Below are 72,089 nucleotides of genomic sequence, written 5' to 3'. Positions count from 1 at the left end.
CTTCCTCAAAACCAGAACAAGAGTGAGCTAAACTTCCCTGGAAAACACCCAACAAAACAATGTACCCATGAGAAAAAAAGCATATACAAATTCAATGCAATAAAGAAACTCCTTGGTCCTTACCGTTTCAAATTCATTTTAGCTCAAAAAAGACTGCTTCTTTTTCTTTTTAAGCTAAAAAAGATATACTTTTTATTCCTTAAATAGAAAAAGTACATTTATATTTATATATATATGTGTGTGTGTGTGTGTTTGATTTCCTAATTGTATAGAAACTAAAATAGAGTAAGCACAGCAAGTAAGGTAGTAATAGCAAAACAAATAAAGAACGAAGAAAAGAAGCGAACCCTAAAAGGAAAAGCGTATGAAGATCCATTGATGGAGATTGTACAGAAAAGGGTCTTGTTGAGATCTATAAAAAAATGAAAGTATGGAGATTCCGAGTTGAGATGAGTTGAGTTTGTCTGATATAAGAGAGAGAGAGAGAGAGAGAAGACAAAGAAAGAGAGAGAGAGAGAGAGAGTGGGTTGCACGATCACATTCATAGACAGTACATGTATTTGCATCACAACCGTACACGTGGACATCTTATGGATATAACATAAGACATAACTACATCAACTCAAACTCAACTCAAGTGTGTATGTAATTGTGGGTCTCCACTAATCACACCATATCATATCATATCTATAAATATATAAATATTTTTATATATGCTATTTGACTCTTGTATAATTTCTTTTTTTTTTTCTTTTTGTTTTGTCTAAGTTTTTAGCCTAGACCAAGTGAGAGCACATTATACACTATGTGCCTCAAAATTGACTTTTGAGCTTTTTTTTTCTTTCTTTAATGTATATTTTAGGACAATTCTTCTAAACGGCTTCACTTTAAGTTTTATCGGTAGGGCTCTCAGTGTTTCTTGACCCATAAACAGTTTTCGGCGTGACTTTATTTTATGACCGTGTATATTGTAACTATTTAGAGCATCATGCAAATTTTTAGAAAATTTCGAATAGTTTACAGTACCGAAAACTAGGTTCAAACATGTTGTTTTCCACGTGCATAAACAAAATTAGTCACGCGTGCAACAATATGTTTGAACCTAGTTTTCGCTACTGTAAACTATTCGAAATTTTTTGAAAATTTGCAAAATGATCTAAATAGCTACAATATACACGGTCATAAAAAAAATCGCGCCGAAAACTGTTCACGGGTTGTAAACACTGAGAGTCCTACTGGTAAGGCTTAAAGTGAAGCCCCTATAGGAGAATTCCCCATATATTTTATATGGTTTATATATTTTTGGACTTTATATTTTCTTCCATTATTTGTTTGGACTCTGTGTTTTAACAAATTATTTTTTGGACCATATATTATGTAAAACGGTTCAAATAGAACCATAAATCCGATTTTGATCAAATTTTATCAACTGAAATCACAAATAATTCACCAAACTAACAGTTCAGAACAAAAATAAAATTATTCTGCTTAAAAAATGTATTGTTATATTCAATTTTTTTTTATCAAAATTGAGTTTAAGAGTCTATTTGAACCATTTTACAAAATATATGATACAAAAATATTTTTTTTAAAATACAAAATTCAAACAGATAATCAGAAAAAACACAGAGTCCAAAAATATATAAACCCTATTTTATATTATTTTTAATTTTTTGACCCAATTTATCTTATTACATATAATTATCTAAAAACTTTCACCTAATAATATATGATTAATAGTTTGTAGAAGATGAGAGGATGGGTGAGACTTAGTTGGTTTGGTTCAAAGAATGTTGAAATTAATAGTTATGATTATCATTACATCTTAGAAAAATGATAATGGTGATACCTTCTTAGTTATGAGGCCACTAAAATGTCATAAGCCTTTGAATTGGGTCAATTTATAAGTAATAAAATGCTTTAGGAGACTTTAAGCATACACATATTTTATATAACAACATTATCATATGTGTCAATTTGTGAGGTTTGTATATATTAGAACAAATATTAGTCTTTACTCACTTTGTTGGAGCCACTTTGCACCACAAATCCTCCTTCTAATTACCCTCAAATAAAATAAAAAAGGCATTTTTTTTAAATTAAAAAAAATAAGAAAAGAAGAAAAAGAAAAAAGTAAAACCGATCTCTACAAAATAGACTTTTCTCTTTCTCTTTATTTAATATTACCTCCTAATATTTTTATTATTCCCCAACCAAACTGCACTTCGAAGAAAAAATTAAGTGTATTTATTTTGTCACTAATTTCTCATGTATTTATTTTATCATGAATTTCTTATTTATTCACTTAATATCATGATGAACATCTCAATCACACAGCTAACCATGTGTGAGTGTTAATATATATATACCCCTTATACTTACTAACAATGTTTTAATAATAGAGTTCTTACAAGTGGGAGGTGACAATTAACAAATGAAGAAAAAAAACATTATTTGTGATTTTATGTTTGGGATCTTTACAACTATATACATATAACATAAAATAATTACAAAAATCAACTACAAAATTGTATCCGAGATTTTCCGTTTTTTTTTTTCAAAAGTAACATTTTAGTTACTGTTATCCCCAAAATTTTAGTTCGATGACGTGGCAATCAGAAGTGACAAGTGACAATGCATGATTAGTAAATGACATATTAATAGTCAATAAATGTGTTGACTCTTCGGAGTTGTGATAAAGTGATCTGACCGATCTGATAGAATTCCTGTCCGACCGGTGAAGATTTTTGACTGACCAAAGATGTGCCATGTTAGACCAGAGGTGTGTCATGTTAGACCAGTGGAGTGCATGGCCGACCAGTGAGGTGTTTGGCCGACCGGTGGAGTGCATGACCGACCAGTCAGCTGTGTCGACCATTCGAGTGTTTTGGCCGACCAGTCTTTCTTCAAGGAGTGAAGTTGGCCGACTAGACATATCATCGTTATGCAAGCGAAGTTCCAGTAACGACTTCGGCTATAATTAGTCGTACCTACACGGGAATCTCTCAGTTTATCCCAAAAAAGTTGCATATTGTTGTATTTTAAATGTTATTATTAATTAAATATTGTGAGAGTAATAGAAATGACCCAGTCAAAGGAAATATCTGATGTACGATCCATGAGTCTATAAATAAATAGCTCATGGCATCATTTTGGGGGATCTGTTCTTTTTAGACTGAGAAAAACTCTCTAGTTTAGAGACTTTGGGACTGTTACTTGGGGTATTATTGGGGCATTATCTGAGAGAGTTTAGAGAGAAAAACTATGTATTTTTCTACTTACACTTAAGAAACTCAGTTGGCTCAAGTTCATCTGATCTTAAGTGTTGGATATATATCATAACTCCAAGTGGATTAGGCTATTACCAATAAATTGGGGCTCAACAACTATAAAATTATGAGTGTCGTATTTTTCTCTTGAATGTTTACTGTAGTTTTGAAGTCTACTCGTCGTTGGCCAAAATCGTGGTCAACAGTTACTTAAAATGGTGATAAGTTACCAAGTGGTTATTTTTTCATAAAAATATTTTTTAGAGCATATTATTTCATATATATTTTGGTTATCTTCAAAACATATATGTTGAATTTTTTTTATCTTAAGATACTTTTACGTTTCCGATTAGTCATTTTTTAGAAATTAATAAGTTACAATAAAGTATAACAAATTACTATATAACTTATCATTAATAAAAGTTACTTTCAGTATTCTATATAGTAACTTTTTTAATGAAAAATTTTAATTCACCTTTTAGTCACTAATGTAATTTACATGAGAATAATAATATTTTTTTATTAATCAAATAAAACATAAGCTTAAAAGTTACTTTCAAATTATAATAATAAATTCACATTTCGGTTACTTTTTAAATACAACACATAAATTGCTTATTACAATTTTTCTTATAAACAAAGCTGAAAAGAAGCTCAAAAGTTACTTTTTAAACACAACACAAAAACAACCCATCCCCACCATCTTCTCCAGCGACGTCAAGAAACGCATGCTTGTCGTATATCAAAATGACCCCCCTTGAAGAGTAAGTCACGATGTTAACACTTTTGAGCCTAAACAACCACCGGTGTTGCAAATATACCAACAAATTCACCAGAAAATGTCGATGATATAGGCGAAGAGAGTGGCTAGGTTTTATTCCTCTCGAAAAGCTTGATCTAATGGTGCCACTCCCGACATTTAATGTGGCCAGAGATTGTCGGAAAAGTCGGTCAAAATGTCACCAGCACCGTCTTTGATCAATGCGTGCGATGGCTTTCGACAACGAAACTTCAGCCGAAGCTTCGTCGGTGGCTGCTCTTCCCAGTGGTCCGGTGTCTGTACGGAACCAGGCCCAACGCTGGGCACAGGCGGGCCAGGCCTGTGTCTAGTAGGGGTGAGCATCGGTCGGTTTGGGCGGTTTTTTCACAAAAAAAAATCCAGAATTCGGTTTTCGGTTCGGATTGGTGCAATCCAAAAACCGACCGAACCAAACCAGTTTAAAAAAAAATCGACCGTTTTGGACCGCGGTTTGGTCGGTTAAACCGACCAAACCGAATTGATTATTTATTTATTTATTTATTTTTTGAAAGTTTTAGTTAAAAAATTAAAAATTTTGGATTGTTAGAATCCATTTTTATATGTTTTTAAAACATAAATATATAGAACATAATTACATTTACAAGTGCCTTAAGTTTTTTTTTTTTATTAAAAATTTTAATAATTAATAATTATATAATATTATATTATTATTTTATTGTGTTCGGTCGGTTTCAGTTTTATTGGTCGGTTCATCCAAAATTTCCAAACCGACCGAACAGTGGCGGTTTGCACCGTCGGCGGTTTTTTCGGTTTTCAGTTTTTTCAGTTTCGGTTTTTTCGGTGTTCGGTAGGTCGGTGTACACGGTTTTTTCGGTTTTTTAGATTTTATGCTCAGCTCTAGTGTCTAGGGCCCCCACATAATGGGGCCCAATTATTTTGAAAAATACCATTTTTTACATGTACAAAGACCCAAAAAAATGAAAAATATCATTTATATATAAATTTTTAAAAATAACAAATTTTGTATAGGGCTCCTACCACTCAGGCCCCGCCCTATATGGAATGGATGCTCTGGTGGTCGGCGAGATCTCGTTGGCAGCGAGGATAAAATAGAAGAAGAGAGAGAATGAATTAAGTTATATTAAGTTTAAAAACAGTATAAAAAATGTTAAATATGTAATTAAATAAAGTAACGGTAAAATTGAAAATAAAATACAAAAACTAGATATAATTTTTCCTTTAAAGTTTTTGTTTAACAGACCATATACCTTATAATTGGGGAAAAGTTGAGAACTACCCACTTTTAAGAGTAGTTAACTAAAATTAGACACTAAATATATTTAGTTGAACTTTACCCATTATTATCATGAGGTTTCTCAAATTACCCTTATTTTAGTATATGATTCTAAGTGTTATTGTAATATATATTATATGTGTCATATTATAATTAAATTGGAAATGCATTCTAATTGTAGTGTGTTTAAGGAGGAAAAAAAAGTATGTAATTGAAGGGGTATAATGGGTACATTAATTGAAAATTTGGGTACTAAAATAAGAGTTAAAAATAATGGGTAAAAATTAAAGTAGATCATTTAAAATGGGTAGAGAATCTAATTTCCACTTATTTATCTTATAATTGTGATAAGAGTAAAGGTAAATGGGCCATCATGTATAGCAATTTGGGCTGAAATTGGGCTTATAGCTAACACAAACAAGACAAATCATGTTGAATTGGGAGCTGTTGTTGGTAGTAAAGAGGGCGATTTTTAATTTTTTTTTAAAAAGGGTGCTATATATATTGGCTACTTTTCTCCTCAACTTATTGCCTCTAAGAAAAAGAATTTCTTAAGAACATTCATTGATGTGTTTGGTTAAATTTGAGAGTGATTCTTTAAATAAATGTCGTTAATCCAAATTATGGTCTAAATTATAACAATAAGGGTGATTTTTGTGGCTATAATCTTCCTTGTGCAATGAAATAGCTCACTTTTTAAGAAAAAAAAAAATAGCTATTTTTTTTTAGAACATTACATGTTATTGTTGGATACATTATAATCCAATACAAATTATATTATGTTGAACTCCAATCTCATAATAATGTCGAACAACTCTAAAAAAAGGCATCAAATATAATACAATACAACACAATATTATATACATATAAATATATTTACAAATAAAAAGGTTCAAAAACCTTCAACCTTAGGTTACCAATCCCAAACTCCAAACCATTTCATGGTGATTGGCCAAATAGCTAACATATGATGAATGGTAGAAATTTTTAATAATCCAATTATAATATGTTTTGGATAAAAAAAAGTAATTTCCAATCCAATTAAACAGAATCCTCGTTTATGATTGGTATGGATTTTTTTTCATTTGAAGATAGTAATAATAATATTACTCTAACATAAAAGTTAAAGTAGAGGACTCAAAACTCTGCTTTGCTTTCTCCAAGAATAACCCTTTCACATTTGATTAGTCTCACTTTCTACCTTTCTTCTCAATCAGCCTGTATCATATCATTCCCCCAAAAACAAATAAATAAATAAAAAAAAAAAAATTGCTCTCTGCAAAAAGCTGGGCTACTTTAGTTACAAGTTAAACTATGTTCCCCTAACCCCAAACCCCAAAAAAACAAAAAATTATATTCTATATATATATTATATTATATTATGAACAATTTGGAATAGGCATGGCATGGCTCACATGACTTAGAAAAACGCCCAGAGATGCAGCCGCACCCCACTCCAGCCGATGCAGCAGCAGCAGCAGCACAACACTGCATTTTGCTTTTGCTTTTGCTTTTGCCTTTGCTTTTACTTTAACTGCTGTTTGTTTGTGTCAAAACCTGCTGCTGCTGCTGCTGTTTACTGCCGGTAAAAGCTCCTCAGCCTGCACTTTGGCTACTCCTGTGCCTGCCACCAGTGGCATTGGCCTTGGTCTTAGCCTGGTGGTGCTGTTGCTGGTGGTGCTGCTGTTGTGTCTTTTGGAGTCTATTTGTACAGAGAAAAGAGCATAGACAGGTCTATGGTCCGAGAACTTTGATTCTCCTCTTCCATACCACATTTGCTTCACTCCTTCTCCTTTCCACAATATCCTATCACACCTGTTATCATTAACACAATCACACAGTTAGTAACTTTTATAAAAATACAAAGAAAAAAACTATTTTGCTAAACACCCACATAGATGTATAGTCTAATCAATACAGCCCTTGATGCCTTGATGCACATGATTAGTACACTTATAGCAAAAATGTCGGTTTCTTCATGTTACTTACTTTTATTTATTTAGTCAATGATAGCTTCCACATGCACTTTTATCAATTGCATAATATTAATTTGGTCATGAAAAAAACAAAGAATATTATTGAAAATAACTACACTTAATAATAAGTGGTGAGTATAGGTTGCAAGCTCCAACTAGGCTAGGTAATATCCTTCAGCATTAAAAAAATACTAAACTGTCATGAACATTGAAAAACTGCACCACTACACATATTTAATATAATAACAAGGGTTTATACATTTTTAGACCCTATGTTTTGACTCATTACCTGTTTGGACCCTATGTTTTGACAAATTATTTTTTGAATACTGTGTTTTGTAAAATGGTTCAAATAGACCCCTAAATCTGATTTTGATGAACAAAAAATTAATTATAACAACACAGTTCTTAGGCAGAATGACTGTATTTTTGTTTTGAGTTGTTAGTTTGATGAATCATTTGTGATTTTAGTTCAAAAAACTTTGATCAAAATCGGGTTTAGAAGTCTATTTGAACTATTTTAGAAAATACAGGGTCCAAAAAATAATTTATCAAAATACATGATCCAAACAGTTAATGAGACAAAACACAGTATTTAAAAATACATAAACCCTAATAATAATTATAATAATAATAATAATGATTATAATACTATGATATTATAGACCAGAGAGATAATAATGATAAGTACCACAACTTGTTAACAATTTCAACAGTGTCATTGGAAAAATAATACTAATAAAATAAAAGGATGTGTTCAATTGGTGATGCAATTATTAGAGAACGTGATTAGACTTGGACTGACTTACCAGGCAGGTGTTCTTTGTTTGTGTTTGGATTTATTTGAGGTTTGAGCAACATAATGATCCGAATTAGCAATATATTTGTAAGTTGGAGCAAAATCTATTGGCCCTTCTTCCCACCCTTGGAACACTCGACCACCTCCTTGTTGTATTCTTAGCTATACACCAAAACCAAAACCATAATATCAGTTTCCAATCAAGTTCAAACCATTGTTTGAATATATATAAATATATATATATATAAATATAAATAGTCTTCTCACCTGATCTTTCTCCACAAGTGCTTCCCAATCATGCTTGTTTAGTAACTCATGTGTCTCACAATCTCCACTACTACCAGCCACAAGTCTATAGTTCAAATCACCTAGCCAAATCATCTTACTGAAACAACAAAGTCACCAAAAATGGTTAATAATCAATCAACTGATTAATTATAATCATAATATAAACAACAACTCAATCAAGGAAGAAAATCATCTTACTCATGCTCCAATATGGTCTGAGGAGGTGATGATGATTCTCCTGAAGAAGGTGATGATGTTGATGATGATGAATTAAACCTTGTCTTCTTAAGAATTTCCATAACATCTGAGTTCCTTTTGACCTCATCTCCTTCTTTCTCTCCAGAGGTCAAGTGAGTACACACAAAACAAAAGCTTGTCCCACTCAAGCTCATGCTGATTGAAACTGAACCCTACAAGATAATAATAACAAGACCAGGTTTAATAACACAACATATTTGACTAATAATTAAGCTGTGTGAACAGACTAAGGTGAACAACACTTTATATTTATATACCTTATTGCCAAGGTACCCCATAAGGCCTGTGCCAACACAAGAGACCTTCAAGTTGGATATGAGTGAACAAAGATCTGATCGAACCCACACGCATAGGAAGATTCCCACCATTTGCTTGCTGGCAGCCAGCCTATACCGGGGTCCAACTTCCACTTCATCTTTGACATCTTCTTCTAAAGAAAGTAAGTCTGAGAAGCTCATTCTTCCTTGCTTATTATAGTCACTGGGTTCAAACTCGTTGTCATTCAAAGCTTCTCGAATCAGACTAATCCATTGGCCTGCAGGGCCCTTGTCCTCAGCCCCCAATACGTTACCAGCGTTTAAAGGCACTATTTCTTGGAACCTAGTCAACATAATTACAAGCAACAAAATCATCAAACACATGATATTATTACCATGAATGAAGACCAGACTATTAACAAAGTATATGGTAGCTTTAGTTACCCGATAACATAGATATCAGCTGGAGTAGGGGACTTGAGCCAATCCCTTAAGTTCAACCCTCCATGAGGAGCCATCCCTCCAACGTTCCATGTCCCAACAAATGTTCTGATTCATAACAGAAACAAAGTTTTTTTTAGCCTCATAATTGATTGTCAAAAGTCTAAGAGGAAAAGTCAAATAAGGAGTACGCACCTGAGATTGAGGTGATCATGGATGACTGAGTTTGAGCTTGGTTCTTTCTTCATCAACCAACCCTCTTTTGAAAAAACTGCAAAGACCCCACATCAAAATACCATCAGAACAACCACCCCAAACAATCATATGAAGTCTTGTAATATGGTCACTTTCACTTATCCAGCTCATGAGTGAATGAAGAACAAACCTGAGAAATCTTCAGGCACGACGACATAGCAATTGTCGTCGGAGCAACTCCTTCTCCGGCGCTGGAGTTTATGTGATGCTTGTAGCACGTAGTCGGAGTGAAACTCGTCGGCTTTGTTGGGAATGTTGAGCCATTTTCTGGCCACTACTTTTGGCCAAGACGAAGTCTGCCATACAAGAATGAATAAGCATATTCACACATTTTAGTTTCATTAATTTTTCAGTTCAAAATGAAAAGAAAAAAGGGTCAAGATTGTACCTTGGAGATGAATTGTCGCCCAGTCCGCATTGCCAAAGGCTTGGATAAGACTAGTCAGCCAAAGAAGAAGTTGAGCCTAATCCAATAATAGAGGGATATTATTAGAATCTGAAACTAAAATTGTACAACCTTTCATCTAAAGATTTATAATGAATTCTAAGGTGAAAGTCTTCAAGAAAAAACAAAATGGGTGGTATTAAGATATGGCAAGAGGGGTTAAAATAAACAAAGATTAATTCAACGCCAATTTAAAAAATACCAAGTTGCAGTAGGAAATGGAGACAGCTCCTTTGGAACAATCTTAAGTTTTTTTAAAAAAAATGAAGAAGAAGATGAAGCGAAAACGTTGGAATATTATATTATATATGCTTACAAAGCAATAGTATCTTCCTCTCTCTACAGAGACAGAGTGGAACACCAGATATCTTGACTACCAAGACTGAAACTTTTTTATAGATCCATAACCAAAAATCATATAAAAAAAATACCCTTTTGATTATTTTGGCAAAAACAAAACAATTTCTAGCTAAAACAAGAAAACCCAACAAAGAAAATATGCACATATACCAAAACAGAGGAAATGAATCATAGCAGCATTGGCAACCAGAATGAATATAAAGAAAAATAGTTTGTTTTTCTTTGATTGTGTTGAACAAGAAGAGTAAACGAGAGGAGAAGAAGTACTTACAGAAATGAATGAGATGACAAGAAGAAAGAAAGGCAAAAAAAAAAAGAGCATATGAGATTTGATGTGAAGAGTGATTCAACCAATCAAATCAAATAATGCTAAAAGAGAGAGTGTTTGAAAAATCTTCTTTTTCTTCTGTTTTGGTTGCAGAGAAGATAGCCTTGAGAAGCAGAGAAGAGCAGACCTTGTAATTGTATGCAGAGCCTTTTTTCCTCGTAAAAGCAAAAAAGACCTGTCTCTTCTCTCATATTTAACTAATCCTCACATTTAGCTTTATATCATTAATTATTATCATTATTATAATATTCAAACACAGAAAGTAAGAACGAAGAAAAGATAAGGAAATGGCCAATTTTGAAAAGGTACAAAAACAAACAACTAAAACTAAACACAGAGAAAAAGATAGGTGGGACACGGCTAAGGCAATGCAGTCATTTTGATTGGAGTGCACAATGTGAATATGTTTATAGGACAATTCTCGGGGCTTAAGCCTTATTGGTAGGGCTTCGGTGGGCCCGTAAACAGATTTTGCACAATTTTTTTTATGGCTGTGTATGCTGTAGTTGTTTAAAATATATTGTTAATTTTCATAAAATTTTAAATAATTTACAGTACCGAAAACTACTGTAAACTATTCGGAGTTTTCTACAAATTTGCAAGATGCTCTAAATAGCTATAACATACACGGTCATAAAAAAAATTACGTCGAAAACTGTTCACAGGTCGAGAACACTGAGAGCTCCACTGGTAGGACTTAAAGTGAAGTTCCTATAAGAGAATTGTCCAATATTTATATAGTGTTTTTAATCCTAACTCACTCACACATAAGACTCTTACTAATCCTCATAATAATAATACTCTTATCACTAATCTTAACTAACTAATTAACCAAAAAAGAATGAATGTGTGAAACTTATTCATTGAAACTACTCATGGGGTGAGCTGTATTCCTTAGTTTATTCTTGGAAAAGTAGTGGTCATTACTTGACATTTCTTGTAATAATATCTCATATAGATATTTCTCAAGTTTGGTATCAAAGAAAAATATGCAGAAATGATAGGTAGGTTTCTTATGTGAGACTTTATCTACAATTAAGTAGTAATGATAAGAATTTTTGTTAGGTTTAATTACTACTATAACTACAATATCTAAAACAAGATGATCAGATTCAAAAGAAATAGAAAACACAACATTTATCATTATAATTATTTTATAAAAAAATTGTGGTCAAATCGGTTAGGAATAGGATGAGATCGTAGTAGTACTATGTGATGTACCTTCATTTACAACTTTTAAGAGGACCACATAACAGTATATAGATATATAGATAATCATTAAATTATCATATATTGACTCAGACAGTAAAAACCCTCTTGTAAATACTCATTATTAAGCCTATGTTACATAAAATTTTACTGTGATATATGTTAGGGTAATTCTATGTGCTATGTAACCATTCTGATTTCTACTTATTTATCAACATTACTTATTAGCGTAAATGAATAGTCATATTTGACTTTAAAAAAATTATATACATTTTTGAAGGGTTTGTTTTATCTCATTATCGGTTTAGATTTTGTGTTTTGTAAAATGACTCAAATAGACTATTAAACTTAATTTTGATGAAAAACAATTAAAAATAACAACACAAATGTTAAACAGAATAATTATACTTTTGTTCTGAATTATTAATTTGATAAATTATTTATGTTCTATTTAAATTATTTTACAAAATATAAGATCCAAAAAATAATTTATCAAAACATAAAATTCAAAAATATTATAAAATAAAACACAAAATTCAAAAAAATATAAACCTAATTTTTAATTGGAACATTCGATGAATAATGACATTTCAAGTCTCAAAATGACAGGTTGGGATGAGATGAGAAATTGAGTTGAGATGAAGGGGGGGACATAAAAAGAGGAGAAACTGACACTAAGAAGGATTTAGTTTAAAAACAAATGATTAAGTGAACCAAATTAATTAAGCTAATTAGGAGATTTTAGGTTTGAAGTTTCAACCAATCATTGAATGTTTGAGGCTGCTAGCTACAACTAAGCTGTCTAGTATATTGTACGTAATATATATACTAACTAGTGTAGTGTGTGTCTCAACTCTCTGATTTGCCATTTGATTTGAACCTTACTTTCTCTTCTATCTTTTTTTCTTTTAGTCAAATCAAAAAGTCAGATGGGCTGGTCTGATCATCCAACACTTTTAATCAATTATTTGTACGAGAATTACACTTAATATTAATATTTGCTTATTAATTAGACTAAAGCTGGTAGGGGTCGCATGACAAGAATCATCAAATTTCTATCTAAAAATTAATTGGTAATCAATGCAGTTACGCATTTTTTATTAATGATTTTTCACTCACTAATCTTGAATCACCTGATCACAAATGACTTATTTTTTTCAGCTTGTTTTTTAGATCTCAAGTGTCTTTTCGTATTGTGCGAATCTCATGCGGCTTGACTCACTCTTTTAGATTAGTGTGGATTGAATGTTCGCTAGGGAATTGACTCTTGATACCGTAACAAGAATCATGAAGCTTCATCTAAAAACCAATTGGTGATTAGTGGAGTTACACATGTTTTTATTAATGGTTCAATATTTTTACATTTATTCCATATTATACACAATAATCTAATACCCTAAAAAAAAAGTAAATATATTATAATTATTTTGATTTGTGGCCGCATTCCATATAGATATAATGCATGCATGCAAAGTTATATATAATTAGGTTTAATTTCATTTGAACACTTTTTAAACATACAATACAGTACTTGGATTAGCTATATATATACTTATAGTACTATATATATATCGACAATATAACCTATATAGCTATATGGGTCACTCTACATATTATAGTATAATTAATATATAGCCACATAGGTCTTTATATACAATAATACAGTATTTGGATTATTAGCTATATAGTACAATATTACTATACCAACAATAACCTAGCTATGGATCACTCTACATGTTAGTATTATTAATGGTATGAAGTGATAAGAAAGTACATAAAAATTAATATGCAAGTGACATTATCAAATGAAAAGTGATAGATGAACAGAAAATTCATTAATGAAAACCAATAATGAAATGTTATATTTATATATATATATATATTCAAAAAGAGTTCACTGGTAGGGTTTCTGTGTTCCCGATTAGTGAATAGTTTTCGGCACGATTTTTTTTATGACTATATACGCGTGCAACAATCTGTTTTTAAACTAGTTTTTAGTATTGTAGATTATTCTGAATTTTTCGAAAATTTGCTAGAACTTTAAATAATAACAATATACACGGTTATAAAAAAAATTACGCTGAAAACTGTTCACGAATAAGTAACACAAAAAAACTACACCGATCCGACTCTTTTTGAATACCCTACCATATGAAATCTCTATATTTATATAGCTGGAAACCTCAACCATACATATAGAGAGGCCTCTTGTACGTGTGTATAGTTTATTTGACGTGACACCATATTAAATTTTAGATTTTGAATTGAAATATCTCTCACATGAGTGTATTTATATATATATATATATAAAAAGTACTAATTAAATTAACTTATTAATACACATTAAATGAAAACTGAAAAGAACCATTAGTATAGTACGTGGCTATAATAGCTAGGCTGCCACAAATGGGGAAGCATTACACGTTGCTTCTTCCTCATATCTTACTCCCAATTCATAAAACCATCCAAAACAATTAATAAAAATTGTTTGTGGTAAGTAAACATCAAATAATCATCATAAATATTCGTTGTTAATTATTATAGCTGATCTTGACATTCAATAATAATTTTAATTTTAAATGGTCAAAACAACCAAATTGCATTGAATGTGTGAAAACAAATTGACAAAAAACCCTAAACTTATTATATATATATTTTTCGCATATATGTTAAAAAGAAAGAGATTTATAAATTATTTCTTAGGGTTATTTTTTATTTTTGGTATTTTGAAAAATTATAATTTAATTATTTTTTTTATGATAGTGTATATTATAGTTATAGCAGACATTTTACTAATTTTTAAGAAATTTCAAATAAAATACAATGCTCAAATCATAGTTCAAATAGTATGTTTTCCATGCGTATAAAAAAACTTAGTCATAAGTGCAGTTGGCTGTTTGAATTTTGATTTGGGAATTATAAATTATTCGAAATTTCTCAAAAAATATTAAGATGTTTGCTAAAACTATAATATACGCAGTTATGAAAAAAATTAAGTTATAATTTTCCAAATGCTAGAAATATAAAACGTCCATACAGTAGGAGCATTTTCAATGAATGTCCATACTAAAGAATTATCCTATATAAAGAGGAAATGAAAATAAACACTTAGGTCTCTAAACTTTATTTTGTATCACATAGGTTCCCAAATATACTAAATGTGTATCAAATAAGTCTTTTCTGTTATAATTTTTTTTTTCAGAATGCGCAACAAAAAACAATTTATAAATTAGCAGAATAATTAACTAGGTCATATATAAATTAATTTTCATTGCGCATTCTAAAAAATATTAAATAATACACATTAATAGGTTTGAGATCATAAGCATATCGATACCAAATAAAATTTAAAAACTTAATTAGTAATTATACTTTTACAAAAAGAATGGAGACCTCTCCTAATATAAATCCATGTAAAAAGATATAAATTTTAAATTGTTTTGGCAGCCAAGACCAACCGCACATTTGTCATACATATATATATTTATACTTAATATTATGACTAGCTAAGCTATAGCTCTATCTCATTCACTTTTGCTATTATTATAACATAATTTTGGTGATTAATTGGATGATTTGTACTTGGTTTGTGTGCTTTTTTGACTAAGAAAGAGTTAATAATGACCCTAATAATCCTCATATAACCCCACACGTGTTATGGCGCATTACTACTTTTTCCTTTATTTATTACACGTGTTATGGCGCAACACGTGCCATCTCATTTCATTGTGCTTTGGTCAAAAAAACTCAACATTATTACTATTATTATAATTACTTCTAATTAATTAGCTAGCCAACTATATCTATAGTAGTGATAGTGAACAACAAACAAAGAATTACCTAAGTATATATTAATATTAATATTAATATATATAGTGCCTTGATCATGTTCCCTCAGCTGTGATCAACAATAGATAAGCATGCATGCATTAAGTGTCTTCTAAAAATTTAAATTTATTTACTAATAAATATATAAATATATATGAGAATTTTTCTATAGGGCTTCACTTTAAGCCCTATCGGTAGGGTATTCTCGATCCGTGAACAGTTTTTGACGCGATTTTTTTTTATGATCATGTATATTGTAGTTGTTTTCTACACGTATAAAAAAAATTAGTCATGCATGCAATAATATGTTTGAACCTAGTTTTCGGTACTGTAAACTGAAATTTTTTGAAAATTTGCAATATGTTCTAAATAGCTATAATACACACGACCATAAAAAAAAATTCGCACCGAAATATATATATATTTAGGAGAATTCCCATATGTATTAATATATATTTACAATATTTATGACTTTTTTTTTTTTTTTTGAGTGAAATGTGTCATGATCTAGTCCAAACAAGGACATGTGGCCTAAACATAATGGACTATTATAAGATCCTATAAATCATGCCTAAATATATCTCATATTAATATATATTTGATTGACTATATATATGTATATAGTTTCTCTATATTTATATATGTGGTTTAAAAAAAAGATATGATGAGTAGATAGACAGCTTGAGAGGAAGCAACTTCTTTCGTCACGCTTTGAGATTTACGTACCCAATATATTAATCCATTTTTGCGTTCGAATATTCAAATTACAATTTTATCCTTATACATATAGCCGGTAAAATAAAAACTGGTTTTATTTATAGAATTTATTAATTATTTTTATTAAATTTATATTAATGTCATAAATTTTTTAAATAAATAGTATGCTTTAATTAAATAATTTATTTATTTTTGTTTAAGTTTATGTCTCTTGTAATTTTTGAATTTGAGAGTGAGAATAAGACATTATATATTATATGTTTAATGCAATATTAAATATAAATTTAATATTGTATTAAACATATTCTATGGCTTTCGGTCCTTGATCGATTACTGGTGAAAGAGAGGCTTCACAAGTTCAAGATAGCCCTCGATGACCAATGTGTACTGTGGAATGAGTAAGGAAACTAGAAATCATTTATTTTTTTATTGTCATTTAAGTAATCTCAGTTTTCTTAGCATAAAATAATGGTTAGACTGGAAGGTGTCTACAACAGCAATTCCAAAATTGTTAAGATGGATTGCTCGGGCAAAGCTTTCTCCTTTTAGGAAAAAGGTTCTGGCAACGGCTCTTGCAGCTACAGTATACCAAATCTGGCATTGCCGGAATGTTGGAATATGGAATCAGAGGGTTTGTACGGTGTTGATACTCACAAAAAGAATACAATGTGATGTGAAAAATAGAATTCAAGGTGTAATGCCAAAGAAAGTAAAATTGATAGATAGAGAATGGTTTGAAAACTTGTAATTGAACTTTTCAGGCCTAATTTTTTGGTGCTGTATAGGTTGTAATTTGTTTGATTGTTGGGCAATACACGGATCTGATTTACCAAAAAAAAAAAAATATTAAATATTATAAGTGCATTTTAAATTTAAGTTTCTTGCTATAGTTTTTTAAAAAAAAAAATAATTTGTTGCTAATTGACAGTAGATTATATTATATATTTAATATAATATTATTCTAATAAATGAGTTTAAGTTTAATGAAATTTTATTTAAGTTATAAAACATATGATTTTATTATTTTTAAATAATTATTACTGTAAAATATCTAAAAAAATATCTTTTTTAATTATTTATTATTTTTAAATAATTATTATTGTAAAATATCTAAAAAAAATATTATTTTTTTAATTTTTTATTTTATTTTATTTCAGTTTAAGTGATGTTTACAAACTAAGTTAAATATAAGAAAATAGAAAAATATTTCATTAAAATTAACATTAAAAAAATAAAAAATCATTAAAATAAAAAATTTTCGTTTTCTATACATTTTTTTATATAGAAGAGATATATTGATTTATTATATTATTTTATTAATATCTAGAAAAGTGGTGGATACGTGACTGCATCTGTATATATAAAAATATATATAGATTAGTTTAATCCATTTTACCACGTAAAAAGTGTAATAATTAACAAGAGCTGGACAAAAGGAGGGGAAAAGTAATAGGAAGGTTACTACTTTTTGAACCCATATATATCATCAAATCTCTATAAATATATGTATATATCTATCTATGTATATATTAATTAATTGATTAAGTTGATAATATTATCTATGTGCCGAACATCTGGCATATATATAATAAACTTTTTTGTAAAGTATATATATATATTCTTATAAGATATTAATTGGTGAAACTATACCAAAATTTTATATTTACTCATCTCTTTGTTCACTCATAAAATATGTGTGTAACGTGTCACGTAAAATTATTATTTAAAAACAAGTATTAGTGAAAATATATATACTTTTTTAAATCTTATTTTACAAAATTATATTCCTTTTAATACTATTCTTTACAACTTATGTGTCAAGAATATATAATGCTAATATGCAAAATATTGATTGTGTTTGGTAAAATTTTTGTTTTTTAATATTTTAAACATAAAAATAGAAATATTATTTGTTTATTTTAAAAAAATAAAAATATGTTTGGGAACTAATAAATAAAAATAGAGTTACCAAACACATTTTATGTTTAATTGTAAAATTTTTAATTAATTAAATAGAAAATTATTTTTTTAAGTATTATCAAACAACACCATTATTTATTTATATTTATCAAAAAGATTATGTGACCTTAAAAAAAAATATGTTTTCAAATACTCCATTTCTTTTCAATGTGTAGGTAAATGAATATAATTAATGAATCTGAATTTTATAGGTAATTATTAATATATTCCTATTAATTTTGATAAATTAATCTATATATGTAGCTAGGTAACTCAATAGATATGTTAGTGACCAATTAAAAACATTCTTATTTAGTGATTAGAATAATGGATATGCAAATCCCCTAAACCAAAATATATATATATATAATTATTTTGTGTAACATTACATGACATTGGTATTAATAACTTTATTAAGATATAGTAATGAAAAGGAGTATGCCTTTATTATTGCTCCACTAACAATTAATAACTTAACAACATCATCAACAATATATGATGATAAATTCGAATTAATTCACATTACTTTTGTTAGTGTCATCAAATCACAAGAAATCTCTAATATATATTGTTTCTTAAGGAATATCATGGACACGTGTCTCTCTTGATTATATTTATACAACTTAATTAGTTGATTAATTAATTAATTAATTAATAAACTAATTAAAGCCTTCTTTGACGAGCGCATTAGTGATTAGTAGTAGTAGAAAAGTAGAAAAGTATAAATCTACGTAGATTAAGGCCGGTCCAATACTTGTCAATGGAACCTTCTATGGTATACCTACCTAGCTACTTATTAGCTCTCTATATATAGACTTTTTTTTTTAATTTGTAATAATAATAATAATGATGTGATAAATTAGTATATTTATGTAGGATTTTCCTTTGGTAGGGGCTAGACATGAGCACACTTGTATATCTCTTTTGTGTTTCTCTAATATGAATAATTTTTCGGCCGAAAATAAAGTTTAAATATATTGTTGTACATGACTAATTTTTTTATGCGAGTGGAAAACAATTTATTTGAGCATGGTTTTTGACATTGTAAATTATTCAGAATTTTATAAAAATTTATAGTATACTCTAAATAACTAGAATATAGACATACATTAAAAAAAAATTGCGCCGAAAACTATTTATGATAGAGAAACACAAAAGAAGCGCATCGATACGCCACTTTCTCTGGCCCCTAACATTGTATTTATCCATACATTACAATAAAAACAATATATTAAGAAAATGACATTTAACCAGTCATGCATATAAAATTACTGACCTTTCACCAGTTGATGATAAGACAAATGTTTATATATATATATTTGTAGAGATTCCTTATCATATACTAACCGATCATGAATTGGGAAATAATTAACATGAACATAATAAATCATTATTATCCATGATTGACAAAGAATCATCAAGTACAATTTAAAAATTAATTGGTAATTAGTGGAGTAGCACATATTCTTATTAACGACTAAATATTCTTACACTTATTTCATGTGTAAGCGTTTTTTTAAGTTGGTTCACTCTTTGGATCAGTGTGGATCAAATGCTCTATAGAGAATTGACTCATGATATCATGACAAGAATCATAGAGTTACATCTAAAAATAAATTGGTGATTAGTGAAGTTACTCATATTTTTATTAATGACTCAATATTCTTACAATTATTACCCGTGAGACAACATACTCCAATAATAATTGTTTACACGGTGAAAATTTGTTTAGAGTTATTAGTAGGCCGGTCTATGCTTAGTATAATTATATAAAAATATATAATTTAAGAGGTAAAATAGACACAAAAAAATAACGAAAGGAAAAAAAAACTATATATGTAAGAAGAGTCATGTTAATATAAATATAGGAGTAAAGTGCTAAATTATTAATAAAATTTGAGAGGGGCACTAAAATATGGGAGTAATAGCTTAGTATTTATTCATCAAAATAAATAGTAGGAGAAATGAATGTAAGACACCGATAACAATAAATAAACATAATATATAAATATTGTAATGATATTATTATTAATAATTGAAGAAGTTGTACTGAATTTAAGGGAATTTGAATGTAATTAAGATATTAATATTTTGACTTTACTTAATTAATAATAATAATAATAATAATAATAATAATAATAATATATATGACTTAATTTGTAACATTGTCAAAATGTATGGAAAAGGAATATTGCCCCTCATTACTGTGGATTAATATTAACCACTTGATTATGCTTTAACAAGTAAATAAGTCTATTTTCTAGTAATGATGGACAAAACAAGTTAGTCATATAATAATATGATTTTAAAATCACACAATATTCATTACAATTTTGAATTTTTGATAAATAATTTTGGGTCATTTTCAAATTAATCTATTTTATTTGAAAATATACAACAACCACATGTTAAGAAATTACATACTTATTTTAATTTTGGAGTACTTGGCTATTATTTTGTGTCCAATATTCCAATAACACTCCATATATAGTCAGCACACTTATTTTGGTTATACTTAATTTTTTATTATATAATAAACGAGTCAAATGTGGTTATAATTAAAGAGATTGTAAAAATATTGCATACGTCATAAATAGATTAATGAGTTGATGAATTAAGAGAATATACTTATTTAGTATCTTATGTTTTTGCAAAGTATCATTTTGGTACCCTCTGTTTTCAATAATACTCATATGGTACCCTGTATTTTAAAATCGTACATATTTGGTACTCTAAACTCATATTTGATAGATAAAATTTTGTCAATTTAATCAAACTGCTGTTAATTATGTAAGTTACAAATTTAAATTTAATTACATAATTACATATAACTGATGACAGTTTGATCATATTGACAAAATTTTATTTATCAAATCTAAGTTTAGGGTACCAAATATGTACGATTTTAAAATACATTGTACCATATGAGCATTATTGAAAACAGAGAGTACCAAAATGATATTTTGCAAAAACACAGGGTACCAAATAAGTATATTCCCATGAATTAAAACAACTCTATTATAAACACTCATTCTCATTTATAAATAGACTTGTTTATTAACAAGTGATAATGAATGATTTTTTCTTTGTAAACAATTATTAAGGAGATGTTTGGTAACACTTAAAAAAATAGTTTTATTTAATTAATTAGAAATTTAAAAAATTAAACATAAAATGTGTTTGATAACTCTATTTTTATTTATTATTTTTTTAAAATTTTAATTAAAATTTATTAAATTTTGAAAATAAAAAATTTTCACTTTCAAAATTTTTTTAAACAGTTTTTATTTTTTCCTTTCATTTTTATATTTCTCTTCTTCAAATCAACACCTCATATTGTTAAACAAAAAATAAAAATAAAAGTTATCAAACACGTTTATTATTTTTTATTTTTAAAAACAAAAAACAAAAATAGTTACGAAACATATTTTTATTTTTAAAAAATAAAAAATAAAATAATATTTCTATTTTTGTGTTTAAAAAATTCATTTTTTGAATTTTTTACCAAACAAACCCTAAATAAATAAACTTAAACATTTACTTATAATACATGAGTACGCCACAAATCCTTTAATTATATAAGGAACTAGCTATTTCGGGCCACGAATCCTTTAATTATATAAGGTCGATCCAGTCACTTTTTACTTTTAACTTATTTTCACATAAATATATAGTTATAATCTCAATATTTTATATGATTGTGTATATTTCAAATAATTTACAGTATCGAAAACAAAGTTCAAACAATTTGTTCTATGCGTGCCTATTTTTTTTTTTGTATTTGTGTGTAAAGTTCAATTATTTGAATTTTGTTTTAAACACTGTAAATTATTTCAAATTTTTTAAAAATTTGCAAGATGTCTTAAATGATTAGAACGTACACCATCGTGCCAATTATTACAGGGATTATAATTATAAAAGTGTAAGAGAAAATAACTTAATTTTTTTCAAGTATTAGCATGCTATATCATATGGTCAATTTTTTATTATTATTCTTTGCTTTTTCTTTCACACACAAATTTTAAGCTTAATAATTTTCATTAATTCTCATTTCATGGTTTTTATTTTTTGGGCTCTGCTTAACTTATCCTTTTCTTCCGGGCCCATTGTTTTTAGTTATATGACTATTATTGTTGAAACTAATCAATTAGTCAGTGTAATGATGATATTTTTTTTGGTATTTTATGATTAAAAAAATTATAATCATAATACTAATAATGTTGTAAACAACACTTAGCTTGCAACTAAAATTAAAATATTTGTAATTAAACAAAATATCTTCACAACAGTATTTTAGTTAGAATAATCTCTTGACAAAAACAAAAGTACTATTGTGATCCTACTTTTTAATCACAACTAATTTTAATTGAACTTTGTGATTAGATATTTCATACTCTCTAAAATTAATGTTAGTATATACTAATTAAATGATGATTTTTTTAGTATGTGCATTCCAAAATTTATAATTAAAAAAATAATGGTAGTTAGTAGTAGTATAGGCATTAACTAACAAGGCATTATTTCACATAATCAAATACATATATTAAGTTGAATGTATAATTAATTAATTAAAAAGAATCGAACAAAGATACATATAACAAATATCTAATATTTAATTAATAACTTAATTAACTAAAGCAGTATTAATGCATGTATTTACTAACCGATTAGGAAGTTGTTAACCATACAGAGTATGTATCAACTCACTTTAATCATATATATACATGTTGTTTGTCGTAATATTTGGCTTATATATATATATATAAATAAACATATATATATAAATATTTATGTGCCTTTAGCTATATATTATATCCATTTTTTGGTGAACCGCCTAGATTTTTGGATGCTTATGCTTAATATTAATCGTCCAATCGTATAAATTTATTGGTTTCCTTCATTTCATTTCTTTGTTTTGAATGGGACATTCTGTACAATTGAGCTAATATATGTATATATATACATATATCTTGATAACGATTTTTTTTTGTGTTTTAACTGTTTTTCATTTTATTAATATTAACTTTAACGAAATATTCTTATATTTAACTTGATAGTTTGTAAACACTTAAACTTAAATAAAATAAAATAAATAATTAAAAAAATTAAAATATAATATTTTTGATATATTTATAATAATAATTATTTAAAAATAATAAATAATTTAACAAATTAAAATAAGATATTTTACAATAATAATTATTTTAAAATAATAAATAATTAAACAAATTAAAATATGATATTTTAAAGATATTTTACAATGATAATTATTTAAAAATAATAAAATTATACGTTTTATAACTTAAATAAAATTTAATTAAACTTAAACTCACTTATTATAATAATATCATATTAAATATATAATATAATCTACTATGAATTAGCAACAAAGTATTTTTTTTTAAAAAAAACTAGTAAGAAACTTAAATTTAAAATCTATTTAATATTACATTAAATATATAATATATAATCTATTGTTGTCACTCTCAGATTTAAAAACTAGAACAAACATAAATTTAAACAAAAATAAATAAATTATTTAATTTAAATAGGATATTTATTTAAAAATTTATATGACATTAATATAAATTTAATAAAAATAATTAATAAATTATATAAATAAAACTAAGCAAACGTAAAATTTGTATATAGTATATATATATACATAATGGATTATTTGAAGATCAATATATATAAATCAAATTATATTATATATATATATATAATAAGGTACAGAGAACTCTCTTCATTGCTTTATGCCATATGATGATCATAATAATTACGAAATTTTCATAACACATATGAAGTGTCCAAAACCTTTTTTTTAAGGAAAAGAAAGGGAGAATAAAGATACACTTATATAATTATAATATGGAGAAGAAAGTGGATTAGTTAAATGCAAAAGCTTAACACTTTATAGCTAACCAATTATTCAGTTAGTAGAAAGCATAATTATTAGAGTAAGTGTCCTAATCATGAATCCCTTGTATACATATTAATATAGGTAGAGCTAGCTAGAGAATCATGGTGGGTATAATGATCATTCTTCTATCTATATACATAATGCTTTATATGATTAATTAAAAGCAAACACTTTTATTGATTGAGGATTTGGGTGTGGCATGATTAAATTAATTGATACCAATAAATTAAATTCCCTAGCTTATTACATTAATTATAAGGGTCCTTATCCCATGCGCCACATAATCTCACAATTAATACTCTTAAGAAATGCGTCTTTTGCCGTCAGTTTTTCCCTCCGGCAAAAGTGTCCATTGTCGCCAGCAAAAGCGGTATTACTTTTGTCGGCAAGGTTTTGCGTCGGCATAGAGGACCGCCTTAGAGTGGTCGTTGTTGGGACTTTTTGTTGGCGGCATTACATTGTCGCCAACATAAGTAGTATTGCAGGCGAAGAAAAGACGCCGGCAAAAGATTATCCCGCAATACCGTGGGATAATCTTTTGTCGACGGGATATTGGTTTTTCCCAGCATCTCCATATCTGCTGGAAAAAGTCCTTTATTTTTTAGAATGTACTTGTCCCAGCGCAAAAAGTCGCCGGCAAAAAGTTGTTACATTTTTCTAGAACCTTTTACCGGCGCAAAAAAAAAAAAAAACGCGTGGGCAAAAGTTTTTCCCAAATTTTAAAAAAAATATTTGTTGTGATGTAAAAAATAGATGTAGTAGTAGTTGAGATGTGTTTGGTGTTGTAATTGGTTGGTTGTAAACTTTGGAAGTTGAGCAATACAATGATTCTTATTCATAAAAAAAATTGATAAAATCAATTTAAAAATGATTATTGGTAATTAATTTTATTAATATTAATTAAAACATTACATAATTATCTTTTAAATATTATTAACAAACTAATATAACATAATTAATTAAATGTCTTAAAACATACATAAGTACTTAACAAAATAAAACAAATTGTAATTAATAGTGTTAACGCTGTTTTTCGTAAACTTGAGAACATAAGAGCATTGATTCAAGAATAGAGATATAATCAAATAAATACCATATTTTATAGTGGTTCGACCACAAAAAGATGACCTACGTCCACTTAGTCACTTTTATTAATATTTAAGCTTGAAGAACCATAGTTTCCGGCGAACTTGCGTCGCCGGTTGTTCTATAGTCCTCATTCGCTTTACATTACCTAAGGACTGTGTATATGTAATGCCCCAAATTTCCTAATAAGGGCTAGGACCTTGATTAGGAGACCGGGAGGGCCATAATTGAATTATGATGCTATTTAATGATCATATGTATGTTTATGTGAATTATATTATAATATGATGGTAAATGCATGCATATGGGCATATTTATGATTAAAAGGGTACTTTGGTTGTAATGCCCCAAATTTCCTAATAAGGTTTAGGACCTTGATTAGGAGGCTGGGAGGACCATAATTGATTTATTATGATATTTAATGAGTATATGCATGTTTATGTGAATTATATTATTATATGATGGTAGATGCATGCATATGAGTGTATTTATAATGATAAGGGCATGTTGAAAATTTGGCCTGCTGAGGGCATATTTGAAAATTGGGTGCATATTGTAATATGTGAATGAGATTTCATTATTATGGAGATATATTCGAGCTATTCGACATGAGACGGTCATATATAATGGATTAGCGGTTTTGTCATAACGGGGTCAATTTCGGGGTAATAGAAATGTTTATTTGGTGATAGATTGGGAGTATTTGAGATCAAGTTGGAATTCTGGAAGTTTTGACTATAGTGTCCCTGGGGGTGTTTTCGGGACCCCGAGCACTAGGTTTTATTTGAGGTTACTTAAGCTTGAAGTAGCTTGTCAGATAAGAACGTACGTTAGAAAACCTTTCGTTCTCTCTCTGACGGTCCGTTTTACCGTTTGAGCATTTTCGAGGGAATCTTGAGTTCTAGGAGTCGGAATCAAGCGAGGGTCGAGGCATATCGATCCTAGGAAAGATTAGAAGCTTCTTAACCGAAGGATTTGACAGAAAACAACCCAATCAAAGGTAATCTAAGTTTGAAGTTTGAAGTTTTTAAAGTTTTGAAGCTTAGAATTGGACTTTGTTAATTGTTGAGTTTTTGGTCGGTTTGAGCCTTGGGTTTTGAGGGTTTTGGAGTATTGAGAAGCTTGGGAACTTTGATTTTATGATTGGGGAATGTTTGGGTATGTTTTTGGAGGATTTGGAGTGCTTGAAACACGTTTGGGAATGGCCCAGGGTTGGGGGCTGCGGCCCTGTTCTTGTGCGCCGCGGCCCTAGTTCGATGAAGCAGGTGTCAGGAAATTGGCCTTGCTGGGCGCTGCGGCCCTTGATGGAGGGCGCCGCGGCCCTTGCCTCAGAGAACCCTGGGGGTCGCAGCCCAAGGTGCTAGGGCCGCAGCCCTTGCCCTGTTTTCACCTCGTTTGCTCGTTTTGACCCCGGGAACTTAGCTATGGGCCTCGGGAGTGTCCCTACTACTTGGATTAGTTTGGATTGGTCTCTTGGAGGCTAGATATTGGTGTGGAAACCTTTGATTATCATGTTATTGATTGTGTTCCATATTTGGTTATGATTAGGAGACCGCTAAGGGCTTAAAGGTTGATCGTTCTCAAGGGTCGTTCTTATATTAGTTCTAGCTCGAATCTGAGGTAAGAAAACTGCACCCTGTGTATATGTGGCATGCATGGCTATTATGATGCATGTTGGTTGATTATTATGTATGACATGGATGGCTATTCTTGATGCATGTTGGTTGACTATTAAACGTGACATGCATGGCTGTTATTGGTGCATGTTGGATTGCTGGATATTTTGCATGTGATTATTATTGAGGCATGCTGGATGATTAAGTGTGATGCACGAGAAACATATGATTATGGCATGCCATGAATGATGAATATGAGAATGGCCAGAGCTTGAGTTTCTGAGTTTGTGCATGATCATGATTATGCTAGTAACTGTTTAGTAAGCATGTTGAATGCCCTACTCTTGGATAACTGGCATATGATACATATTGATAGCATTTCTTACTTGTGCATGGTACTGACTAATTAGTTAGATTTGGCAAAGGGGCTGGTATCAACTGTGAAGCTGTGACTCATTAGTCAGGTTCGGCAGTGGTACTGGGCACTGGTCACGTTGCACTGACTCATCAGTCAGAATTGGCAAAGGTGTTGGTATCAGCAGTGAAGCTGTGACTCATTAGTCAGGTTCAGCAGTGGTACTGGGCACTGGTCACGTTGCACTGACTCATCAGTCAGAATTGGCAAAGGTGTTAGTATCAGCTGTGAAGCTGTGACTCATTAGTCAGGTTCAGCAGTGGTACTGGGCACTGGTCACGTAGCGCTGACTCATTAGTCAGAACGGCCTTAGCGTGTATCACGCAAGCCAACGGAGATTAGATCTAATCGACCATCGGCATTGAATGACTCAAAGAGCATTAATGCCAGACCGACCATGAGGGTCGATGAATGAAATAAGAACTTGGAGGCTAGTGGCTTACCTAGCAGCCACTCTCCCTCTTGAATCATATGATGTTCACTCATTGGTTTGGAAGCTTTATGCTCCGTGTGATTATAATGATAATCATTTGATAATGCTTATGTATAGTGTTATGTTTTCTTGCTGGGCTTCGGCTCACGGGTGCTATGTGGTGCAGGTAAAGGCAAGAGGAAGCTAGACCATCCTTGAGTTGGAGGGCTTAGGTGATGACGTGTACATATGCAGCTACTCGTCCGTCACGACCGAGGTTTAAAGTGGAACTAGGGCTGAACCTTGTTTTGCCGCTTAGAACGGTCTGTTGTAAATATTTTCTATAATAAACTCTGAAATTTATATTTTCGGGATCCCAATGTATAAATTAAACGTTCTAGTGAAACGTTACATCCTAACCAAAGTTTTAAACCCTAAATCGCTAATCATACTTAGTTCACGGTTTTGGCCAAATGACTCGATTAGCGAGTTTAGCACTGTTTACAAGGCACACCGTAACGGTCCCAGGAGTTGGGGCGTTACATTGGTAATTTGGCCGCTGTGGTAATAATTATGTATCTTGGGTGCATGGTTGTGATTAATTAATATAACCACATTATAAGGTGGATTGGTTCGAGCTATTCGGCATGAGACGATCGTGTGATGTAAGTGTTCGGTCTAGTCATAACTGGCTTAAGTTCGGGGCTCGGGGTGAGTCTCGGGGTCACTTTGATGATTAGAACATTACCGGGAATTAAATGGTAATGGGATATGATTTATTGGCATTTGAGAATATTGAGAATAGCGGGAATTTGAGAGCGTTAATTATAATTAATGGTGTAGGTTGGAAAGGACAATTTCGCCCTTGGGGTGGCTTTGGGAACCTTTAGTGACCTAGGGGTATTTAGGTCATTTAGTTTGGATATATATGAGGTTTAGTAGGCTGTGGAAAACATAACAAAACAGAGCTTCATCCTCATCTCCTCCTTTCTCTCCCGTACAAGCTTTTCCCTTCATTCTTCCTTTGAATTTTGAGAGCCCAAATTGAGGAGTTAAGCTAGGAAATCAAAGGTGGGAGCTTAGGGTCGTGATTCAGTCATTGAGGGGGATTCAAAATCAGGTTTGAGGTAAGTTCCAGCCATGAATTTTATGGTGTACTCTGTTTTGGGCTTTAGTTTTCAGCTTATGAATTTCTTGTGGAAAGTTGGAATCAATAGGAGATTTTGTGTAAGATTGATTGGGTTTTGATGAGGGTATGATATAGATGATGATTTGGGGTTGAATTGGATGTTTGGGATTGATTTGGAGGGTTGGTTTTAAGAGAAATCGCAAAGAAGCAGAACCAGAAAGTTTCTGGTCTGTTTTTGGCGCAGCAACTCCATTCTGGGCGCAGCAGCGCTAGGCAGGGCAGAGAGCAGGGCTCTCTGACTTGGAAATAAAGCTGCAGCGCCATTTAATAGGGCTGCATCGCTGGTCCATTTTTTTAGCAAACCTATTTTAGGGCTCGAAATGATCCTTAAGGCTCGGGGTTTGGTTCCTTTGCCCCGTTTGAGCATGTTAAGATTCCCGAGAGTGCGGGATGGATCCCGGGAGTGTGGTTTTAGATTATAAACCTTTTTATGATTTATTTTATTGATGGGATTCCATATTTGGTTATGACTAGGTGACCGCTAAAGGATCAAAGGGTTGATCATTCTCAAGGGTTGTTCTTTTACTAATTCTTGCTCGAACCCAAGGTAAGAAAACTGCACCCTGTGTATATGTGACATGCATGGCTATTCTTGATGCATATTAGTTGATTATTAAACATGACATGCATGGCTATTATTGGTGAATGTTGGACTGTTAAGTGTTATGCATATGATGCATGAGAAACATGTGATTAGGACATGCTTTGTTTACTGGGTATGATATCGTTCAGAGCCTGAATCTCTGTGTTTATGCATGATCCTAATTGTACTAGTACTTGTTTAGTAAGCATACTGAATACCTTGTTTATGGATATTGAACATGTGATATATGTTTGGTGGCATGAATTACTTGTGTAAGGCACTGACTAGTCAGGGATACTGACCTAAGAGTCAGAAATGGCATAGCGTCATGAACGTCGAGCTAAATGAAGATTAGATCTAATCGATATCAGCATTGAATGGCTCTATGGCATTAATGCTGGACCGACCCTAAAGTTGATGAACTTGCATTGAATGGCTCTATGGCATTAATGCTGGACCGACCCTAAAGTCGATGAACTTATAAGCGCTTGCCTGGTCTAAGACCAGATGATCAAAGCCAGGGCATATGGCCCCGGTGACTGTTTGTCACATGGCTAGGGAACGCTGTTCCAAGGTTATGACTCTATGGTCATGGGGAAAGGTTATGTTGGTGACTATTCACCATACACCTATCCTGTTCAAACTTATGAAAGGTTCTCATATCAGTTAAGCCCTGGTGACCCTATCGTTACATGGCAAAAAGGAGCTGTACCCACTTTTGTGACTGTTGTAACTGTCACCTATTTATATTGGGACTGAGAGTCCTGGATGATTATTATGATCATTGTTGATATTATATCATGTTATATTGTGTTTTCTTGCTGGGCTTCGGCTCACGGGTGCTTTGTGGTGCAGGTAAAGGCAAAAGGAAGCTGGACCATCTTTGAGTTAGAGAGCTTGGGTGATGACGTGTACATATGCAGCTGCTCGTCCGCCACGGCCGAGGTTTAAAGTGGAACTAGGGTTAAACCTTGTTTTGCCGCATAGAACGGCCTGTTGTAAATATTTTCTTGTAGTAAACTTTGAAATTATAATTTTGGGATCCCAACATATATATTAAACGTTCTAATGAAACGTTACATCGTAACTAAAAATTTTAATCCCTAAACCGCTAATCATACTTAGTACACGATTTTGGCCAAATGACTCGATTAGCGAGTTTAGCACTGTTTACAAGGCACACCGTAACGGTCCCTGGAGTTTAGGGCGTTACAGTATACAAGAATGGTCCTTCAGCATTATCAATTGCCCCCCCCCCCCCCCCCAATTTTTATCTCATCTCCTCTTATTTATAGTGAGGAGTTTTAGGGTTACAATTAGATCATGGGCCTAAGTTATTGGGCTTGGCCAGCAAATAATACATTACAACAAAAATACAGTTATATTTTGATAAATGACAAGTCTGTATTCCTTTGCTAACTCTGTTAGTGTGTATGTTGTGTGTTGAACGAACAGGATCCTCCTGTTAGCGTGTAATGGTTTGCCTTGTGCGAATAGAGGTTGAGGAATGCAGCTACGCGACCAAATCCCTTCACTGTTGACGCTTGGTAGTCTGCTTTGTACTCTGTGAGAACAGGAAGTACTTTGTACTATGTGGGAACAGGAAATACTTTGTGCTTCGTGAGAACAAGAAGTACTTTGCGCTGCGTGAGAGCATGAACCAATTTGCACTACATGAAAACATGAACCAATTTGCACTGCGTGAGAATAAGAACCAATTTGCACTACATGAGAACAGGGACCATTTTGCACTGTGTGAGAACAAGAACCATTTTACACTATGTGAGAACAGGAATGCAAAATGATCCATTCATAATCCCTTCATAATTGTTATTTTTTAAATGTCATAAATGTCCAAAAAAGGGGTATAACAAACAAGATAAATAAAAGTACATCTACAAGTGAAGATCATCTCTATCATCGTCGTTGTCTTCCTGGTGGATTGAATGGGATGGCAGACTAACTGAAACACCATCGAAATTAAATGTTGGTGGGGGCGGGGGCTGAAATGGGGCGGGAAATTCATTCCCGATACCATGCCTTGCATCTGTTGCATGTAATTCATCATGTATTGGTTGTGGTTTATTATGTATTGGTTTTGGGAGAGCATGTATTGCTCATGGGCTTGCTGTTTCATTTTAAGCTGCTCGTTTTCCTCCCGGAGATCGACTACATCCACAGATTGTTGACTAGTGGTCGTGGAGGACAAAGTTCGTGCTCGATGTCCTCCAGTTGCCTTGAGCCTAGGCAATGACCCGAATCCTTTCTTATAGCGGGATCGAGGACCTAGAACATCACTCGCTATGTCCAAGTCCGAAGGCAATGAGACATCAGAACCACCAACACAAGAACTACTACATCTCTAATTAATAATTTATGTTCTTTGTGCCAATGTTCCTATCAATGATAGTTGTGGTCTACTGCCATCAATCATAAGAATATCGGGACAGAGATCATAAAGTAATTTATAGTAATTGATTAGTTAACATATAATTACATTTATTTAAAATTAAAATTTCACAAAAAAATCAGCAGCATGACGACTTAATTTCAAACATTCCCAAAATTTTAAAATCCTACACTTAGAAAACCCCAGAACATTCAAAATAACACAGAAAATGTTTATAACTAATCAATTACTATTAATTTAAATTAAGACTACCAAACACATAATTTGCAAACATACACATAAAATTTTTATATTTTAAATTTACAAAATCCAAACATATAAAAAATTTCTAACACATATAAATATTTTTCTAACACATACATAAAATATACAAATTAAATAAAAAAATACCAAAACCATATTTTTTCACAAATGGAAAATTTGCGATATCTCGAAATCCAAAGCAAGGTAGCAGTAGCGATGGGCTCACACTGGTGGTGGAGGAGCTTGGGACACATAAAGAGAGTGTGTTAGAAAATTACACACACAAAAAAAAAGCAAGATAGAAAATACCTTTATGTGGGTGTCAATTGTGGGTGTGGGGGGCTCGAGAAAATGGGGCTGCACTGGGGGGCGTGGAGGGGCTCGGGAGGAGGGGCGGGTGTGGGGGAGCTCGATGGGGCCGTCGATTGTGGGTGTGGGGGGCTTGGGAAAAGGGGGTTGTGGTGGGGGGCGTGGAGAGCGGTCAAAGCGAGAGAGTGACAGAAAGAAAGAAGAAGGATATGAAAATGAGGGAGGAGACGAGCTATGGGTTGTGATATCGTTAAAAATTTTATCGGCGTATTTGGGCATGCCCAAAAAAGTCTACCCGTAACCCTAAACGACGACGTTTCGCTAAATGAAACTTTTTCCGGCTAGCCCAAATACGCAGACAAAAGTATGTCTTTCTACCTCAATTAACACGTGAGACTTTTGCCTGCGCGTTTCACCTACCTCGCCGACAAAAGTCCCACGTGTTAATTGATGTAGATATTAGTTAGTTCTTAAGGTTGGAGTTGATCGGACTTATCAATTCTTAAGGTTGGAGTTGGTGAGATGATTATGGTGAGATCAAGATCGATTAATAGAAATCATAACACTTTAACATTTAACATTCAATAAGAACAATGTTAGTTAGTTCGATTGTTGATATTTAAATCCTCATTACTCAATCAAACCATTTATTACTTTTCAACTAACTAATAATTATCTAACATTTCAAGAAATTACTAATTCATAGTTAGATTAACAACGTTATACACAAATTATATTACTTTAAGTACTAAGTGCTAATAAAAACAATTATTATAATGTTAGAGAATATGTATCTAGAAACACTATATGTACAATCAACCATTCATTAGCTCTAAATAACACTTAATTATCAAAGGTTACTACAAATTATGATCTCTTGGTGAGATCGATACCGATCAAACCGGTTTAACCGCAAATAGTTAAGAAAACACTATTAGCAAGTTTATATGTAAATCTTGGAACAATCCAGAAGAAATCAACTGTTGATTTCATTTTCCATACTCAAAATATATAAAATGATGCAAGCGAACAAAAAAAATGTTTACTAGTTAATTTTTTTTTTATTATTTCAAACTAAAAAAAAATTTATCAGCGCAAAAAATTTCGTTTTCCGGCGAGGATCCAATATTTCCCGAAAAATGGTGAAGACTTTTCGCGGCAATATATACAAAGGCGCCGCCAAAAGTCTACTCAGATTTCCAAACAAATTACACCAACTCTTTGCCAGTGCGTTTGGTGGAAAACGTCGGCATAACATTCTTTTACCGGGAACAAATGGGACTTTTGTCGGTGGATAAAAGTCGAGCTTTGTCGGCAAAAAAAATGGAAGTCGCCTGGAAAAATCACATTTCTTGTGGTATCTTATGCTATATATATACCTGAATTAATTAATGTCTAATGATATATATATATATATTTATGATATCTCCAACAGTACTGCTAAGGCCTTATGCGGGCCTCATCTCATATCATATATGTATGTATCTATGAAACTAGAAATATATATATATATATATATATTCGGATAAAAGGAAGAAATTATTCCATTCATTTCCAAAATGAGGTATATATATATATCACGCTATTCCCTAATTTATGAGTAGTGTAATATTAATATTGCAACTTGCATATATATATATATATGTAATAGTGTAAAAAGAGATAGAAGGATAATGTATATATATATATATAGGATGATTGGTTATATAATCATAATTTTGTTAGTAGTAGCTAGATACTATTATATATATAGTTAATTAAGAGATAGAAGCTTGAGAATTATTGTTTGATTAGTGTTAAGTAATTAGCACGTGATATATTTATATATATATATATAGTATTATCACACTCTTCAAATTATTATCCCACTATATATAGCTCCATCTCTCTCTATATAAAATCATAGGTAGAGGCACCTAGGTAGGAGCACGTGCAATGTATATTTACTTAGTTTTAAAATTTTAAATATTGTTTATAATTTTAATAAAAATAGATTCACTATTTTAAAAAAATATATATATAATAGAATAAATTATAGTTCTATAGTATATATAAATATTTTTATATCAATAATCTCTACATATATGAAATCTAAATGCAACGTTGACATAAATACATGGTTACATGACATATATATAAAATATAATAATATTTAAAAAGAAATTAATAATAAAAATAAAAAAATTCATAGTGTAGATAGTAGTTTACATGCATCAACTATTTTTAGTTTCTAATGTATTTCGCAATGTCTTTTGGTGAATTTGATAAAGAAAAAGAGCTCAAATTAGTTGATAAAAAATAAACTATCACACAAATTTATAAGATTAAAAAAATGATATGTATGTCTTTATTATTTTTAAATAAATATGCTTTAATTATTTAAATAATCATAAAATATCTTTAAAATATTCTATTTTAATTAATTAATTTGAGGGTGTTTGACACCTTAACTAAAAAACTGTTTTTTTTTTAAAAAAACTAAAATTTTTTTTTGAAAACAAGTGGGGGTGTTTGGCATTATTTTCAGAAAACAATTTTTAAAAACAAAGTTACAAAAAACAGAAAATTTTGAGAACAATAAAAAGTTGTTTTCTGTTGTTCTCAAATTTTCTCACTTCTTATTTTTCATCATTTTTTCTTTCAAATTATTTTATCTCATTATTTATTACAAACTTTTAAAATATTTTTCTATTTGTAAATATATTTGTTAATTTTTTAGTTAAGATCTAAAAAAATAAAACTAAAAAATTATTTTTAGAAAACATTAACCAAACACCTCTTGTTTTTTGAAAACTACAAAAATAGTTTTCTGTTCTCATTTCTGAGAACACAATTTTGAAAACAAAAAACAATACCAAACAGGCCCTTATTTTTGTTTAAGTGTGTTTGTTCTAGTTTTTGAATTTGACAATGACAACAAAATATTATATATTATATGTTTAATATAATATTAAGTTTAAGTTTAATTAAATTTTATTAAAGTTATAAAATATATGATTTTATTATTTTTAAATAATTATCACCGTAAAATATCTCAAAAATATTATATTTTAATTTGTTAGTTATTTATTTATTTAATTTTATTTAAGTTTAAGTCATGTTTACAATCTACCGTTAAATATAAGAATATTCTGTTAAAGTTAACAGAAAAAAATAAAAAATCATTAAAACCAAGAATTTTTGTTATCTACAAACTTTTTATATAGAAGAGATATATGAGTTTGATCTTTATAATGTGTATATACGTGCGTAAGATAATTATATATATTGATTTATGGGTTTATGTATTTTTAGACCCTGTGTTTTGACTTATTACCTGTTTGGACTCTATGTTTTGACAAATTACTTTTTGGACCTTTTGTTTTCTAAAATAATTCAAATAGACCCCTAAAGCCGATTTTGATCAAAGTTTTTTGAACTAAAATCACAAATAATTCATCAAACTAACAACTCAGAACAAAAATATAATCATCCTGCCTAAAAACTGTGTTGTTATATTCAATTTTTTGTTCATCAAAATCAGGTTTATGGGCCTATTTGAACCATTTTACAAAATATATGGTCCAAAAAATAATTTGTCAAAATACAAGATCTAAATAAATAATAAGTCAAAACACAAGGTCTAACAAAGTATATACCCTTAATTTATTAAGGAATACATTATTAATTTATAATGCAAGGTAATTGAAGCACTCCCATCACAATCGGATATATTATTTTAACTCAAACGAGACCAACACATAGAGCTGTAAAAGAGATCAGCAGTGTATATATATATATATATATATTTATATGCTAATAATTGCTAAGCAATGACGGGCGTTCATCGATCATGACATCCATTATATATATAAATATATATATGTATATATATATATATATGATATATAGTGGGGTGGGGGCATCATAGAAACATGATTCATGAAAGTCCCATGTGATTGTGATCAACAAAAAGTTATAATTAGATATATATGAGAAATATATGATGATCGAATTAAAGTGAGTAATTAGCATTTGATCCAAATATATATATATATATATATAAAATCAACACTACGTACACTACATATAAATAATACATTATGATCGAGCTAATAATTATATAAAACAAAATTCATGAGCTTGGAGAGATATATATACATACCTTGGCTCACATACATATATATATATATATATGATTGATCATAAGATCATAAATATATATATATATAAATTCACTCGAAGGATCGATTTCTACATTACAACGTATATATACGTACAAATAATGCTTTTATTCATGTTTGCTCAACCCATTAATTGCATGAATGATTGAATCTGTGGAGAGAAAACTATTAATATTATTTATATATAAATAGTGAACTACTTTATTGATCAAAACACAGGGGCCACTAATTAATTAAGTGAATAATTAATATTTGTATATTAGTTTAGTTTAGTTTTATAACTAATGGAATCTTAAATTTCCGAATTTATAAACAATAATATAATTGAAGTAATACTTTATAAATATTTAATTTAGTGATATAAAATTATAAAAAAAAATTATTTATTTATGATTTATATTAAGTTTTAATATATTGTAAAGTAAATAATATAAAAAAAAACGGTTAAAATCAATTCCCACTCATCCTTTCTTGTCAAAATTTGAAGCATTTCAAAAATCTATTAAAATCATTTTTTGCATAAATTTTCTAATCGTTACTTCTTTCACCATCCAATCCTTTCTCATTAATTTCTAATAGGGTATCTCATCTTTTACAAACAAAAAGCAATGAGAAAATGGGGTCTCTCGTATTACTATGCGAGAGAAGTCATTTCTCGTTTGCTTCCCTCACAAAAGACGAGAAAGGGCTTCTGTCACTGAGTAAATAACCTTTCTCGTTTTTTTCTTCTTGTAGAAGTGATGAGAAAAACTTATTTTTCTCGTTGCTTTTTATAAAGTCTTTCTTCTAATTGCTTGAAGTGACGAGAATCCAGCTTAAAATTGAAGAAAAACCTCTTTTATAGTAGCGAGTTGAGTAGAAAAATATAGGAGAATGAGAAAAAAAGAGGGCTAAGAATAATAGAGCAATTTCTTTAGTTCTTTTGTCATTGAGAAATTAATGTTATAAGTAAGGAAATATACAAAATGTCATTGAGAAATTAATTATTGGTTGTTGGGCAGGCATATGGAGCGAGTTGAGCCTAAATATTTTTGTATATTTTTCAAATGTAGCTTGATTTCTTTTAATAAAATAACAAATTAGTTTATTCCTCTAAAATTTAAAATTTATAAATAGCCTCTTTCATCTAAAGAGAATTGCTAGGGGTAGGGCTGAGCATAAAATCCGAAAAATAAAGTACACCAACTTTCTAAACACTGAAAAAAATGTTAATGGCGTAAACTGCCACTGTTCGGTCGATTTGAAAAATCTGTGTGGACCGATCGATTTGAACTGAAACTGAGCGAAATTATAAATATATGTAGGTTATGTTATGCTTATGAACTTTTAATTATGTTTTCAAACTTTCAAATTTGTGAATGTAACTATATTCTATGTATCCAAATTTTTTAGTTTTTTTTAACTAAGACTTTCTAAAAAATTATGGTTAAAAAAAGAACTTCGGTTTGGTCTGTCTGCGGTCCAAAACTGTCGGTTTTTTCTTTAATTGGTTTGGTCGGTCGGTTTTTAGATCGCACCAATCCGAATCGAAAACCGAAAAATTGATTTAATAATATGAAAAACCACCCAAACTGACCGATACTCAGCCCTACTAAGGTGCACTACAGATACCCAAACAACACAAGGAGTTGGCATACTGATATTAATACAATACAATATCGGGTCTCACACATTTAAATTTAATGAATATTATTAGATAGCACTAAATAATTATATGGTATCATTTCTTATGTAGTGTTAGACACCTTAAAATATCAAATATCAACCCTTCTCATATAAAAGTCTGGTTCTGTCACTATCATTATGAGTTATGAGGTTATGAATTATGACTATGGAAGTGGAAATTATATAGAGGTTACTTCGGATCATTTCCTCAGGGTTATTATATTAATGCCCTTGGATATAAAATACATTGTTGTATCACTTTTTCAATCGAACTTTGTCTAAAATATGTACTCTTCATATAATATATATATATACAATATTGTATATATATATATACATGTACATACGTAGATAACCTTTAATTTACTTTGCTTAATTTTGTGTCGAGATATTACAATAAATACTATTATTTACAATTGAATATTCTAGCTACTTCATTGATAGCTACCCTAATTATCCTTTTCTCATGATATTAATTTATGATGTTTAATATGTTATATATAAATAATATTTATATATCTCATGGAATCTTCTTCTATATTAATGTGATGGCCGGCGGATTACAATAAAATTAGGGAGCCAATTAGCCAATTAAGATGAAAGAAATATCTACACTCTTATTGTTAATTAACTTAATTTAATTATTAGTATGTCTTTTATTAGACTATTGTGTCTTACATAGAATAAGTGTAAGAATATTGAACCATTAATAAGAACATGTTTAACTCCACTAATTACCAATTGGTTTTTAGATGGAGCCTCATGATTCTTGTCATCTTTTGGCAAAATGACATATTTTTTAAAATTATTTTGCACTTTAGTGTAGTTTTAATAATTTTTTGCATAATTGTCTCTCATAATTTAGATAAGTAGTTGAAAAATTCAAACAACCGGTCGAAAATTAGACAATTAATTGAATTTTAGACAAATGTCATTTTACAAAACATTATAAAAAGTAAACCTCACTTAAAAAAAAAAATATTTTCACAAATTTCTTTTTATATAAGTACTAATTAAGTAAACACTAATTAAGTTGTTCCTATCCACACACACACACAAAAAATAAATAAAAATCAAATTAATTATTAATACTAATTGTTCCCTTGAACTTAAACACCTACTTTTCTGTTTTCCTTAATACAAGATGGCGGTGGTAATCAATGACGTTATTTTTTTCTTGTCTTTTTCTCTACTTGACTTTAAAAAAATAATAATAATTCACACAAGAAATGAAATAACATTATTATTCATGTACGTGTAAATAACGCGTTAGTCAATATATTCTCAATATAATACAATTTAATTAAAAAAATAGTAACGGTGAAAATAACCTCTTTATTTAATTAATTTTGTACTCTAGTCTATATTTGATAATTTTTTACAAAATAATATTTGTCTAAAATTCAATTAGTTATCTAAATTTTTTCAATTAGTTGTCTAAAATTTTCGACCGGCTATTTGAATTTTTCAACCACTTGTCTAAATTTTCGTTTAACTATCTAAATTATGATAGATCATTTTGTAAATAATTATTAAAATTAGGCTAAAATACAAAATAACTTTTGCCAAATAACCCTTTTAAAAACTCATTAATAATAATGATCCCATTTTAAATATTAAGGTGATAATTATTTTATTGAAATCATTGTCTTTACATAATCACTCTGATTTTTTTTTCTTTTCTTTTTTCAAATCCCTCTTCCCCTATGGCTCCAAGTCAAAGAAAAAACCAATTTTCTTCTTTCTTTTCTTATTTTTTTAATTGACAATATTTATTTATTTATTTACTTTTTTTTATAGGTGGGATAATATGAATAACTAATTAATAGATATAGGAGTCAAATAAGTGTGCTGCTACTGCAACTTGTTTCTTCAATGCATTAATGCTTTCATTTTCAAAATATATATATTTATATTTATTGTGTGTTTTTCTTTTCTTCTTTCTTTTGGTTAATATTTAAAAGGAAAGAAAAAACAAGTTGAAAAATAGGAGTCAAATGAAAATGATAGTGATACTAATACTAATACTATATTAGTTGTGTGACTGGGCTTCCTTAGGCCCACTTCAATAATGTTGGGCCCAATACTATTGACCGAGTATGTTGTTGAACTATACAACACCTATTTATACAATTAAGAGGATTTTACGCCAACTTATGCATTAATTAGAGAGATTTATATTTATTATATCATGACTTTTTCTTTTATTTATTGTTATGTGAAGAAAATAACATATTTATTATATATGGTCAATGAATATTTATTGTTACTTCTAGCAGTTTTTTCTTTTTTACGATTTTTGAAGTGAATGTATTTATTCTATATAAACAATGTGTATTTAATGATTTTCTTGGTTTTTAATGTGTATTTAATGATTTTATTTTTGTTTTTAGGGTTTGTTTTGTAAACTTTAATGTAATATTCTAAATATATAATAAAATATACTTATAAAATCAATTAAAGATAAATATATATTAATTATATTATTATAAATTCAAAATTATCATCATTATAATAATATAAATACAAGATTATATATTTAATAATTATATTAATATAAATTCAAATGTTATAAGATATTGTTATTATAATGATATATAATACATAATAAATACATTATATATAATGTCATGCATGTACAAATAGTACGACTGTCTAACTAAATACGAAATTATAATAGCAGTTATCTTCTATTAAGAATAAACAAATTTCTTATTCAATTATTGATGTGTGATTTGAATAACATTATGAATGTTTTGTACTTAAAATAGGGTAATTTGTGATCTAAAAAGTTATCATATTATTTAATTCAAAAAAACCATAAACAATGTCTTGGTTTAATTTTTCTTTTAATATGTTTATGATATTCTTTTATATATATATAATATTATATATTTATTTCAAATTTATATGACAATCATAAAATTAAATAAAAGAATTAATAAATAATCTAAATAAAAGTAAGCAAACCTGCATTGCATATTGTTTACACTTAGTATATATGTTACATGTTCGATAAATATATAGTAAATTAATGAAATATGTATTCAATATATATTTATTATATTGTAAAAAATTAATTTGATATATAAGTGTAATTATTAGCAAAAATTTAGTATTATTATGGTTAAAAAAATTAATTTGATATTTAATAAACTATTAATAATGATTTGGTATCATCGCTGTAAATAAACTTTTTTTTAAATAATTAAATTTTAATAATGTATCTTCAAAAAGAAAATTTTTTTAAGATGCATGATTAAAAAAAAAAGCTTAAAACTTAGTTATTTTTTTTATTAAAAAAAACAATCTTATTTGAATCACATTCTAGAATTATTGAATCCCATGAGGTTCTAAGTTAATTATCTTCTATAATTAAGCAAGACCAACATAGTAATAATACATATTAATCACTAATTATACTTTAATTAACACCAACCACCTATCTAGCTACATTCAACAATACACATTATCTAAAGTAGTTAGTTTGCTAATTAATATATTTCATTTACAAGTCAAATAACATCAAAATATAATTTGAAATAATACCCCAATTAAACAACAACTATACTTATTAATTAAAGGACCTACCTCCAAAGTCCTATTTACACCAAATCATTTTTTATAAAAGGAAATTTTAATAAAACCCATTGTATTTTATTATGAAATCCCTAGTTTTTTTTTATGTAAATATATAATTATATTTGTAGTATTTTAATGTAATCTCTAAAATGACAATTTAAAAAAATATATATATGCAAATATTAAAACACACAATCAAATCAAGAGTATGTAATCAAAAACTAACTAAGCATTATCTAAATATAAAATAACAACTTCAAAATCAAAGAACTCTTCCAAAAAAATGGTCATAAATTAATCAATAACATATTTTCATTGTACAAACAAAAATGATCAAATGAATGAATGAATTTCAGTCAAATTCAAAAAAAAAAAAAAAAAAATCAATCAGAAAATAAAACTAGAATTAACAGCAGGAGCTGGTGCCATCTTCCCAAACAAGATCTTCAAATCATTCTCCAATGGCGTCAAATTCAAGTCCAACCACGAATCAGCCTTGATTCTAATACTATCAGATCTCTTCAACGCTACCAATGGAAGATTACGTGGAGCTACCACGACCGGACCCCCTTCTTCCGCCGCCGCAGTAAGCAGAGAAGAAAACCCTACTCCGTTATCCATGGCGGCTCTGTGACGTCTCATATGGCCACCCAAAGCTTGGCCCATGCTGAAAACCACCCCACATATGGTGCACACATGCTTTTTATTCACTACTTTCTTATTATACTCGTCTTCATGGCCGTGATGATCATGGTGGTCGCCATCGTTAGCCAGCTTGGGCTTCTTGTGGCTGGCACGGTGGCCACCCAGAGCTTGGAACGACGAGAATCGCTTGTTGCAGGTCTTGCACTCGAAGTCGTGGCCGGAGGAGGTGGCGGCGACGGCGACGGAGGAGGGGTTGTTGTTATGGTTCATCGTCATGATCTGATTATGAGACTGTAATAACATCAAACAGTTGGCGATGCTTGTGTTGAGTCTACTGGTTTCGTCGTCTGCTTCTTCTCTCATTCTCTTCTTCATCATCATCAACATCTTCTTCTTCTTCTTCTTCACTGAGTAATAAAGTACTGTTTGGTTGTTATGAATTAATGGGTTTTTTTTTTGGTGAGTGTTTGGGTTCTATTTATACCCAGTGTTTTAATTCAAAGGTTTGACTTTTAGAATTGTGGCTGATATATTTGACTCGGCGACCGACATGAGATGACAAAGTTGCCCTTTTATTGTATAAGCATTAATAAGCACACGTTGAAATTTACAACATGAGTTTTGGGCTTTCTAGGAAATGGACTAGTAGGAGGGGTTTGACTTTGACTGTCTCTGTGTCTGAAAAGACTATAATGCCCTCGTTTGTACATGTTTTCTTATGTGGTAAATGAGGTAATGATTAACATCATCAACACGTGACAGAGATTAAGATTTGTATTATTAGATATTGTGTGTGTGTGACGTTGTGTGAACGAGGATGGAGAATAATATATATATATATATATATATATTTATATATATAAAACGTTTTTGGTGGAAATACTAATAGTTTTAGAAGTTGGTGATTCATGATCGAGTCTTAAACAACTACGTTTGATAATAATGAAAAGGTAAAAAGGACAGTCGCTTATGGCAACTAGTGAGCTTTAGTTAGTATCATCAACACACACAACATATTTTGTTTTCGTGGAATGTTCTAATACTTGTGTTTTGAAGTTGATTATATTATAGTTTCATTAGTGTAAATTAATATCCAGTTTTTTCGTGATCGATCTAGGGTAAATCGAATTAGAGCCACACCTAGAATTTCTAAGTTAAAAAGGTGTATTCATTCTTTAAAATACTATTTCATATTGAGTATTTTATTATAGGGTTTATATATTTTTGGACATTGTATTTTTTCTAATTATCTGTTTAGATTCTGTATTTTAAATTAGTTCAATTACACCCCTAAATTCAATTTTGATGAAGAAAGAATAGAATATAACAACACAAGTTTTCAGCATAATGATTTTATTTTTGTTCTGAATTGTTAGTTTGATGAATTATTTGTGATTTCAGTTGAGAAAATTTTGACCAAAATCAAGTTTAGGGTTCTATTTGAATTATTTTACAAAACATAGAATCTAAAAAATAATTTGTCAAAATACAAAGTCCAAATAAATAATAAGACAAAACACAAGGTTCAAACCTATATAAATTATTTATTATAATATACTTTTATTTTATCATGTGCCTATAAAGTTAGGACAGATCCTAAATTTTTTATTTTAAATTAAAAATATTCAAAATTCGATATTAATTTACACTAGTAATAATATTTCATATCAGATTATTATTATTTTGAAAGTTCTTCGTGAAGATTGGATAAAGGAACAAAATAGGAAACGTCAACTACCCTTATGCTGAGGAGAATAGTTTGAGTTTGAAGTTGAACTATTCAATTTTTTTCAATTTTTTTTTTTTGGATTTAATTGTGTTGATATATGGTACATTAATTAAGAGAATTTGGACAAAAGAAAAGAAGTGGGATTGGTTTGAATTTTGGGTTTGGGTTGACAAAAGTACAGTGTAAAACATAAATTGTCTTATAATTATCTATCCACATCATATATAGCCACCAAATATTAATGACACCTATTTCACCGCTCTCATTTAAGTTTTATAATGCCCTTTTCACACTTGAATTTCAAACAAGGTGCAACTTGTATTAATAATAAAGCATTGCTACAAGGTATTTTAGGGTATCCAATATTTGACAACACTAGGGATCGCTCTTGGTACGATTTAGCATCGAGTATCAGCGGTGCCCATTATTAGGGCTGGCAATTTGTGTAAACGTGTCATATTCGTGTCGACATAATTATGACACGACACGATTAAGGTAAACACGAATACGACACAATTATTAAACGTGTTAAAAGTACAAACACAAACACGACACAATTATTAAATGGGTCAACACGACACAACAACACAATTACACTACTACAAAAAAGTTTTTTTAGGACTCGCAGGGCACGAGTCCTCTATTTGAAAGCCTTAAAAACTTGGGTTTTTTAGTACTCGCTAAAAAAATGTTTTTAGGGCGAGTCCTGAAAAATTTTATTTTAAAAAAATTAATTTGTGGGTTTTGAATCCGACAGCGGGGCTCAAGCGACAGCGGCGGCGCCACCATTCAAAGGTGGTGGTTAAGGTAAACACGACACGATTATGACACGATACGATTAAGGTAAACACGAATACGGCACGATTATTAAACGTGTTAAAAGTACAAACACAAACACGACACAATTATTAAATGGGTCAACACGACACGACAACACAATTACACTACTACAAAAAAGATTTTTTAGGACTCGCAGGGCACGAGTCCTCTATTTGAAAGCCTTAAAAACTTGGGGTTTTTAGGACTCGCTAAAAAAATATTTTTAGGGCGAGTCCTAAAAGAATGTATTTAGGACTCACATTGCGAGTCCTGAAAAATTTTATTTTTAAAAAATTAATTTGTGGGTTTTGAATCTGACAGCGGGGCTCAAGCGACAGCGGCGGCGCCACCATTCAAAGGTGGTGGTTTGGAAAATAAACTATTGGGTTCAAGAAGCGAGGAGCGAGGAGTATGGTGGTGGTGGTAATTCAGCTCGTGGTGGCTCGAGGTGGCCGAAATATGCTTAGAAAGTTTGGGAGAAACTCATGAACGACCTAACTTCGAGTGCCCCGTTGAGGGCATTAGGCCGCGTGTGAGGTGTCCATCTTCAGGGGTCGGGGGTTTCGGGGGACGGCGCTTCCGATGGTGTGGCCGGAGACGGGACGGCAGCCGTTCGGCCCTGGCAGTGACGCGCAAGGTGAGAGAGGGAGAGAGAGAATGAACTTCGGGAGAGAAAGAGGGAACCGAGGAGAGAGAGAGAAAAAAAGGGACTGAGTGATTTTTGAACCTAAAATTAGTCACGTGTGTAACAACATGTTTGAACCTAGTTTTCGGTACCGTAAACTATTCGGAATTTTCTGAAAATCGCGCTGATGCTCTAAATAGCTACAATATACACGGTCATAAAAAAAATTCGTGCCGAAAACTGTTCAAAGATCGAGAACACTGAGAACCCCACCGATAGGGTTTAAAGTGAAGCCCCTATAACAAAATTCTCCTATTTTTTTATCAGGTAATTATAAAATTAGGGCAGACTCAGAATCTCACATATTTTATCTTAAATTAAGAATATTTGATTCGAGTGGAATGTTTTTGAAGTTACTATGATTATTATTATTTTGAAAGTTTCTCATTACACCGAGAAGATTGGATAAAGGAACAAAATAGGAAACGTCAACTACCCTTATGCTGAGGAGAATAGTTTGAGTTTGAAGTTGAACTATTCAAATTTTTTTTTTTTGGATTTAATTGTGTTGATATATGGTACATTATTTAAGAGAATTTGGACAAAAGAAAAGAAATGGGATGGGTTTGAATTTTGGGTTTAGGTTGACAAAAGTAGAGTGTAAAGCATTCATTGTCTTATAATTATCTATCCACATCATATATAGCCTCAAAATATTAACGATACCTATTTCACCGCCCTCATTTAAGTTTATTATAATGTCTTTTTACACTTGAATTTCAAACAAGGTTCAACTTGGATTAATAATAGAGCATTGCTTAGGGTTGTAACGCCTCACGTTACTATAGTTGCTTCATGGAAATGACGACTGACCCTACAAACCAGCACGAGTCTTTCCAGCGTACTTTGTTCGCACTCGCACGTCTCTTAGGAGGCCCATCATGAGATTATTCTAGGTCAAACAAGCTTAACTTTGGAGTTCCCAAGTGATAGGCTACCAAAAAGAAGATGCTTGTTGGCATAGGTAGTACCCATCAATCCATTTAAGCCATCTTCAACTGTGTAGTCTCATACCTACACAGTCTTAGAATCATCACACTTGACCTTCCCCAGACGATATGGGATTGCACAGCTTTTACCCAATTTTTTCCCTTACAGATCACAGAATTATGACTGTCACAAGAGTATCCAATATCTTACAACTTTTCGTATCGTTCTTGGTACGATTTAGCATCGAGTTTTGTATATGAGAAATGTTAAGGGATACCAGTGGTGCCCAACACCACATGAAAGTGGTCTACCACTATTGGTACAATCCAATACCCCGACCCACACAATTTGAATTTATAACAAATATGGAGTATCGTTAACCAATCATAGAGAGTCATCTCGTGCGGTTTGAACACCTTAAGTGTCAAATAACAACACACTTTCTATATTTTAATTTTAATTTAATTTATAAGTATTTCCAAGCAAAGACCCAAAATTCCAAATAAGTAGGAGGAGCAGCTGTATGTATTATAGAGTCAACATTTCATTCAACTCTTCACGTGCGTAGACTGACCAAATCCAACGTAGTCACACACACACACTACAAATAATAGTCCACCTTACTTCCTTGTATGTTTCTACTTTTAAGTTTTACATACGATACAGAATGTGGTCATTTTTATTTTGTCCTCTCTTTCATAGTATATTTTTATATAAAATGAAATTTAATGGTGCGCGGACTAAAATTATGGATCAAAATATTACACTAATTGACGTGTAAGTTTCATTAACCAATTAAATTTATTTTAGGTAGGATTCATTATTTTAAAAAACAGTGTCACGTCAGTTGGTGTAATGTTTAGGTACATAATTTTGATGCACATATCATTATAATAAAATGGTGATATGTATATATAAAATTTCAATTTAAATTTTACACATCATATGTGGTATGATTTTTTAACATAATAAGTCTCACCATAAAATAAAGAGAAATTTACATAATATACTTGATTTCACCAAAAATAAATTACATTTTATGGTCTAACAAAGATTTTATTCCATTTGTGTTGGATTTAGTTGTTTAGGTTTATGTATAATTGTTAATTGATGTTTAATTGTTGTTTAATTATTCTATATATAGTTGTTGTTTAATTTAAAGTTACTTTTTTGATGCCATATTTTTGTAATTAAAATATTTTGTAGATCTTATTTTGTATATATAGTTGTTGTTTAATTTAAAGTTACTTTTTTGATGCCACGTTTTTGTAATTAAAATATTTTGTAGATCTTATTTTTTAAAACCCAAGGTGGTATTTTTTTTTAAATTAGAAAAAAAGTAAAAAAAAAATACATATATTTATGAAAAACCCCTAAAATAAATCTATTCATTGTGTGTAAAAATGTAGTGCACATATCATTACTCAAAAAATGCGTTTACTTGTAAACAAATTGTTTATTTGATTTGGAATTGGATTCAACATATTTCTCATTGATATGTTTTTTTTTTTGTGTATTACAATTTTGTCTAATTATGGCTTTTAAAATTAGGACAAATTTGTGAATCTATAATTGGGAATATACTTATTTGGTACCCTATATTTTTACAAAGTATCATTTTGGTACCTTCTGTTTTCAATAATGTTCATATGGTACCCTGTATTTTAAAATCGTACATATTTGATACCCTAAACTCAGATTTGATAGATAAAATTTTGTCAATTTAATTAAACTGCTGTCAATTAATTACATAATTACATATAACTAATGACAGTTTGATCATATTGACAAAATTTTATCTATCAAATCTGAATTTAGGGTACCAAATATGTACGATTTTAAAATACAGGATACCATATAAGCATTATTGAAAACAGAGGGTACCAAAATGATACTTTGCAAAAACACAGGGTACCAAATGAGTATATTCCCTTTATAATTAAAGAGGGGAAAGATGGGCGCAATGACAGTCTCCAACCATAACAATGTAAGATCTGTTATTAGTGGGAATTGGAAAATATAAATTTTGGAAACCAGGGTGATACAAATAATACAAAGACAACTACATATGAAGATTCTAACAACTCATCAGGTGATGAGTGAATAGTGTTTTGACTATTACAATACACACACATATATATATATATACCAATCTACTCATTCACATCTGCAAAAGGAGTTCTGATTGGTGAAAATGGCAGATGAGGGATCTTGCTGTCTGTTGTGTGGTTCTTGTATGGGAGGAGTTCTGGGGTGCTTACATTGCTTCTCATCTCTTCTATGGATTTCAAGCTGGGAATTGCTACCACACGTTTCTTAGGTGTCTCATTACTATGATCATCAATCTGCACCAATCAAGTCATTTCAATTTTTACCAACCAAATATATGCAGACTTAGTTGAAAAAACTAACTTCCCAACTTTGTATGCAGCCTCCACAAACTTACCATATAATCTTTGGTGAGACATTTCTCTGTTTGACTTTGAATGTTTGATATGCCTTGCCCATGCTCCTCTTCTACTGACTTTAGCTGATGTATGCACAAGGCTGTCATGGAATCTAATTCCTTCTTATTTTCCTGGTCTTGACCGAGTGCATCTGCCATTTTTTGTTCCGGTTAGATTGTTGGGAAAGAAGGTTGTAATACAAAGAACTTAGATACTTGAAAGAGAACTCATTTACCATTGATTGTTGTCATCGTATCAGATGCTCTAGTGTTGAATTCTTCATCTACAGTCTGAGATGCAGAAACAAATTCTTTGTGCGCAATGGTGTTCGCAGATATGTTTTCACTGTCAAAGAAATGAACACAATTAGAAAATATCCAACACACACAGAAACTTTGAGATAAAAAGGCTCACTTCACAGTAGATTCTATTTCTGCTACACTGTTCTTATTAAGATTGTTTATGGATGACTGAGCGTTTTCCCACTGTTGCCTTGAATCATCCACTCTCTTTGTACTGAATACAGACAATGTAAGAATAACTTTAGTATGTAAGTTTTTGATTGTCAAAACTGAACAGATGAGATATGCTGCAAATAGTAATTTACCTATGGTGTAGGCAATTTTCCATGAAGGCTCTATGCTCAGCTACTGAGAATGTGTCTTCCATGTACCGAGTTTCTGCCTTTTCAAAGAATTCAATCACCTCCTTTCTGGCACCAACCGAAACTTGTTGCATGTTCAACATCTCCTGCACCAATCTAGTATTCTCCTGTTTATTTGAGTCCAAGATTTCCCTTGATGCTTCTGATACCTGAATACATATATATACTTTTTTAAGGCATACCGCTTTATAATCTTAAAATCAAGAAGCAAAGATATAGAAAAACTGCATTACTTACCATAGCAATTTTTTTCGATGTTACAGTTGCTAATATGGCCGCAATATTTTCCAAAGCTGATCTCTCCTCCCTAGCAGCCTCTTCCTGTTGTTTCAAAAAGGTGAACAACTTGGATAAGCATTTTAACTTGCAACAATTTATTCACAAACAGGCGGTCACATACCTTGAACATCCTCTCGAAATTTACTAATTGGTGGGATCTTTCTTTATAGCTTTCTTCTAGAAATTTACCAACTTGAGAAGCACGGCCATGGAGGTCGTTGAAAAAATTCATACTTGCACTTGAAATGACTTGTACCGCAATCAAACTCCGTTTCAACCCCTGCAAAAATTTATTTTGTTTTATTGAGAATTCTTCAGTTCATTTTCTATAATAAGTGTGTGACACATCAAGTATTAGATAATCTACCTCCTCCTGCTGTTTGGTGGAAAAGTCCAATATTTGTTGCTGCTCACTCAGAGAATTTTGCATGTCACACAACACCTGCTCGGCATCCATAACCATAGTGGCAAGGAACTGCAAGAGTAGACAATGTAAATTTCAATATAAGAATAACAGTACCAGTGATGATGATAATACAAACAGTAGTAATTTTAGATTAAAACCATACATTCTCAACTGCAGTTGCTTGTGATGATATTGCATCATTTATCTGATTCAAATCAGATGATGCTTTTCTTTGCAACATGTCAGCGAGCTGTTTCAAGCCTGCTACTCCTGAGCAGTATGTTTCTGCCATTTTATCGACCCGTGACTTCATTACTTGAGTCACCTGTAAGAAATTTGTATATTAAACACTTAATTTATTAGACAATGCAAAAAGTCACACATCAATAGGATCTTGTCTTACATCATATTTACTGGCAAAGTTGGTTTGAACTTGTTCTTCCATTGATCTTATCTGCTGTGTTTGTTGTGAAACAGACCCAATGATGACCTTGTGGAGTTCTTTTAAACTCCTATCAAGGTCAGACCCAAATGTCATAACCAAGTTTTGATTTTCTGCTTCCATCCTATCTTTATGATCTGCATATATAGTAAAACATTCATCATCTTCATTTTTCATTTTATTTACAATACTAAATGGTTAAGGGCAATTGAAAATTCATCATACCTAATTTTGTGAACAATGAACTTATATCTTCTGATGCATACTGCAAATCATTACGCAACCCCTTCGCACATTCAATTATAGAATTTTCTGTACATAGAAAAAAACAAATCATCAATATTTGTCACAAATGTTTTTGTTAAAAAGACAAATGGAATTTAACTAAAGTGTTTGAATTTCCTGACCTGAGGATACCATTTTTGATATAATGAACTCCTTTTCTTTCAAAGTTGCCATTGCCAGTCTATAGCTCTCTTGGAGATCAAGCAATGCCTTGTTGCTACTTTCCAAACTTACCTATAAACAACAGACAAGTCATAGTTTTTAGGACCCAAAGTTTCAAAAATGAAAAAACTAGGCAATAAGCAATGAAAAAACTAAGCAAAAGTGTATGTTACATACTTTGCAATCATTCAGCTCACTTTGAAGGTCCAGTCTTTGCTCTTGCTCAGCAACATAGAGCTCGCGAAAGCTATCCACTTGCTGTAGGAAGATAATAAATATTCATAACTAGAGTAAAGATATGAACTAAGTAAATTCAAGAGGAAGAGAGAACATATCTTACCTTCTCCATGAGAATGAGATCGTTCTCTAGTTGCTCAATCTTTTCATTCTTAGCCTGCAAGGATTTTAAGTATGAATATGATAACAAAGGAGATGAATAAACAATACCATCTAAAAATATATTGAGTACAGAATCAATATACCTTCTTCTCAGCTTCATCCTGGACAAATCTTTCGTGTGGGACATAAACACCATTCTTCTCCCTTGCAGCTCGGACATCTGTTTTCCAATTTTGTCAAGATAAGAAATTAATCATGCCTTTTTTACATCAGAAAGCCAATTTAAGTATGAAAGTGTATTAATCACCATCTTTCATTCTTTCAAGCTCTAAATACAAATCTTTAAGCAACACAGCCTTGGACATTTTCTGGTTTGCCTGCAAATATAAACTTGTCATTGTTAGAACTAGAAGCAAAAGAGAATACAATCAAGTAAGCAAAGAGTGTGTCGTGACAAACCTCAGGTTTGTTTCGAATATTTTTGGCACGGTAAGCATAATCCAGTGTGCTCAAAGTTTCTTCCAAAGAATGAGCAGATGGAGAAATTGTAGCAATGATACAAGTTTTTGTTTTTCCTCCTAAAGAATCTCTCAATAATCTTGTGAGTTTGCTATCCCTGCATTGAGAAAAACTGGGTTCACACATGTGTGTTAACAACAAAACACAATGAAAATGTGAGTATGTTATGAAAAAGGACCTGTAAGGTATATGGCTTGAATGTTCAACCAGTGCATTTATGACACGACCCAAGGTGAGTAGGCTCTTATTTATCTCTCCTGCTTCTCTGGCACGGCCCTATCATATATTATTCAATCAAGTCTAAAACACATTAACATCAAAGTAACACATTATCCTAAACTATGATAACATGATGACCAAACTGTAACACCATACCTCTCTTGCACCTGATCGAGATATGTTCTCTGATCCTGCCAAATCAACAAGATTAAGTTTTCCACATTTAATCAGCTCCTCATCACCAACAGCTGCTTCTTTTATGTATACGGTAATAGAAAACACAGAATGAGAGCGGCTGCAACAAAGAACATTAACAATATTAGATACAAGTTTATGAAGATAACACCTGCCATTATCTGATGAAGACTATAAAAACAGAAATAGAAAAGGAGTACCTGCTGCGCTTGTTTAACAAGGTATCAGCTGTACGTCTCTTTGCAGACCCTCGTTCCAAGAGAGTGTAGATTTCATTAACACTGTAGACAGCTTCTTCTTCTAGGCCTCTCACGACCACACAACCCCTTCCATCCTCCATTAGTGAAATTGGTTTCTTTTGCTTGTCTTCTGCACATCTTGAACTGTCATCAGAGGCCAATAAATCAGTTATATCTTCATTATAGAGCTCCAAGAATGTCACTTTGACACTGTAGTCAGCGTTTTGTGCTTCAAGTGTTTCAAAAATTTGGCGAACTGCTCTTGGAATAACACCAGCCTCAGCAGACAGATCACCACCCTACAAAAGATAACAAGATTATATGATTGAATGAAAATTAAAATGGGTTAGAAGATAATGGTAATATAACATAATATTACCTTAGTTTTCATCCCACCCTCCATGGTGTAGGTTTTCCCAGTTCCAGTCTGCCCGTAAGCAAAGACTGTACAGTTAAAACCGTCAAGAACTTCATTAACAATTGGGGAAATTGCTTGGTCGTATATTGATCTTTGCTGTGATTTTGGCCCAAAAACCTTCCATACATCATGAAAAGTAAGCCACAAGCATAATTAAAGAAGAAAAATAAATAAAGGGTGGCTTTAAAATCAAGTAAAAAGCTTACCTTGTCAAAGGTGAAGAGTCTATCTATTTGCTTGTTAGCTACATTCTGCAACACAGTGACCTCTTTCTTTTGCTCATTACATGAGATCACCCTTGGCACATTGGATTTTGCCTCTTCATCACTCAAAGGTCTATTATTGATCAGTCAAACAAATGAATTGGTTCTGAGTCCTCTAAATGCATAGATAAACCAAAAACAAAAAGAACTACGGAAAAATTGAGCTTAAGAGTAATGGGGTCGCTTGAGTGATTGTTCTAGGGTGGCTTAGTGTAATTTTAGGATTGCTTGAACGACTATGAATGTTATTTTGTAAATAATTTGTTTTAAAAAAAGTTAAGTTTGCTAATAATAAATGTTTCTATTATAGTCAATTTTACAAAAGAGCAATGGAAAAGAGTGAGTGAGTGAGTACCTGCATCGAAGCAAAACTTGAACATTAACCTCTCTATCCCTATCATGGCGGGTGGAGGTGGCCCAGTCGACCCCTCTGGAATCAATGATGCGCCGCCTTTCGGGACGAGGAGTGAGAAAAGGAGAGGGAGAGGGTGTAATCCCTCCCATCGTCCCCACTTTCCTAGAGAGATCAGGAGTAACTGACATTGTTCCTCAATTCTCAATCACTATACAAACATATAAGATATATATATATATATAAATCATCAGAAAGAGAAGAGAAGAAAAGACATAATCTACTAATCTTTAAATCATTTCATTATTGAGATCAAATTTATACGACTTACCTGAGAACCACGCTTTGTTGATGAGAATCAGTAAAGGGTTTGATTCGTTTGGAGAGAATCTGAATGAAAAAGAAGAGCTTTTTCGTTTGCGAGGAAAGAAAATGAAAGAGCGAGCTTTTGAAAATGAGGAACTGAGGACTGAGAACTGAGGAATAAAGGAATAGAGAGTGTGTTGGGGTAACGGCTAGTTTGAAATGTAAGCGAGGATGACGTGGCACTTTTTGTGTATTTCAAACGAGGCTCCTCTCTCTATTCTTTTTTCTATGATTGGGTGATTTCAAATGCTAATATAAATAGTAAAATCTTTGTATAGTTCATTAGTAAAAAAAAAATTAAAAAAAAAATTCTTTATGTAGTTTTACTTTGTGTAATTTTCTTTAGGGAACTCGAATATCCCTCCTTAATCAATCAAAATATATGTAAGAAATAAAAAATCATCTCTTGACTTTTTGTGAGGATAGTAGAAAATCCAATGTTAATGTTTTTTGGTTTAATCATCCAATCAACAAAATTTGCGTAATAATACTATGATTGTTATTTTTACATTAGAAAAAATCGAGTATTTGTTAGTATCTACCCTAAAAAAGTATGTATGTGAGTTTCTTAATAAGGACGAGAATAATAATGGAAATGAGTATCCATCTCGAGTTTAAAACAGAGGCGGGAAATAGAAATCTTGCCAAGTCTAAATCGTTTAATAACTATGTTGTATATCTAACTATGGCTCGTTTGGTACAATTATTCTAATTAAATATAATTATTTACTAATTAAGTATAAAAAATACTAATAAACATCTCTAAATTATAAAATATTAATAATTGGGTTATGTAGATACAAACACTACTCATTTACTTACGCGTGTTACACTAATTATTTTTTAATTATACAAGGTGATCCAAAACTTATTTATAGTAGGAAATGTGTCACTTAAATCCATTTATTTCAATTAGTATCATCATCTAGAAAATTGTGGACTCATACTTATTAAAGTAATTCTCATCACCATCACAATCGGGTTTAGTTCAAACACATGCATAAATCTTAGTGTTTAGGTCAAAATCTTCCAAAACAATAACTTTCCAAATTAGGAAAAAACTTCTTCTACAAATATGTATTTGCTGATGTAGACTTGGAGCACACATTCGGTTGACTCAATCAACTATATGAATGTGTTGTTCAATAGAATCGGGGGCTTGAATCGAAGTACTTGCAAAAATGTTCTCTGATACTAATGTCAGTTAATGATTTGCTCTCCAATTCCAAAATCAAGAAAAATGAAAAATGAATCCAAAGTCCCACAAACAGGTCCATCATCCACCATTTATAGAGAAATTAAAGATAAAAGAGGGTACAAATACCTTTTCTGATTGGTCCACGTGTCAGTTTTTGTTACCCTATTTTTTGCTTTCTTTCTCGTCATTCAAACTAAGCTCTCAACCTAAAATAGAGCATTTAATCTACCTCTATTCTAGTTAAGCTTCTGCTCAACATTTTCAATCTTCTCTCATCTTTAGTTAAATGTTGCATTTATGATAAGACAGAGTTCGTTCAGTGTGCTCTTTCAAGCTCTATTTATTTAACGAGCTATTTTGATAAGCTCTACCGAGCTTTAGTCCTGCAAGAGAACTGTCTAGTTTCTTCTTTCTTATTCAAGCTTCTTATAATTAAATGAAACCGTGCGCTTTACTTAATTTAATTTTTTTTAACCGGATTTAATGGGAAAAATCATCCCCCTTCACGTAGGAGCATTTTGAAATAAGAATTTTTAACAAAAATTATTCCAACCAATATGAAATCATTTTTTCTTTCCGTTTTGTTTATCATAAAACTCAAAAATTAGATTAAAATAATTTTATAACACAATTACATTAATCATGTACATCTTGACTATTTTATGTGCCTAGCCGGATTTTTTTGTGTTGATAAATGATTTTTAGGGGTATTAGTCCATTTTTTTTAATAAGATATTATTCCAAGTTGAGTATTTAAAAAGTGTAGTTTTTGAATACTAATATCAATATTCAATGGATGTTTGTATTGGAGTAATAGTAAATGTTGATAAAACACAAAATACTAACTCATAATTGACATCATTAGTTGGCTATTATCTAAATTAAGATTAAGGAGGAAGAGGATAAGAAGATAGTTTCATTAGAAGTTGAGAAATTTGACAACAATATTCAGCCAACAAAGGAAACTACACAAGTACATAGATGATCACCATATACAAAAGATAGCATAATTCAACCAAAGAGACCAAAATACTTTTCAACATACTAATGAAACTATCTTCTTTAGGCTTCTTCATCAAAATATGCTGTGTTTATACCAAAGAAATTCAAAGGCATCATCACCATGGGACAAACTAAAGAACATTCAATACCAAAGAAGAGAAACCTTCCTTCCTTGCCAAAATCCCATGTGTAATCCTAGCCAGCTTGCCACAGAAAACACCACACACAATCAACAAAAACAAAAGTCTTTGCAAGCCCCATCCTGATCAGAATGAGCAAAGAAAATAGCTCAGCATCACTTTTTGATTCTCATTCTATTCAAATAACAACAATTGAAAGTACTAATTTCATCTCTGAAACTGACCACTGTACTTCATTTGGACTCCGGTGTCCCTTTGCACATGTTCTTCCATTTGTCTTTAAGGTCTACAGCAGTTCGACCTTTCTGGAACACAGAACTAGATTCCAAGATTTTCCTCCATGGAATTTTTCTTCTATCAGAAAATATTTGCACACCCTCCTATCATACATTCATATATTGATGCTATAACACATCAGAAATCTAGTGAAACAGAACCATATGTTACTTGCTCAAACAATTGGTAGCATTCTTACAAAATATGTTGGATTAGTTCGCATTAAAACAGATTATCGCACTTGGCAAGCTTAAAGGTTGAGATCAAAGGAAGCTTCTTCAACTAAAATTAGTTAGTTGTTTTCTGTTATTGATCAAGTGGGCCTATATATAGTTTTATTTCTTTTCTTTATGTATACACGGTTGTAATTCAGTGAGATATTAAGAAAGAGAGCTATTTTGTTTTCATTACTTTTATACGAAGTCTTTGGTCAAAAGGGGTTAAGGGAATTGTCAAGGGACTGCCTAGGTGTTCTCCTGTGCAGCTTAAGGTTTCTATACAAGGGAGAGGATTGAAGTTGTTGTTCTTACTGTAATTCTTGCTTTTATCATAGTGAAGAGACTGAATTCCTTAAGTTGAGTTCGAAGAGGATTAGCCTTAGTTTGGGATTTCCATCTAAGTGTTGTTCTTGCTTTATTTCTTCTTCTGTTGTTATTTTTTCTGGTTTTCTTATGAGTTTTGCAGATGAAGTTGTGTTGTTGAATTCTCAACAATATGCAACTCCACAACCAATAATGATCAATTGAAAAAACTATAACAGAAAGAACCTTTAGTTTCTGTAACTCTGCAGCTGTCCATTGAAGTCTTTTTCGCCTGAGCTGAGGAGTTGTCAAGATTGTGCTGCTGCAATTTGCACACATCATCAGCTCATTGCATTCTAATAAAACTTGTCAAAATGAAGCTCAAACACCTTACCAATGATTAATACTAAGTTCATAAGTAGGCTTTTTTGGTGAATCAGTGTTTTGCTCTTTCACAACTTCCAGCATAATTTCACAAGTCTTCTCTTGATTCAAAAGGGCCATATCAGTGTTCTCATCAGATACATTATCTTCTTTTACAGCAGCTGAAACATTAAAACAACTTGCTTGATTTGTACTTGATTCAACTTGATGATGTCCTTCATTGTTCTCTCTTTCTATTAAGTGTTGTTCATTCTTAATATCCTCATCTTCATTTTGACCTGTGCAATGATACTTTTCTGTATCTACTCCATCACCAAACCCTTTGGACATATTCTCCAAAGACATTTTAATCAATGCAGATAGTTTCTTATTCCCACAAACACTTTTGGATGCTTTAATGGAAGGAGCACCACTTGATTCAGCACAAGGTTCCCCAACAACATTGGATTCATTTTCTCTTCTAGTAATCTCTTGGGGTATCATAGTGACCACATTAGAAGGAGTCTCCAGCATAGTTTCCTTCTGAATTTTCACCAAGTCATGTTCATGTTCTCTTTTAGAAGAATCTCCTAATGCTTCTCTTCCCTTAGATTGAGCTGAAGACTGATCCAAAGACTGTTGATCATCATGATCAGCATAAGATCCATACAACTTTGGCCTTTTGAAATTGGTACACTGAACATCATTAGTGGAGGCTAATAGACCTTTCTCCTTCAAGATATCAGCATATGGATGAGAAGTACCACTAAGAATTGCCTCTTTCAGCTGCTTGAAATGAGAGATATATATATATAACCAGTTGTTAGCTGTAGATGAATTTTGATAAAGAAAAAAAATATGATAAACATACATACATACATACATATATATATATATACCTGCACCAAGGTACATTTCTTCATAGAAGCTCTTTTGTGTTTAAGAAAAGGGTGGATATCCCATTGTGACAACTGTGATGATTCTGAACTCTGAGAAAAACAAGACCATTTCATTCATTTTCAATAATATATAGATAAAAAAGATAAGCATAGCTGCTATGATATGTCCATATAAATATGTGTGTGTGTGTATATATATATATATATCTCACCTCCTGCAATATACGACTTAGAACATTTTCACAACTTTCTGATAAATCAAATGTAGCTTTGAAATGCTGATCATCAGAAGAAGGAACATCAGTAGTAACCCTTTCAAACAAAGTCTCCAAGCTTTTCAAAGCAACCATTTCTATTGCATTCTTTCCCAAATCATCATCAGGTATTTCTGGAGCTGCTTTTACTAAATCTGAAAGAAGAATTAGAAAACATTAATCAAACCAAAATGAATTTAATTAAAACAACAGTAGCTAGTGATATATAAACTTAACAAAAAAAAAAACATACCATTTAAAAGTGAAAAGTCCACTTCTCTAAAGCTTGCCACAGCTTCAATAACCCAAATCCAAACAAGATCAGCATATGATGATTTAGAAGCAACCATGTCCGTGTCTTCTTCTTCCATGAAACTCTTCTCTCTCTTTTTCCTTTTTGGTCCAAAACCTGAAACAAAAAGTTCAGTTCATAGAAGGGAAGGAGAGATATGATAATAAAAGTAATTATGGTTTGTGATAATAGCAGTGTCAGTTTAAGTACATAGGGATATTATTACCTAGATAGTAGTAGGTGTAGCAGAAGCATAATAATAATTAAGCAAGCACAGCTTAACTTTGTTCCTTCTTGTTTGAGAAAATATTCAAAGTGAAAAAGTGCGTGATATATTCAATAATTTATAGATCATTATTAATTGGTTATAAAATAAATCTCATTATTAATTGGTTCTAAAATAAACCTCATGCTTCTTATTATATTCATCGTTTTACTTGTAAATTACTTTCTATATTTTAATATAGTATTAAGAACTAAAGAAAACTTTAATAAGTATGTATCTAATTTAAATTCAAAATTTATTCAAAAAGAGAGCCAAAAGAATTTATTATGATTCGAAAATAATGAGCCAAAAGACTACAAGTCACTTGCGATTAAGCCGTTCAAGATTGATGAGCAAAAATAATCACTATTTTAAAAAAAATATTAGAGAAAATATACTAAACAAAAAGTATGTCAATATATTAAATAATTTAGAAGAATATAAATTAATTAATTTTAAGATAAGAACCTTATTCTTCTTACTTTCTTACAATACACTTCGTTATACTTCTAGAACATTTTCTAAGTTCTAACACTTCTCAACTAAGTAATCTGCTTACCTCATATAATAAAATTTTTATATATATATTCATGAAAAAGAGCAATGTACATAAAAGCATCCAATCTTTTTTTTATTTTAATTATGTTTTTCAAAAAATTTAATGATGGTCCTCTCACAAATGTATATAAATATGTTTTATTTTTCTTTAAAAAAATATTGTGCATCAACGCGAATCTGTTCATCGATTTTTAGTAGATTAAATGTACTTAGTCCAGTTGAAAATTTTAAAGACTAATAATAGTGTACTGTACTACTTGATCTTGAGTTATCTTATGTGAAGAAAACTACTTCGTATTTATTCAGATCATAAAAATTTAAGAAGAAAAAACACTTTCCCATATTTATAATAAATTTCACATATAAAGTTCGCTTCACTAGACAGAGACTTTTCCTTCAACACATATCGTCTTGTCATTCATTTTACAGTCAGTTGTCGTTTAAGCCTAGAAAACATGTCGTTGCTCAAACTCTTGATAGTGTCACCGATTTCAAAGGCAGTCGAAATAAACGACAACCCAATGCTGCTGCCAGGCCAAAGTTACAAAATTGTGAAGAACATATAGAATTCTCTCAATTCAACTTCTTATTTTACGAAGCTAAAGAAAATGGCAAGCCGGGGCGGTGTCCCCATGGCTTTTGCTTGTAATTTCACAGAGAAAAGAGTAAAGACAGGTGAACGAAACAATCTACGGCTAAGCAGACAACATAATCTGAGATAGGGAAACATATCAAAGTTGCACAGATCCGTAGAACACCACTTCAGCTGGACCTGTCATATACACGTGATTGTCTTCCTCCCTCCACTCAATTTGCAATGGCCCTCCTGGCAAATCAACCGTGCAATTCTACGCCGGCGCAAAAATCATAACAACGTGAATAAGGAAATCAAAGGTAGTTTAGAACTACATGAAATATTGGTTCCTGATGTGTTAGTTTAAACTTGTTATAGATAGTTTTAGATTCATTTCTTGACATGTTCTACTTGAATTTTACGAAACTTGGAAAAAGTAAACTACGTTTCATTCATGGCATATGTATTTGAAATCAACGGATGTGTTCACTTCCATGTAAAAGCTTGAGCAACTTACCCTTCCAGCACGACCCTCAAGAACGGCTGCAACAACTACAGCACAAGCACCAGTTCCACAGGCCAATGTTGCTCCTATAATACAAGAGATCAATAAGATAGTTAAGCAATCAAGTCAAATAACCAACAAGGACATGGTAAGGAAGCTTATCATATATAATAATATAATATAACTGATGAGAGCACAAACCTGCCCCGCGCTCCCAAACACGCATCTTGACGTGTGATGGAGAGAATACTTGTACGAATTCTGCCAATAAAAGCATTGAGATTAACCAATAGCCAACCATGTGTGAAAACTACGAGATTGAAGCATTGCATTTATGCTATATCAAATGGAAAGCAAAGGTGACATATGTTGAAAACAATATGAAATATAGCGTTTAAGTAATTATTTTAGATATCATCTTTATGAACACTGGCCTTTTGGTATGGAAACAAGCACAAGCAAGCTTAGTAAGCAAAGGAGCTAAACTAAACCAATCTATCATACACCATAACTACTTGCCGCTCATTAAACCTATACACCATTCCCCACAATCCACATGAATTACACACCACAATGTGACTTAAAAATATATTTTGATGAACAAACCTGTGTTGGTTCGTGCTGGAAACATCTCATGATGCTCAAATTTGGGTCCAATATCAGCTAAGTTTAGTTCATCAACTTGCAAAGCCTGCCAGATTACATTAATAAGACAGAGCACATCAGCAAATATGTCCTGCAATCTGAGGCATTTACAAAGCTCACAGACGAAAGAAAATACTTCAACATCAATTTCAACAACTTTAACACATCAAATTGACAAGGTTTTGGTCACTACTAGTGCTTTAAATTTGTTCTCCTATTCAAGATGGAACTTGGAAGTAATGCAAAGTAAATGGCCATCATGTCAAGTGGATGAAAGCTTGAAACAAAGCTAAGCATATACCAGGATTATTTATAACATTCAGGAATTTGGGTTTAGGTGTTGACAAGTGATCACTCATTTGTTACACTTTTAGAAGAAAAATACCAAACACAGGCAGAAAACTGTTAAAAGATCAAATATTATTTTTGGCTTAGATGACACACAAGTACTAGAGTTCAAAAGGAACAACAAGAGTGTCATAACCAAATAAGTCTAAAACTATTCTGCCAACCCATACCTGGCCTCCTTTTGTGCCAAAAGTTACACAGTGAGGATTTCCCATACTAACACAAGTAACACTCCAGGTTTCTCCATCAACATCTATGTCAGACTTTACAACTGATTGATCCTTATTTGCAGGTAACTTTGTAGGTACATCTGATGCTTTAAGCACTGGTTCACCCATATCAACTTTGACCTGAAATCAAAACAGCACCCCTGCTAAATTGAATACTCAAAAATCGCTATCCAGTAGTTTGGCAACTTCAACAAATCCAGATTAGAAGCCAAACTGCCATAACTGTAGCAAAATGCAATCATTTATGAATGTTGCTTTTGAAGCCTATGAACCCAATAGATTTAGGTAATTTGCAAGTATAGAAGTTTATACCTGACCATCATCTTGTATTTCTGGAATAATTAGACCAGCACCAGTATGCACAGTAAAGCTACATCAATAGAACACATAGGCATTGTCAAAGAAATCTAAAAGAGGTCTTCCTAATAACCAATACTTCTTTGTTCTTTTTATTGTTTCTAATATCATGTTTCAGAAGCAAATCATCACAATAGAGTATCAACATTTACATTATATGTATATGTGTGTGTGTGTGTGTGTGTGTGTGTGTGTGTGTGTGTGTATATATGCATGTATAGGTCTATAGATATGTTACCTGTGCTTTCCTTGCAAATTCTCAAGCTCAGCAATAAATCGGGCAAAGCATCGTGCTCCATTACCGCACATCTAAAACATGAAATTCAAAACAAAGTTTTCATCTTTTAACCCCCCAAAAAATAAATCCCTTGAAACAGTACAAAATCAGCAAAACATAATAGTGAAACAGTATCAAAACAAGTATTGAAATCTCCATCTCCATTATCACCTCAGGTTCGCTGCCATCAGAATTAAAAATTCTCATAGTGTAGTCAGTGCCATTGATGCCAGGCATAGCAAAAATGACCCCATCAGCTCCAATTCCAAAGTTCCGATCACAGAGCTTCGCCGCTTGCTCGGGAGTAATCCTAGGCTCTGAAGAATCCCTATTATCAACCTACATCAATAAAAAAAAAGACTACTCAATAAATTTAGAAGAAAAAAATTCTTTCTTTTCCTCTATAGAGAAAAACTAGCTCCATTTTCGAGTTTACCAAGATGAAGTCATTGCCGACGCCGTGGTACTTGACAAAATGAAGAAAACCGGTCTCCCTGCGATCCAAGAACGACACCGGCGAGGCCTTCTCGGCGGCTTCGAGACTCATGGAAATGGAAGAAGAAGAAGAAGAAGAAGCTGTGGCTGACAAGCCAATACAGGGGCGACTTGCTCTGAGAAAACTCAGTTGTCTCGTAAGAGAATGAGAATTGGAGAGTGAGCTGAAGGAGGTGACTGAGCGCCGCCGAGACGGAGTTGTCAGAGGACCCGAAATGGCGGCGGCGATAGCCATAACTTTCAAGCTCAGCTGAATTGAGTTCGAGTTCTCTCTTTCGAGGTTTCTCAAAGCAGATTTGTCTTCTTCTTCTTCATCATCTTCTTGTCGGGACTGGAAATTTAGTGGGCTGGGCTTAAGAAATATTTGGGCCAATAATATTGGGCTGACTTACTAAGAGGAATAATTTCAATTTTACCATTTTTTAGTTTTTTTTATATGATTTTATGCTAATTTTGTAGTATTTAAATATCTCCTTACACCAAAAATAGATAAAGAAAAAAAACTAAATTAAACTTTAATCTTTACAATGAAAGTTGCTATGAAACATTAAATTATATTATGTTAAGTGCAAAGGATTAAGCTTTTAGTCCTAATCATTATCTTCTAAAGATATTACAGCAAAATACTAATATTTTTATTTGTTGTATTTATATACTTAGTATTTTCTTTTTTCTTTTGTATGACAAAAGTTTCTAATGTTATATTTTAAAAGTTTCCTAATAAGTCACAAGTGATCAAAATAGTTACTTACCTTCTTTCATAAGTATTAAGTAGGGATAAATTTTTAATTTTACTTTCAATAATCCTTCTTTTGTTGTAAAATAAGGTTATAATGGGTACACTCGTTGTTATAGCTCAAAACATGTAAATGTTGTTATAGCTCAAAACATGTAAATGATCTCGATTTTTATTTACAAAACTCTAACCCGACGCAACCTACCCTTGGGGAAATAGATGTCGAACCTCACTATGAAAAGGGGGACAACAACACCAGGACCAGCAATACCACTATTTAAGGTACAAATCTCTGTATATATAGCAATACCATTATTTAAGGTACAAATCTCTGTATATATAAGGGTTTATATATTTTTGGATTCTGCGTTTTGTCTTATTACCTGTTTGGACCCTGTGTTTTAATAAATTACTTTTTGGACCCTGTGTTTTGTAAAATGGTTAAAATAGAACCATAAACTTGATTTTGGTCAATATTTTCTCAACTAAAATTACAAATAATTTACCAAACTAACAATTCAGAACAAAAATAAAATCATTCTGCTTAAAAATTGTGTTGTTATATTCAATTTTTTCTTCATCAAAATTGACTTTAGGGTTCTATTTTAACTATTTTACAAAACATAGGGTCCAAAAAGTAATTTCTAAAAACACAAGGTCCAAACAGGTAATGGGACAAAACACAGGGTCCAAAAATGTATAAACCCTATATATAAATATATACAATTTTCGCTTTAAGTTCGGAATGAACCTATTAGAGCTGTAAATACGGGCCGTGCTTTCTAGCTCGGTATGAGCACGACACGGCACGAAAAAATATGGGTCTGGGCCAGGCACGACACGAATTAAAAATTGGCACGGCACGGTACGACACGACATGGGCTTGAGCACGGTTCGGCACAACAAGCCCGAAGGCACGACACGAAAGCACAAACAAACTAGCTCAAAAACACGACACGATAAAAAGCCCGATATTTTGACATCAATAATCATAATAAATTTTTATTTGTCAATTATTAATAAATTAAGATGATAATAGAAGTCTTATTTTTCTCAATGTTATATTTTTATAATTATATTAATTTATTTTAAGATTTGTGAGTTAAATTTTTTAGCATTTATTAGTAGGTATTAAAATTCTAATAATTATCTTTGATATAATTTTATGTAAAATATTGTTCAAAAGTATATAAAAATATCTAAAATTATAATTTAAACAAATAAATATATTTGATTTAGTGATAAATCTATTGATAGTTAAAGAGGAGATGGAGAGTTCAATTCTCTCCATCCTCATATTTTTTGGCAATAATAAAGTGGGTCGGGCCGGCCCACATTTACACATCTAGAACCTATATCCCATGTTACAAAACTATGGGACCACCACCATACAAAGACCACGGCGGTGAAATAAGGTATAGTTGATCAATAATATTTTTATGTCTCAAATATTTTATCAAATTATACATCATGAAATTTATTCTTATCAAGTGTTAGTGCTTCTAATGAATAATTCATGGATTATGCCCACCATATGGGAAAGATGAGTGGCATTTGGTCTGAATCAATAAATTAGATAATTTGTACACACCCACATTTTATTTCCAACTAAAATAAATACCAAATAAATAATGGTATTAGTGACTTTTTCAATCAAAGCAAGCAAGGGCCACCATATTATGTCCGGTCAAAGCTAGCTGTGTTTGTGGCCATGGACGACGGAGCCACATAGTAGCAAGTAGGGCTGAGCATTGGGCGGGTTGGTCAGGTTAAAAGGCATTTTTACCCGTCCAATGTCATAATCGGGTTAACAAAAGTGACACGTAACTTGCCCAATTAAGAAAAAAAAAAATTTAACCCGTCCAATAATTTGGGCGGGTTGATCGGGTTAACCCGCCCAAACCAAAATTGTATTTTTTTTGGGCGGGTTGGTCGGGTCAACCCGCCCAAACAAAAGTGGTATTTTTTTTTTTACATTTTTTTCTTTTAAATACTAGTACTAATAATGTGAAGTTTATCTTTTTAAGCTTAAAACAATATTTTAAATTTATAGTAAAAAAATTAAAACAAAACTTAATTAATTTATATATTTATTTGAATATATTAAAAATAATAAAATCTTAATTGGGCGGTTTAAATTTTGGTCAGTTTATTCGGGTTGAGTTTTTTGGCGGTTTTTTCGGGTTGGTTTGGGCGGATTATTCGGGTTGTAAAAATTTCTGCACAGCCCTAGTAGCAAGTGGAGCTCAGCCCCCACTTAATTTTTTAATTTTTAATAATATATATTAATATTTTATTACGAGAGTAATAGGCACGAAAGTTCTATCCCTTTGTCCTAGGCTTCTCTGTATAAAATTTTGTGCAATTTCGAGTTGTGTAGATAGAGATACTACCAAAATACAAATGTATGCCCAAATATTAGGGAAAAATTTGCGAAAATTACCATCAAAAAGTGATTTTTTTTCAAATGTGGACTTAAGGCTCCGTTTCAATTCAAATAGAAGCATTTACCCATAAAATGTCACGAGTAAATATATCGAACGAGTAGAACACAGTGTAATACATTACAGCGAAATTAGTGAAATCTTCAATTTACCAAAGGGGTACACCTTTTAGAGTATTTCGATTTCTATATTATAAATTCGAGCAATATTTTGTAAATGAAGACTAACGAAACTACAAGGGTAATGGGCACGAAAGTTGTAACACTATGTCTTAAGCTTCTATGCATAACATTTTGTACAATTTTGAGGTGTGTAGAGGGAGATACGACCAAAATACTGAGAAATGTTCGAATATTAGGGAAAAACTTACGAAAATTGTCATCGAAAAGTGGAAAATTTTAAAATTTAGACTTAAGGCTCTGTTTCAACTCAAATAGAAGCATTTACCCATGAGATGTCATGGGGAAAATATCGAATAAGTAGAATATGAGTGTAATACAATACTACAAAATTAGTAAAATCTCCAATTTACGAAAGGGGTACCCCTTTCAGAAAAATTTGATTTCTATATTATGAATTCGAGCAATATTTTGAAAATGACGAATAACGAAGCTACGAGGGTAATGGGCACGAAAGTTGTAGCCATATGTCTTAAGCTTCTATGTATAAAATTTCGTGCAATTTCGAGTTGTGTAAAAGGGAATACGACAAAAATACTAAGAGATGTATGAATATTAGGGAAAAACTTTCGAAAATTGCCATCCAAAAGTGAAACTTTTTCAAATATGAACTTAAGGCTCCGTTTCAACTCAAATAAAAGAATTTACCGATGAGATTTCATGGGGAAATATATCGAACGAGTAGAACATGAGTGTAATACATTACTGCGAAATTAGTGAAATCTCCAATTTAACAAAGGGGTACCATTTAAAAAAAAATCAATTTCTATATTTATGAATTCGAGCAATATTTTGAAAATGAAGACTAACAAAACAATGAGGTTAATGGGCACAAAAGTTGTAGCCCTATGTCTTAGGCTTCTAATTATAAAATTTTGAGCAATTTCGAGGCGTGTAGAAGGAGATAAGACCAAAATACTGAGAGATGTATGAATATAAGAAAAAAACTTGCGAAAATTGACATCGAAAAGTGGAAAATTTTCAAATGTGGACTTAAGGCTCTGTTTCAACTCAAATAGAAGAATTTACCCATTAGATGTCATGAGGAAAAATATCGAACGAGTTAAACCCGAGTATAATAGATTACGACGAAATTAGTGAAATCTCCAATTTACCAAAAGGGTACCCCTTTTAGAAAAATTCTATTATGAATTCGAGCAATATTTTGAAAATGAAGACTAACGAAACTACGAGGGTAATGTGCACAAAAGTTGTAGCCCTATGTCTTAGGCTACTATGTATAAAATTTCGTGTAATTTAGAGGTGTGTAGAGGGAGATAAGACCAAAATACTTAGAGATGTGCGAATATTAGGGAAAAACTTGTGAAAATGGACATCGAAAAGTGGAAAATTGAAAAATGTGGACTTAAGGCTCCGTTTCATTACAAATAGAAGCATTTACCCATTATATGTCATGGGGAAAAATATCGAACGATTTGAACACGACTATAATAGATTTCTATATTATGAATTCGAAAAATAATTTGAAAAAGAAGACTAACGAAACTACGAGGGTAATGTGCACAAAAGTTGTAGTCTTACGTCTTAGGCTTCTATGTATAAAATTTCGTGTAATTTCAAGGTGTGTAGAGGGAGATAAGACCAAAATACTGAGAGATGTACGAATATAAGGGAAAAACTTGCGAAAATTGCCATCGAAAAGTGAAAAATTTTCAAATGTGGACTTAAGGCTCCGTTTCAACTCAACTAGAAGCATTTACCCATTAGATATCATGGAGAAACATATCGAATGAGTAGAACCCAAGTATAATAGATTACAACGAAATTATTGAAATCTCAAATTTACCAAAGGGGTACCCCTTTCAGAAAAATTCGATTTCTATATTATGAATTCGAACTATATTTTGAAAATGAAGACTAACGAAACTATGAGGGTAATGAGCACAAAAGTTGTAGCACTATTTCTTAGGCTTATATGTATAAAATTTCGTGCATTTTCGAGGTGTGTAAATGGAGATAAGACCAAAATACTCAAAGATATCCGAATATTAGGAAAAAACATGCGAAAATTTCCATCGAAAAGTGGAAAATTTTCAAATGTGGACTTAAGGCTCCGTTTCAACTCAAATAAACGCATTTGCCCATTAGATGTCATTGGGAAATATATCGAATGAGTAGAACAAGAGTGTAATACATTACGGTGAAATTAGTAAAAACTCCAATTTACCAAAGAGGTACCCTTTCAGAAAAATTCAATTTCTATATTATGAATTCGCGCAATATTTTGAAAATGAAGACTAACGAAACTACGAGGGTAATGGACACCATATATAGAGTTATTTTACATAACTACGAGATAAGAGCAATATTTTGAGTTATTTTACATATTTTTTTTATCTTAACTAATAGTATTACTCCATATATAGAGATAACTATTCTTTGAGTTAATTTTTCTTTCTTTCTTTCTCTTTCTATATTAATTATATTCTATTATATTTTATTTCTTTCCCTTTCTTTTTTTAGTATTTTAATGAATAAAAAAATAATATGTAAATGATGTAGAGAAAGTATATGGAAGAAATAGAGAAGTTGATGTATGATGTAATATAAATGTTTGATATAAAATAAAATAAATGATTTTTGTTATGTATTTGAAAAAATAGAGTAAAATATCAATTAGGAGTGCTCTTAGGCAAAATCCAATAAGACTGCATAACACTAAATTTTATGTTAAAATTCTATGAAAAACTTTCTAACCCAACTCATATGCAACATCAAATTTGCATTAGTCTATAGAACCACTGTGGACAATGGCATATAATGCCTTTTCTTATAATTATAATTATTTAATAATGTACTATTATTAATTAACTAATAATAATATGAATATAATATAATAATTGTTATAATTAAATTAAATAAATAGAATATATTTTTTGTGTTGTGGTTGGAATAGAAAAATATAATAGTGCTAAAATCACATCATTTTTGTGTTGGTTTAATACCAAATTTAATATTTATGGTTGGAGTTGCCATCACTTTAAGTTTGATTGGGAGTAATGAAAATAAAAAAATCATAATAAAAATAAAAATAGAATAAAATTTAATATAAATAATTATTGTGTAATAAAATAGTATTTTCTCCTCTCTGTTTTTTGAGGACAATTAGTTATTCTACCAAAATAGTGGAGATATTATTTCGTTGGAATATCATTTCAATGTTTTAAATTATAACTAAAATAAAGGAATAGAATAAAAATTAATTATTTTTCATTCTAATACCACGAAACAAACATATCTAATTAGAATTTCAAAAGATCAAACCAAGAATTAACCCATAAATTGTGTTAGATAGAATTATTTTATTGTTATTTGATATAGAGAGAAATATTAAACCTAATTTATTTATTAAATCCCTAAATTACTAATACCCCTACACTATATTTTTCTCATAAATAAATCAATACCCGAAAATACATAACAACCTTTCTTTTTGAGCTATCAACTACTTATTCCTATGACTTTGTCAAATAAGGTGTTTCGTTTGTACCCTAAACTATGAAATCTATTATTATTATTATTATGTATCTAAACAAATATGGGCTTTAATGAACTATGCATTATGCATGGTTGACATTTTTAAAGAAAAAAACGAAATTAATGTAAGAGTAATGATACGTGTACTCAAAATATACATAAACATTATATATACTAATGTGATAATTTAATATAGTCAATCACATTTATTAAAATTAAGATTATGCATGTATCATTAGTCTTAATCTATACATATAGACTTGTTCTTGTACAAAATCATTGACTTCTTAAACTAATATTTATATAAAAAGTCAGATTTCCAATCTTTAATTATTACAACATTATTAGGGCTACAAAAGTCCATGTTGAAACCATATGTATTCACACACAAGGATTGCTAACTCTATTAGATTCTCTTTTAAACTTTCCACGATCGATGCCTTATTACACGTTATTGAATTATTTTATATTTTAAAAACATTATAAATCTTATTACATGTCATTTATTAATTTAAAAAACAAAAAAAAAAAATTATGGTTGTGAATTTATAATCGATAACTTAACGATCAAGTCGATTCCATAATTATAAGTTCAAACTTTAAGAGAGTAAAGAAAGAAAATATAATATAGAGGAATGCATTTATATACCCTTTTCACCAAATTGATTATATCATAATAACCATTGAGTTTAATTACATTTACATTTGAAATCATGAAGCAGAGCAAATTGTCTCCCCTGTTTAAAAAGCCCTACTTATGCTATTGTCATTGACTCAAGAACCACAGCTTTGTTGAGCAGTAACTCCATTAACAAAACTTCATCTTCTTCACCCAAGAATCCTTCTAAGCTAAACATTTTGAGGTGTTTTAGTTGTGAAGTGTTACTTTTCACAGTTTCATAATCCATCCAAAGATGAGGCTCATGCCAATAATGGTGGAAAAATGGACAAGCAATGGAGCTTTGGCTATGATTCATCTGCACACAATGAATGGAATATTAGTTTTGAGTAAGTGAGCAATGGAGTTGAGGGAGACATAATATAAATATATATATATATGACAATTCTTTTACAAGAGTTTCACTTTAAGTTCTACTGGTAGGGCTCTTCAGTGTTTTCGACCCGTGAACAGTTTTCGGCGCGATTTTCTTTTATGACCGTATATGTTGTAGTTGTTTAGAGCATCCTGCAAATTTTCAGAATAGTTTACAGTATCGAAAATTTGGTTCAAATTGGTTGTTTTCCACGTGTATAAAAAAAATTAGTCACACGTGTAACAACATGTTTGAACCTAGTTTTTGGTAGTGTAAACTATTCGAAATTTTCTAAAAATTTGCAAGATGCTCTAAACAACTACAATATACACGGTCATAAAAAAAAATAAAGCTGAAAACTGTTCACAGGTCGAGAATACTAAGAGCTCCACCGGTAGGACTTAAATGAAGCCCCTATAGAAAAATTATCATATATATTTATATGTATAGATATTTACCTCAATTGAGAGTTTGACCAATGAAGGACATATGTTTAAGAAGCAAGCCAAAGAATCTCTCTTAGCCTTGTCCATGGAAGAACCAATCCAACATAACTT

General features: G+C 30.9%; 7 protein-coding genes across 10 annotated transcripts in view; all 7 read right to left on the bottom strand.

Annotated features, from left to right (window-relative positions):
- Nucleotides 1-500, bottom strand: part of LOC133831754 (uncharacterized) — a 3,189-nt gene extending 2,689 nt beyond the window's left edge. For both annotated transcript variants that reach the window (XM_062262157.1, XM_062262158.1), the window contains exons 1-2: nucleotides 348-500; nucleotides 1-37 (exon numbers count right to left, since the gene is read on the bottom strand). The exon at nucleotides 1-37 is cut by the window's left edge and continues 73 nt beyond it. The gene's annotated coding sequence lies outside the window, so the exon portion shown is untranslated. The remainder of the gene's footprint in view (nucleotides 38-347) is intronic.
- Nucleotides 501-6,146: 5,646 nt separating this feature from the next.
- On the bottom strand, nucleotides 6,147-10,921 carry LOC133831753 (type I inositol polyphosphate 5-phosphatase 8). Of its 2 annotated transcripts, none has more exons than XM_062262155.1 (10): nucleotides 10,674-10,921; nucleotides 9,986-10,061; nucleotides 9,728-9,893; nucleotides 9,538-9,613; nucleotides 9,346-9,450; nucleotides 8,902-9,244; nucleotides 8,585-8,796; nucleotides 8,366-8,483; nucleotides 8,109-8,260; nucleotides 6,147-7,138 (listed from the first exon to the last, which is right to left on the bottom strand). In XM_062262155.1, exons 2-10 carry the CDS (start codon nucleotides 10,013-10,015, stop codon nucleotides 6,874-6,876), a joined length of 1,467 nt encoding a protein of 488 aa, XP_062118139.1. In that variant the 5' UTR covers nucleotides 10,016-10,061; nucleotides 10,674-10,921; the 3' UTR covers nucleotides 6,147-6,873. The 2 variants fall into 2 exon arrangements, with proteins under 2 accessions (XP_062118139.1, XP_062118140.1); XM_062262156.1 differs by lacking the exon at nucleotides 10,674-10,921 and adding an exon at nucleotides 10,553-10,660.
- Nucleotides 10,922-42,310: 31,389 nt separating this feature from the next.
- Nucleotides 42,311-43,143, bottom strand: LOC133831752 (zinc finger protein ZAT11). Its single transcript, XM_062262153.1, has one exon. The coding sequence runs from the start codon at nucleotides 43,069-43,071 to the stop codon at nucleotides 42,427-42,429; it is 645 nt and encodes a 214-aa protein (XP_062118137.1). The 5' UTR covers nucleotides 43,072-43,143; the 3' UTR covers nucleotides 42,311-42,426.
- Nucleotides 43,144-48,822: 5,679 nt separating this feature from the next.
- Nucleotides 48,823-54,565, bottom strand: LOC133831751 (kinesin-like protein KIN-5B). Its single transcript, XM_062262152.1, has 24 exons — nucleotides 54,408-54,565; nucleotides 54,080-54,287; nucleotides 53,668-53,797; nucleotides 53,423-53,578; nucleotides 53,005-53,342; nucleotides 52,766-52,904; nucleotides 52,569-52,666; nucleotides 52,331-52,487; nucleotides 52,179-52,248; nucleotides 52,015-52,091; nucleotides 51,873-51,926; nucleotides 51,710-51,790; nucleotides 51,493-51,604; nucleotides 51,311-51,397; nucleotides 51,047-51,222; nucleotides 50,807-50,968; nucleotides 50,605-50,712; nucleotides 50,359-50,517; nucleotides 50,196-50,279; nucleotides 49,902-50,107; nucleotides 49,709-49,810; nucleotides 49,530-49,639; nucleotides 49,294-49,445; nucleotides 48,823-49,192 (listed from the first exon to the last, which is right to left on the bottom strand). Exons 2-24 carry the CDS (start codon nucleotides 54,265-54,267, stop codon nucleotides 49,001-49,003), a joined length of 3,138 nt encoding a protein of 1,045 aa, XP_062118136.1. The 5' UTR covers nucleotides 54,268-54,287; nucleotides 54,408-54,565; the 3' UTR covers nucleotides 48,823-49,000.
- A 1,973-nt stretch (nucleotides 54,566-56,538) lies between these two features.
- On the bottom strand, nucleotides 56,539-59,483 carry LOC133829555 (uncharacterized). Of its 2 annotated transcripts, none has more exons than XM_062259258.1 (7): nucleotides 59,349-59,483; nucleotides 59,054-59,250; nucleotides 58,842-58,931; nucleotides 57,974-58,731; nucleotides 57,826-57,901; nucleotides 57,007-57,162; nucleotides 56,539-56,904 (listed from the first exon to the last, which is right to left on the bottom strand). In XM_062259258.1, exons 1-6 carry the CDS (start codon nucleotides 59,464-59,466, stop codon nucleotides 57,016-57,018), a joined length of 1,386 nt encoding a protein of 461 aa, XP_062115242.1. In that variant the 5' UTR covers nucleotides 59,467-59,483; the 3' UTR covers nucleotides 56,539-56,904; nucleotides 57,007-57,015. The 2 variants fall into 2 exon arrangements, with proteins under 2 accessions (XP_062115242.1, XP_062115243.1); XM_062259259.1 differs by having other exon boundaries at nucleotides 57,974-58,728.
- Nucleotides 59,484-60,526: 1,043 nt separating this feature from the next.
- On the bottom strand, nucleotides 60,527-63,946 carry LOC133831750 (diaminopimelate epimerase, chloroplastic). The gene is made up of 9 exons (XM_062262151.1): nucleotides 63,583-63,946; nucleotides 63,318-63,485; nucleotides 63,108-63,178; nucleotides 62,825-62,882; nucleotides 62,453-62,632; nucleotides 61,896-61,980; nucleotides 61,491-61,550; nucleotides 61,302-61,375; nucleotides 60,527-61,058 (listed from the first exon to the last, which is right to left on the bottom strand). The coding sequence occupies exons 1-9, from the start codon at nucleotides 63,874-63,876 to the stop codon at nucleotides 60,942-60,944; spliced, it is 1,107 nt and encodes a 368-aa protein (XP_062118135.1). The 5' UTR covers nucleotides 63,877-63,946; the 3' UTR covers nucleotides 60,527-60,941.
- A 7,203-nt stretch (nucleotides 63,947-71,149) lies between these two features.
- The window catches only part of LOC133831748 (F-box protein At2g39490-like), a 2,094-nt gene continuing 1,154 nt past the window's right edge, over nucleotides 71,150-72,089 (bottom strand). The window contains exons 2-3 of the mRNA XM_062262150.1: nucleotides 71,991-72,089; nucleotides 71,150-71,475 (exon numbers count right to left, since the gene is read on the bottom strand). The exon at nucleotides 71,991-72,089 is cut by the window's right edge and continues 60 nt beyond it. Coding sequence (XP_062118134.1) covers nucleotides 71,254-71,475; nucleotides 71,991-72,089 — 321 coding nt within the window. The 3' untranslated portion in view covers nucleotides 71,150-71,253. The remainder of the gene's footprint in view (nucleotides 71,476-71,990) is intronic.

This window comes from Humulus lupulus, chromosome 4, assembly GCF_963169125.1.
Source record: "Humulus lupulus chromosome 4, drHumLupu1.1, whole genome shotgun sequence".
Lineage (NCBI taxonomy): Eukaryota > Viridiplantae > Streptophyta > Magnoliopsida > Rosales > Cannabaceae > Humulus > Humulus lupulus.
This window is presented reverse-complemented; position numbering and strand designations above follow the sequence as displayed.

Bases quoted from the DNA above. Each gene is read 5' to 3' on its own strand.
- LOC133831752 (XM_062262153.1), bottom strand. From the start codon at position 43,071: ATGTTGATGATGATGAAGAAGAGAATGAGAGAAGAAGCAGACGACGAA.
- LOC133829555 (XM_062259258.1), bottom strand. From the start codon at position 59,466: ATGGAAGAAGAAGACACGGACATGGTTGCTTCTAAATCATCATATGCT. The intron at 58,932-59,053 runs GTGAGATATATA...TGTTTTTCTCAG, and splicing joins TAAGTCGTATATTGCAGGAG to AGTTCAGAATCATCACAGTT. The intron at 57,902-57,973 runs GTAAGGTGTTTG...TGCAAATTGCAG, and splicing joins GAACTTAGTATTAATCATTG to CAGCACAATCTTGACAACTC.
- LOC133831751 (XM_062262152.1), bottom strand. From the start codon at position 54,267: ATGTCAGTTACTCCTGATCTCTCTAGGAAAGTGGGGACGATGGGAGGG. The intron at 51,791-51,872 runs GTAAGATATGTT...ATCTTCCTACAG, and splicing joins ATCTCATTCTCATGGAGAAG to CAAGTGGATAGCTTTCGCGA. The intron at 49,193-49,293 runs GTAAGTTTGTGG...TGATTGGTGCAG, and splicing joins GTCTCACCAAAGATTATATG to ATTGATGATCATAGTAATGA.
- LOC133831753 (XM_062262155.1), bottom strand. From the start codon at position 10,015: ATGCGGACTGGGCGACAATTCATCTCCAAG. The intron at 8,797-8,901 runs GTATATAAATAT...ATTATCTTGTAG, and splicing joins TGGGGTACCTTGGCAATAAG to GGTTCAGTTTCAATCAGCAT. The intron at 8,261-8,365 runs GTGAGAAGACTA...TTTGGTGTATAG, and splicing joins CACTTGTGGAGAAAGATCAG to CTAAGAATACAACAAGGAGG.
- LOC133831750 (XM_062262151.1), bottom strand. From the start codon at position 63,876: ATGGCTATCGCCGCCGCCATTTCGGGTCCTCTGACAACTCCGTCTCGG. The intron at 62,883-63,107 runs GTAACATATCTA...CTATTGATGTAG, and splicing joins AATTTGCAAGGAAAGCACAG to CTTTACTGTGCATACTGGTG. The intron at 61,551-61,895 runs GTTTGTTCATCA...TTTTATTGGCAG, and splicing joins TCCAGCACGAACCAACACAG to AATTCGTACAAGTATTCTCT.